This window comes from Taudactylus pleione, unplaced genomic scaffold (assembly GCF_031769625.1).
Source record: "Taudactylus pleione unplaced genomic scaffold, aTauple2 ptg000018l, whole genome shotgun sequence".
Lineage (NCBI taxonomy): Eukaryota > Metazoa > Chordata > Amphibia > Anura > Myobatrachidae > Taudactylus > Taudactylus pleione.
The window spans coordinates 9,156,777-9,228,865 of NW_028284420.1; the positions used below are offsets into that span (position 1 = coordinate 9,156,777).

Consider the following 72,089-nt stretch of genomic DNA (forward strand, 5'->3'; position numbering starts at 1 on the left):
TAAGCAAGGAGTGGGGGATGGACAAGAACATTCCCTACATTTGTAGAAGGTGGGTGCCCTTAAGACTCATCCACAAAGGGTTTTCCTTGAGCTACAATTCAAACAGAACGCAACAGCATGGAATCCATTGATATCTATGCCAAGCAACCTGTGCTGTTAATATAGCCTTTAAATGTTTCAGGTGGGTTCAAACTAAAAGATCCCAGATGGGTGGATCCTAGGAATGATACTTAAACAAACAAATTGAATATAAAAGTGTAAATGTATTATAATACTTAGCTACAATCATTGATTAATTCAGTAGATACAGCAATCACATCAGCAAATCCAGAAGCCCTTCTCTCAGCATCTAGAGACTTCATGTTCAAACTAGGGGTGTGCATCTGCTACTTTTCGTGTTTTGATTTTGGATCTGGATCTTTCTTTGTGTTTTGGATCTGGATTGGTTTTGCCAAAACCACCCTTCCATGTTTTGGGTTCTGGGTTTTCTGTTTTGGATCTGTATTTTTTTGGAAAAAAAGCATAAAAACAGCTAAAATCACAGAATTGGGTTTTTTTTTGCTCCTACACTATTATTAACCTCAATAACATTAATTTCCACTCATTTCCAGTCTATTCTGAACACTTTACACTTCACAATATTGTTTTTAGGCCAAACGGTTGCACGAGGTAGCTGGATGACTATGCTAAGCGACACAAGTGGGCGGCACAAACACGTGGCCCATCTAGGAGTGGCACTGCAGTGGCAGACAGGATGGCAGTTTGAAAACCTTGGCCCCAAAGAGTATATACTGCAATAGAAAAAAAAGAGATGCAAGATGGAATTGTCCTTGGCCCCCCCACCCACCCTTATGTTGAATAAACAGGGCATGCACACTTTAACAAACCAATTATTTCAGCGCCAGGGTCTGAAATGATTGGTTCGTTTGGGCCCACACAAAACAAGCTGGCAATTAATCTGTCCCTGCACAAATAGGCTCTACGGAGGCAAGATGTCATCCTCATCCTCCTCATTCACCGATTCCTCACCCTCTTCAGTGTTGTCCTCATCCTCACAGAGTATTAGTTCATCCCAGCTGGAATCCACCACCACAGGCCCCTCTGTACTTTCTGAAGGCTGGTCTTCCTGGAAGAATTGATAATTCATTTTTATGAACATCATCTCCACATTTTGTGGAAGCAACCTCCTACGCCTTTCACTGACAAGGTTCCCGGCTGCACTAAGAACTCTTTCGGAGTACACACTGGAGGGGCGCAACTCAGGTAAAATAGAGCCAGTTTGTACAGGGGCCTCCAAATTTCCTCTTTTTGCTGCCAGTACAGGTATGGACTGTCTGAGATGCCTACTTGGATGCTGTCACCGATGTAATCCTCCACCATTCTGTCAATGGTGACAGTATCATATGCAGTGACAGTAGACATGTCAGAAATTGTTGGCAGGTCCTTCAGTCCGGACCTGATGTCCAAACCGGCCCTTGACTTATGACGCAGGCGCACGCTTGGCGCTGCTACTTGTGTAGCTAAGGCGCACACAAGTCACAAACACAGAAAAATAACTTGTTTTTCTTTTTTTGTGCACTTTGGGGGTTACACTACCCTTCAACAGATCAGCCGGCCCTTGACTTATGACACAGGTGCACGCTTGGCGCTGCTACTTTGTTGATGCACGTGCGGCTAAGGCGCACACAAACAGAAAAATATATATTTTTTATTTTTTTGTATACTTTGGGGGTTACACCACCCTTCAACAGACCAGCCGGCCCTTGACTTATGACACAGGCACACGCTTGGCGCTGCTACTTTGTTGATGCACGCGTAGCTAAGGCACACATAAGTCACAAACACAGAAAAAAATAAATTGTATTTTTTATTCAGGTACTTTGGGGGTTACGCCACCCTTCCACAGACGAGCCAGCCGGCCCTTTACTTATGACACAGTCGCACGCTTGGCACTGCTACTTTGTTGATGCACGTACGACTACTGCGCACAAAGGCCCTCATTCAGAGCCACTCGCTATTTGCGGTCGTTCGTTCTAAAACAAGGGGTGGCTATTCAAATGAACCGTTCGCTGTTTGCGGTCTGTTCACGCCGCCATGTCTGAACGAGCGAACAAAACTTGCGTTCGTTTTTTGAAAAAATACGCCCCCTGGCCGCTCGCATCCTACGTCATGTCCGCTATTTATTAGATTAATCGAGTACATCGACCAGGGTATGAACTGCTCGCTATTCTTGGGGCTGGTGTTTGCTACCACAATTTTGCGAGCAGTTCTGCCTATAAAATAACCCAGTGACGTGGTCAATGACGCTGCTGTTTTAAATATGCACACCCATAAAACGCCCGTTTTGACCTTTAAGCACGACTGCGTTCTGATTTCCACTCCCCGATTTCAAGCACCTTCCCCTGTTACCACCCACATACGCCTCTTTCTGTCAATCAAATTAGCAGGCATTCGCTATTTTGCGAGCACATGAATTTCGGCCGCACTGACTGGTTAGCGCATGCGTATAATGATCCGTACGCATGCGCAGTTGGGCAAACATCGCTCGGAACGAACGAGCGGCCGCTTACGAGCGGCTCTGAATCAGGCCCAAAATTCACAAACTTCACAAACACAGAAAAAAAAATAATATTTTTTTGGAGTGCACTTTGGGGGTTACACCACCCTTTAACAACGAACCAGCCGGCCCTTTACTTATAACACAGGTGCACGCTTGGCGCTACTTTGTTGATGCACGTGCGGCTACAGCGCACACAATTCACAAACACAGTAAATATTATTTTTTTATTTTTTTTGCAGTGCACTTTGGGGGTTATATCGATACTGGATTTAAACCTCTACATGTTCCTGCCTATACCTTCTAAAATTGCCGCTATTTATGTACAGTCATACAGTAAATAAATGCCTTCAGACTTTGAGAAATGTGTTTCCAACGCACAAAGGTTATTATTCAAGAAAAGTACAGATAGTTACACGCTGTGATCTAAAGACAATTTAGCGTAAAGAAATTATACAGACCCAAGGTACAGTTATACATATGCACGCGCACTGGAACCAGTTACCGGCATCAACAAGAGACCTCCGTCAACAGCATCAGCAAGAAGACTCCAGATTGGAGTCGGTAGGCACATTTATACCCTTACAGGGATAAGCAACACATTAGAAAAGTTTGGCATGGTTCCATTGGTTCCCAGTACGCGTGCATCTGTTACAGGACATTTAACAGGTTGATTCAAATGGACACAGATCAGCCTCCGACAGCCTTTTGTCTCCTTTTTCCCGCCGCATGCAAATCTAAGCTGCTAATATTACAAAGTACATTTTAGTGTTTTAACTCTCTACAGTCCATAAGTTGAGAACGCATGTTGCGATCTTCTCACCGATGATACCGGAAAGCTGTTGAGACAGAGTAGATCAGTACAACACTAAGCACGGTTTACTTATCATGTATCAAACCTTAGATTTCAAATAATCTTTATTTCACAACATTAGTAATAAATGAATAACCCTTGAATATTACACTTTGGAGCTATGGAACCTTTTATGTGAGTGTGCAGTGTGTAAGTATGAGGGGTTTGGGAAAAGACACTAGTTAGTTAGGGAAGATGCGTACGCATGAAGCTAATAAACAGCGTTCAACTGCAGGATTTTGTGCATTCGCTAATGTGCGTCATGTTAACATCGCAACTGTGTGTATTTAATGTGTGTATGGGGTATGGTGAAATATGCGATCGCATGATGCTAATAATAGCATCGCCGTATGTACTTAAGTGTGAGTTTCTCTAAAATGCCGCTGGGCAGCCATTGGCAAAATGGCGTTGTGCAGATCTCATTTTCTAAGATGGTGTCTTGTGGCTATTCACAATATGGCGTCGTTCCAATCTAATTTTAAACTGATTCTGTCTCAGCCAATTATCCAGCTTCGACAGTCCACCCTTTGATAGCAACCAACATGCTATCATACACTGGTCTTACATTTAATTTAGGCTTACATTAGGACATATAATTTTAATTTTATAGTATGGGATGGTACACGGTGGTTCTTAATCCATCAATAATGTGTCTCTAGGAGGGGACATAAAATTACCATTATACACACACTGCGGATCTTGGAAGATCATGGGAAAGGTGTGGGGATGCATCTATCCTATAAAGAAGTCTTGAGGGGGATTAGGGACTTACATTATTTGAGGTGTTTCAAAATAACATGATAATAATACATTTTGTGCATGTCTAAATATGATACATTATATGATGGTATTTCCTAGTTCAGGGTTGTAATGCAGTTCAACATTTACCTCAGTATTCATATTGTCATTGCTAACCACCATCATAATTTCATTCTTCTGGTTTACCTTATCTTTACATTTTCCACACTTCAAAACAGTGGGAACACACCTGACACATATGCCAATTACTATGATGACAACCAGTATGAGGATCAGGAGTTTACCTATGCTTGCGATCATTTCCTGGACCCACTCTCCTAGACCTGAGAACCATTTTGCTGGGTTCAACCATGAAACCCATTCCTCTACCTTCTCCTCTACTTCAGCTACTGAAGCATTATGGTTCTTTCAAAATTCCCATTTTAGCTGCAGACTTTCGTCCATCTTTCAGTCTATCACCTCCTTGGGATCGCTGGTATCATTCGTGACATAAGTGCAACACTTCACTCCAAATTGGGTGGCCAAAGTTACGCAATACCCTCCAGTGACAGCTGTTAAATAATTTAACACTCGTCTGTGTTGCACCAGCTCTTTCTTGTACGCTTGCAATTCCCTACCTGTATACCTGATGGTGTCATCATACATCTCGGTGATATTATCTATCAATTTAGCAAGATCTTGTATATATCTAAATTTTAGTGTACCCCTAGCGATCCTGGTAGGATCCAATGCTACTAAAACTTGAAAGCCAGTTGTCTCACTAATTAACTGAATGGCTTTATGTACATCACCAGGTATCATATTTCTTTTGCCTCTGTGTTCATACTGCGTGTGAAGATATGGTGATGGTGTGTTTTTATGAATACTAAGCATTTCAACATGTGTGAGGGTCATAACTTCTGGGACTACTCTTCCCAGGTAACACAAACCTTCAGAACTCTGGGAGAGCCACTTATACGCTTTCCTTCCACATATAAAATATACATCATCGGGGAGAACATAAGGAATTGTATGCATCATTATCATTAAACACATTTTCCTTGCAAATAATCCTATCTCAGGTTCTTCAATCTGGTACATGCAAGTTTCTGGTTGAATTATCTTAGCACAATATCCATCTCGTACCTTACCAATCATTTCTTTGGTGGAACTAAGTGTATACTGATACCTAAAATGTCTCCCATTAGATCTAATTGAGCATAAAAGATCATGATTCATAGGCTCATTATCAGCTCTCAGTGAGAAGGTCATCATCTGATTATTCCCCATCACTTCACAACTCCCTGGTTTATTGGGGTTGGTTATGTTTAAACACAAAAGTGATCTATCTACTTGGAATTGATGGAGTTTGAAATGAGGTGGTTTGGATGAGAGGAATTTTCCATCCAACGTTTTCCCTTTTTGCAATTCTAAAATTTCCATAATATTCAGCGGAAATGGTACCAACCCTACATTATGCTGTCCCTGTGGCACATGTGAGCACACCCAACAATCAGTCTGATTTAAAACTTTGCCTACCATGCTATGATAATCCTCTAAAGGATACCCACCCCAGTATGGGTTATATTTAGGCTGGCACTGTTGGATACATTTTTCATCAACTAGGGACCCACAAAGTTCACAAACACAGGAATCTTCAGATGATAAACCTCCACACCGTCCCCGAGTATCCGGAATAGCAGATCTCTTAACAATTACAGTACTAAGATTGGTCAGACACTCCCCTGATTGGCATAGCACTCCTCCTCTTGACTCCACTCCATCAGCACTGCCATCAGCTCCCATCTCCTCTATCGGTCTCCCGTCACAGAAACCAGATATCCCTGAACAAACCAGGATGATGGAAACTCTGGAAGAGAATATGAAAATGAACACAGCAGACCAGTCCATTACCGCAGCAAGGACCTGCAAATTTCTTTAGCACAGGTATCTCACTACAACCTTTTAGTCCTCCTAATACAAGCTCACGATTGACAGGTCCACGTTATCAGCCTTGTCCCCACCTTGTTTCTCCACTGGTTGGTTGACCTTTTTGCAGTGAGTGGAATGGTATCTCTCTCAGCCACCTTGAAAGATGTGGTACTCATCAGTAACACCTGATATGGACCCTCCCAACGATCAGTCAAACAACCTGAACATAAGAAATTTTAGATCATAACATATTCTCTAGGCTCAACATCATGACAGTTAGTTTCAGGCATATCATGTGACAACAATTTCAATTTCTGCTGTTGCTATTTTAACTGTTTACTCATTGATATAAGATACCTTACAGTTACCTCGTTGTTACCCTTCAAGTCTTCCTGTGGACTCATAATAAAATGAGGTTGTCTACCAAACAGTGTTTCAAAAGGGGACAGATTCAGAGGGGGTCTGGGAGTGGTCCTTATGCTATATAGGACCAACGGTAATGCTTCTGGCCATCCTAGTCCAGTCTCTACCATGATTTTGCTTTGTTTATTCTTAATAGTCTCGTTCATCCTCTCTACCTTGGCACTGGCTTGTGGTCAGTAGGGGGTGTGAAGTCGACTATTAATACCCATCAGTTTACACATATTTTGAAAAACATCGTGAAATGAGTACCCCTGTCACTCTTGATAATTTTAGGGATACCGTATCTGCATACAAACTCCTGTACAATTTTCTTGGCAGTAAACGCAGCAGTATTAGTGGCCGCTGGGTATGCCTCAACCCAGTTGGAAAACACGTTAGTGCACACTAATACATACTTAAGATTCCTGCAGGGTGGTAATTGGTAAGTCAATTTGTATTACCTGGAAAGGCCCATCAGCCGGTGGAATGTGGGATGGTTTGGTAGGGATCGTTTTCCCAATGTTTTTCCTCAAGCAGGTCAGACAGGACATTGCTCTCTTTTCCACTTGAGAAGAAAACCCCGGTGCACACCAGTACACTGTCACCAATTTGCCCATACCTTGCTTTTCCAAATGAGTCAGACCATGCGCTGCCTCAGCCAGGCTGGGGTAATATGCCTTGGGAGCTACTGGCTTACCTTGTCCGTCCCTCCAAAGTCCAGAGGACTCTTGCCCACATCCATTAGACTTCCAGACTGATTTTTCCTGGATAGAACACAAATTTTGCATCTCAATCAATTTCAGCATATCAATTGTTTGAAAAGACATAATTTGTTCCGTTGGTAAAAACATTTTTAACCCTGCTGCCCATTTTGCAACTTCATCTGCTCTGTTGTTGCCCAGTGACACCGGATCATCTTCACATGTATGGGATTTACACTTAAATACTGCCACCGTTTTGGGCAGTTGAATTGCTTTCAGTAATTGTTTTATATGTCTGTAATGTGCAACTGGTGAGCCTGCTGCTGTCATAAAATTTCTCAGACGCCATAGAGCTCCGAAATAATGTACCACTCTGAACACATCCCTAGTGTCAGTGTAAATGTTAGCAGATTTACCTGCTGCCAATTCGCACGCTCTTTTTAGTGCTACTAACTCCGCCACCTGGTCTGAGTGAGGAGGACCAAGGGGTTCAGGTTCTATGATGTCTGTGTCATTTACAACAGCATAACCTGTACATAATTCACCTGTGTCTGTTTGTCTATGACAACTCCCATCCGTATAAAATGTCACATCCACATTCTCTAAAGGTGTGTCACTTATGTCAGGTCTTGCAGTAAAGGTCTGGTTCAGATATTCCATACAATCATGTGCATCACTATGTCCATTGAACTCACTTCCCGCCAGCAACTCGTCTCCTTCCACCCTTTGTACATCATGTTGTACATATGGTAAATACGTTGCTGGGTTCGGCGTATTGCATCGTTTAACAGTGATGCTTGCAGGTGCTATTAGAGCTAGTTCCCATTTGGTAAACCTAGCCGAAGAGATGTGTCTGGTTTGGGCAGAGTTCGCAGAGCAGATACAGCATGGGGAGTATAGACAATCATATCATGGCCCAATACTACGTCCTCACTTTTACTGACCAATAGAGCCGTTGCTGCTACACTTCTTAAACACGTTGGGAGTGATCTTGCCACAGTGTCCAATTTGGCACTGTAGTATGCTACGGGCCTACTGGCATCACCATGTTTTTGTGTGAGGACACCTGCAGCACAACCATCAGCTTCCGTACAATACAAATCAAAAGGTTTTTCATAATCAGGTATTCCCAATGCAGGTGCTTTTGTCAGACTATCCTTAAGATTAAGGAAAGCTTGCTCTGATTCCTCTGTGTGTATGACACGGTTGGGCTTTGAGGAAGAGACTAAGTCCTGTAATGGCAATGCCAAAATAGAAAAACCTGGGATCCACATTCTACAGTATCCACATATTCCTAAGAAGGTACGAATTTGCTGTTGGTTCAGCGGCAGTGTCATGTTCTGTATGGCCTGGATTCGATCAGTAGTTAGATGTCGTAAACCCTGGGTTAGGTAAAGTCCCAAGTATTTTACTCTGGATTGGCACATCTGTAGTTTGTCCTTAGCAACCTTGTGTCCTGTTTGCGAGAGATGAAGCAACAAAAGTTTAGTATAATTTAAACATGACATAAATGAAACAGAACATAGCAATAAATCGTCTACATATTGTATTAGAACAGACCCATTGGCAGGTTGAAAAGATTGTAAACAGTTGTGCAAGACCTGGGAAAAGATACTGGGGCTGTCTATGAAACCTTGGGGCAATCGTGTCCATGTGTATTGTACACCCCTGTATGTGAATGCGAATAGGTACTGACAGTCAGGATGGAGAGGCACAGAGAAGAAAGCAGAACAGAGGTCAATATATACCCCTAATTCTACCTCCTGTTTTAATGGGTATTGGGGAATTTTTGGAGCTTGCCTACCACCTTTTAAATTTACCATTACGGGGCTTACGTTTACCATTAATCCAGTGTCCTGTCCATCCTTGGTCCAAAGTGAATCTGGAATTTGGGATAACATTTGATCTATCTGAGATGGATTTCCACTTAAACTGGTAGAGTGATACATTTTCCTTTGGGGAGTGTCCAACATATCCCTCACCTCGTGCGCAACTCTCTCTGGGATATCTAAAATACACCATCAGGGGTACAATATATGACACATCCTATCTTACATAACAAATCCCTTCCCACTAGGTTAGTAGGAGCTGCTGCTGCCAGGAGGAAAGAATGCCTGGTATGCAATGGCCCAATAGTAACCTCTCCAGATTTGGTTAAAGGATAATGTTGCACTTTAACCGTTACGCCCATTGCTGGTACTGACTCATTGGTTACCTGTAAATTAACGGGAGATTTTATCACCGACCTGGTCGCCCCTGTGTCTACAAGAAAAGGATATTTAGTACCAGTTACATCAACCATGATTACCAGTTCTTCCCTAGTGCTTCCCGTTAACCTGACTATCTGTAGACTACAGGTATGAAATGACCCCTAGCATTGGCTCCCACTCTCCAATAAAGCATTAACGGCCAAAATTGGAGCTGGTGCCTGTTGGACATTTGCTGGTCTCTGTGTATATCCTTTATGAGGATATCTAGGTACTCCCTGGTTAGGGGGCCCTACCCTTTTTACCGTACAGTTCTTACTTAGATGTCCTGGCTGGTCGCAATTAAAACACTTTCGTGGGTTGGATGAATGAAAGGATTGTTGTGTGGGTTGAGCAGGAGAGAAAGGTGGTGGGTATGGGTAAGGATATTGAGGGAGAGGGTATTGTGGGAGATATGGGGTTTGTGAATAGTATGGGAATTGTGGTTGTGTGTGATAAGTGGGGTAGGGATGCGTTTGCGGTGGTGTGGGATTAGTGAGGATGTGTAACTGTTCAGGTGCGGGTGCAGGTGTGTCTGCTGGCTGTGATGTTACCATCATTCCTTCTAGTGCTTGAATACTGACAGCCATTAGTTTCTCGCTCTGGGTCTCTCTCTTTTTAGAGATGTTCTTGTCATGTTCAATTGCGGATTCTATGAGGGTGTCTATTGTGAGTCCCCTCCAGCCAGGCTGTGAGGTCTGAACTCGGGTCTTTAGGTTCTCTTTGAGACCATCCATGAGTACAGTGACGATCATTCCCCTGTGGTGAGTGCTATCTTTAATATCTTCTAACCCAGTGTACTGGGTGATAGCCTGCAGAGCCCGGTCACAATAATCTTCTGCAGTTTCACTCTCTTTTTGTTTTATAGTGAAAATTTTGTTCCAGTTAACTACTACTGGAAAATATACACCCAATTGAGTTATAATACAGGAAATGTTACCTTGGTTCTCTTCATCTGTTAAGGGAACGTCACCATCTAATACAATTCCGTGATAAATTTATACCCAATTGAGTTACAATGCGGGAAATGTTACCTTGATTAATTCGTCTGTTAAAGGAACATCCCCATCCAATACACAATCCATGATAAATTTTGTCATGTCGATATTGCGTGGTAGACAGGCCCTTAACACCACTCACCAATCTTTGTTGGTTGGCTCATGAGAACTACTCAAATTTCTCAAAAATCGTTGACATTTGGCTAATTCCTTTGTGGGATCGGGGAAATCATTCATTATGGAATTTAGCTCTGCTCTTGTCCAAGGACAATGCATTACTACTTCCCTTGTGGGCACTACTCCGTTTGCATCCGCATTCCCATTCGGACCAGTTATTGCCCGGATGGGTTGCAGACCGGCCGCACTGCTACTTTTGACCTTATTACCTGGCTGGGGGTTTAGTCTGTTACTGCAACGTATAGTATTAACAACTTCCTCTACGGGTGCAGTGAATGTTAACACTTCCTGTACTATCACTGATGGAGATGGCTGCACCGCTTGTGATTGTCATGGTGGAGCATCTAACGTGTACAGCATGGGAAATGGCAGACATAACAATAGGCTCATCATCCACATCATAAACATTTTCGTTATGGTTACTTTAGAGAGGGTACAAATTACTTGTCAAATTTTTATGGGTTTTTTCAATAACTGTACCTGCACCACCATCAACATAGGGCGGCAGTGGTGCGCGTGAACCACTAGCAATATCTTCCACAATGCTACCTTGCTGCATGTGCGCAGCATTTCGCGGGTCGCACACATCGCAGTTTAGCGCTGCGGGTGTACTTTCTGATAATGCGTTCGCAACACTATTTGGCGTCGCTTGCACACTTTTAAACCACGCATCCCCTTCATGCTGCCACAAGTTTAAACATTCGTTATATTTTACCTTTTTCACTCGAGAGCGCACCATGCTGATGTGATCTCGGACATTGTTCAAAACATCCTTATCAAAACTACCAATTCTGGGAAACAGCCTAACACTCTTCATCGTCATCTAAAACCATATATCACAGTGCCTAATTGCATACGCACCATACTTAGTATGCATAATACGACGGGCCGATCCAAGCGATGCTTCCATTAGCAGTACATCATTGTCTAACATCTCTACTGTTTGCGTGTCTCCCATCCTGGGACAAATCCTACGTTTTTCAATAAAGATTTAAACTGGTGAAAGGCAGTCGATACTTTCACTTACCTGCGGACACCTTGGAAAAAGGGTGTATCCACGAACCCTATGGAAGACCTCTAGACGCCTCCACTCACTTATGGAAGAAAAGCTGCTCCCACGAGGAAATCCCTTTTTGACTACGTTTCAACTGCTAGGGGGCAATAAATACCTTTTGTTTTCTAGTTGATTTCGTCCACCCTCTCACCAGTTCACAATCACAGTTTAGCCCAAAACTATGCGGTTTTATTATAGTGCTCAAATAAGCCTAACCGATAATCACACTGCGAGCCGATCCCTAACAAAAATAACAACCCATACATCTGCCTTGTGTAAAGTAAACGGTAAGCTGCTACCAAGTCACTAGGCCGCTCCTTACGCCTAGCACTTAAGGGTCCTACGATACCCTTAACATTTAGGTCCCGTGTTACACTCTAAACAAATACTCACACTTACACACTTTTTTCCTGCGCAGAAAAATACCCATTAACCCAGTTATTGGCAACAATTGATAATGTAATCTCAACGGCTTTGTTTAAAACACGTGGCAGCAAGACCGGAAATACGTATACGTTATTGTGCGACTAGTCGCATACACAAAAATGCGACTACAACACAACCGGATTATGACTTAAGTTATATTACAACTTAGCTGGGTACGCAAAAATGCGACTTCGCTGCATATGTAATAATACAACTCAGCTGCATAAGCAAGAATGCGACTTCCCCCTTTTTAACACACAACGTAAAACAAACAACCTATCGATGAAGGAAAACAAACTTTTTCCTGCCCTGTCCCTGGATTCTTAATCAGCGCTCCTAAAGTCACAGTAACCGGTAGCGCACTCTCAGCAATGGGTGGTAACAGATTCCAAATGCACAATGCGTTCTCCTGTCAGGCGCGCCTCCACCCGTTTGCTGGGAGTTCGATACCGAGTGTTACGGACCGGTGTTGTGATTACACTGCAAGCCCCCAACTATCGATACTGGATTTAAACTAGGGGTGAGCGGGTTCGGATTTCTGAAATCCGAACCCCCCCGAGCCCCCCCGATCCGAGTCCGATCCGAGTCAGACTCGACTTTTCCCGCCAGACTCGGATCTGAAATCGAGGCAAAACGTCATCATCCTGCCTTCCGAGTCTCGCGGGTTTTGGATCCTATATAAGGTACCCGCGTCGGCGCCATTTTCTCACTCGGCTGTGGACAGTGAAGAGGGAGGGTGGGAGTTAGGGCTGGCTGGGCTGTGTAGTGTAGTGTAGTGTAGTGCTGCTGTTGTCCACTACTTCAAAGTCCATAGGGGCTGGCTGTGTTGTGCTGTGCTGCTGTTGTTAATAGGGGCTGTGTCCACTACTTCAAAGTCCATAGGGGCTGGCTGGACTGTGTTGTGCAGTCAGTTCTCCATAGGGGCTGTGTCCACTCCAAAGTCCTGTGCACTGTCCCAGTCCTAAAGGGGTGCTGTAGTGTTGTCCAGGGGGTGCTCTGTCCATCAGGGGTGCACCCCCCAAGTGCTAAAAAAATAATATATTTTCTGTGTTTGTGAATTGTGTGCGCAGTAGCCGCACGTGCATCAACAAAGTAGTTTTAGCGTGCGCCTGTGTCATAAGTAAAGGGCCGGCTGGCTTGACCGTTAAAGGGTGCTGTAACCCCCAAAGTACACTCCAGTCCAAACCAAAAAAATAATTATTTTCTGTGTTTGTGAATTGTGTGCGCAGTAGCCGCACGTGCATCAACAAAGTAGTGCCAAGCATGCGCCTGTGTCATAAGTAAAGGGCCGGCTGGCTTGACCATTAAAGGGTGCTGTAACCCCCAAAGTACACTCCAGTCCAAACCAAAAAAAAAATTATTTTCTGTGTTTGTGAATTGTGTGCGCAGTAGCCGCACGTGCATCAACAAAGTAGTGCCAAGCGTGCGCCTGTGTCATAAGTAAAGGGCCGGCTGGCTTGACCGTTAAGGGTGCTGTAACCCCCGAAAGTACACTCCAGTCCAAACCAAAAAAAAAATTATTTTCTGTGTTTGTGAATTGTGTGCGCAGTAGCCGCACGTGCATCAACAAAGTAGTGCCAAGCGTGCGCCTGTGTCATAAGTAAAGGGCCAGCTGGCTTGACCGTTAAAGGGTGCTGTAACCCCCAAAGTACACTCCAGTCCAAACCAAAAAAAAAATTATTTTCTGTGTTTGTGAATTGTGTGCGCAGTAGCCGCACGTGCATCAACAAAGTAGTGCCAAGCGTGCGCCTGTGTCATAAGTAAAGGGCCGGCTGGCTTGACCGTTAAGGGTGCTGTAACCCCCGAAAGTACACTCCAGTCCAAACCAAAAAAAAAATTATTTTCTGTGTTTGTGAATTGTGTGCGCAGTAGCCGCACGTGCATCAACAAAGTAGTGCCAAGCGTGCGCCTGTGTCATAAGTAAAGGGCCAGCTGGCTTGACCGTTAAAGGGTGCTGTAACCCCCAAAGTACACTCCAGTCCAAACCAAAAAAAAAATTATTTTCTGTGTTTGTGAATTGTGTGCGCAGTAGCCGCACGTGCATCAACAAAGTAGTGCCAAGCGTGCGCCTGTGTCATAAGTAAAGGGCCGGCTGGCTTGACCGTTAAAGGGTGCTGTAACCCCCGAAAGTACACTCCAGTCCAAACCAAAAAAAAAATAATTTTCTGTGTTTGTGAATTGTGTGCGCAGTAGCCGCACGTGCATCAACAAAGTAGTGCCAAGCGTGCGCCTGTGTCATAAGTAAAGGGCCGGCTGGCTTGACCGTTAAGGGTGCTGTAACCCCCGAAAGTACACTCCAGTCCAAACCAAAAAAAAAATTATTTTCTGTGTTTGTGAATTGTGTGCGCAGTAGCCGCACGTGCATCAACAAAGTAGTGCCAAGCGTGCGTCTGTGTCATAAGTAAAGGGCCGGCTGGCTTGACCGTTAAAGGGTGCTGTAACCCCCAAAGTACACTCCAGTCCAAACCAAAAAAAAAATTATTTTCTGTGTTTGTGAATTGTGTGCGCAGTAGCCGCACGTGCATCAACAAAGTAGTGCCAAGCGTGCGCCTGTGTCATAAGTAAAGGGCCGGCTGGCTTGACCGTTAAAGGGTGCTGTAACCCCCAAAGTACACTCCAGTCCAAACCAAAAAAAAAATTATTTTCTGTGTTTGTGAATTGTGTGCGCAGTAGCCGCACGTGCATCAACAAAGGATCAGCGCCAAGCGTGCGCCTGTGTCCCATAAGTAAAGAGCCGGCTGGCTCATTTCTTAAAGGCTGGTGTAACCCACAAAGTGCACTTCTCTCCAGCAAAAATAAAAAAATATTTTCTGGGTTTAGCCGCACGTATATATCAAATCGATATAACATAAATGGAGGACCAAACTTTCTCCGATAAAAATAAAATAGAGAAAGATCAAGAACCACTTCCTCCTAGTGCTGAAGCTGCTGCCACTAGTCATGACATAGACGATAACATGCCATCAACGTCGTCTGCCAAGGCCGATGCCCAATGTCATAATAGAGGGCACATACAATCCCAAATGACAAAGTTCAGGAAAATGACCTTGAAAAAAACATTTAAATCAGCTGAAGAGAAACGTAAACTTGCCAATATGCCATTTACGACACGGAGTGGCAAGGAACGGCTAAGGTCGATCCCTAGTATGTTCATGACTAGTGGTTCAGCTTCACATGACGATGGAAGCCCTCCTCCCACTAAAAAAATCAAAAGAGTTAAGCTGGTAAAAGCACAGCAAAGAACTGTGCGTTCTAAGAAGATATCACAAATCCCCAAGGAGAGTCCAAGTGTGGTGGTGGTTGCGATGCCTGACCTTCCCAGCACTGGACGGGAAGAGGTGGCTCTTTCCACCATTTGCACGCCCCCTGCAAGTGCTGAAAGGAGCACCCACAGTCCACTTGCTGATATGCAAATTGAAGATGTCACTGTTGAAGTACAACAGGATGAGGATACTGGTGTAGCTGGCGCTGAGGAGGAAGTTGGCGAGGAGGATTCTGATGGTGATGTGGTTTGTTTAAATCAGGCTCCGGGGGAGACAGTTGTTGTCCGTGGGATCAAAAAGCCCATCACGGTCATGCCTGGGCAGAAGACCAAACATTCCACCTCTTTGGTCTGGCAATATTTCTATCCAAATCCGGACAACAACTGTCTTGCCATATGTACCATATGTAAAGGTGAAATAAGTAGGGGTAGGAACATCAACCACCTAGGAACATCTTCCCTTATACGGCACCTGCAGCGCATTCATAAAAAGTTACTGTCAAGTTCAGAAACTTTGGCTAAGACCGTAAGCAGTCCAGGGACACCTAAATCCCGTTGTCCTGTTGTATCCAAGCGCCTGCAAACCACACCGTCAACTCCCTCCTCGTCAATTTCCTCCTTAGTCAGGATCGGAAGTAGTCCTGCAGGCCATGTCACTGGCATGACTGACTCTCCTATCCAGGAATCCTCCGGAGGATCCTGCATTGCTACGCCTACTGCTGCCGCTGCTGCTGTTGCTGCTGCTGGGAGTCGTTCATCATCCCAGAGAGGAAGTAGGAACACCACTACTTTTACTAAACAATTGACCCTCCAACAGCCCTTAGCGAGGAGGATGAAGTACGACAGCAGTCATCCTGAAGCAAAACGTATAACTGAGGCCTTGACTGCTATGTTGGTGTTAGATGTGCATCCGGTATCCGCCATTAGTGCAATGGGATTTAGACAATTGATGGAGGTAGTGTGTCCCCGGTTCCAAATCCCGTCTAGATTCCACTTCACTATTCAAGCGATAACGAGACTGTACAGAAACGTCAGAAAAAGTGTCCTCAGTGTCCTGAAAAAGTCTTTGTACACAATGTCTACTTATCCACGGACATGTGGACAAGTGGAACAGGGCAGACTAAGGACTATATGACTGTGACAGCCCACTGGGTAGATGTATCACCTTACGCAGCAACAGCAGCAGCGTCACCAGTAGCAGCATCTCAGAAACGCCAGCTCGTTCCAAGGCAGGCTACGCTGTGTATCACCGGTTTCAGTAAGAGGCACACCGCCGACAACCTCTTAGAGAAACTGAGGGAAATCATCGCTCAGTGGCTTACCCCACTTAGACTCTCCTGGGGATTTGTGATATCTGACAACGCCACCAATATTGTGCGGGCATTACATCTGGGCAAATTCCAGCACGTCCCATGTTTTGCTCACACAATAAACTTGGTGGTGCAGAATTTTCTGAAAAGCGACAGGGGCGTGCAGGAGACGCTTTGGGTGGCCCGAAAATTTTTTGCCCACTTTCGCCATTCAGCGACTGCGTGCCGAAGACTGGAGCGCCAGCAAACACTCTTGAACCTGCCCCGCCATCACCTGAAGCAAGAGGTTGTGACGCGGTGGAACTCAACCCTCTATGTGCTTCAGAGGATGGAGGAGCAGCAAAAGGCCATACAAGCCTATACATCCACCCATGACATAGGCAAAGGAGGGGGTATGCACCTGACTCAAGCGCAGTGGAGAATGATTTCCGTGTTGTGCAAGGTTCTCCAGCCCTTCGAACTTGCCACACGTGAAGTCAGTTCAGACACAGCCAGCTTGAGTCAGGTCATTCCCCTCATCAGGCTTTTGCAGAAGCAGCTGGAGAAAGTGAAGGAGGAGCTAAGATGGAGCGATTCCGCTCGGCATGTGGGACTTGTGGATGAAGCCCTTCATTCGCTTTGCCAGGATTCCAGGGTGGTCAATCTGTTGAAATCAGACCACTACATTTTGGCCACCGTGCTCGATCCTAGGTTTAAAGTCTATGTGGTGTCTCTCTTTCCGGCCGACACAAGCCTGCAGAGGTGCAAAGACCTGCTGGTGAACACACTGTCAGCTGAAGCGGAACGTGACACGTCAACAGCTCCTTCTTCATTTTCTCCCGCAACTGGGGCTGCCAGGAAAAAACTTAGGTATCCTAAGCAACCCGCTGGCGGTGATGCAGGGCAGGCAGGACCAAGTTTGGACATCTGGTCCGGACTGAAGGACCTGGCAACAATTTCTGACATGTCTACTGTCACTGTATATGATACTGTCACCATTGACAGAATGGTGGAGGATTACATCGGTGACAGCATCCAAGTAGGCATGTCAGACAGTCCATACCTGTACTGGCAGGAAAAAGAGGCAATTTGGAGGCCCCTGTACAAACTGGCTCTATTTTACCTGAGTTGCCCCCCCTCCAGTGTGTACTCCGAAAGAGTGTTTAGTCAGCCGGGAACCTTGTCAGCGAAAGGCGTAGAAGGTTGCTTCCACAGAATGTGGAGAAGATGATGTTCATCAAAATGAATTATCAGCTCTTCCAGGGAGACCAGCCTCCAGAACGTACAGAGGGACCTGTGGTGGTGGATTCAAGTGGGGACGAGTTAATACTTTGTGAGGATGAGGATGTACACACTGAAGAGGGTGAGGAATCGGTGGATGAGGAGGATGAGGATGACATCTTGCCTCCGTAGAGCCAGTTTGTGCAGGGACAGATTAATTGCCAGCTTGTTTTGTGGGGGCCCAAACGAACCAATCATTTCAGCCACAGTTGTGTGGCAGACCCTGGCGCTGAAATGATTGGTTTGTTAAAGTGTGCATGTCCTGTTTATACAACATAAGGGTGGGTGGGAGGGCCCAAGTACAATTCCATCTTGCACCTCTTTTTTTTCTTTGCATTATGTACAGTTTGGGGCCTAGTTTTTCAAACTGCCATCCTGTCTGCCACTGCAGTATCACGCCTAGATGGGTCACGTGTTTGTGCCGCCCACTCGTGTCGCTTAGCATAGTCATCCAGCTACCTCGGTGCAACCTTTTGGACATAAAAACACTATTGTGAGGTGTGAGGTGTTCAGAATAGACTGGAAATGAGTGGAAATTAAGGTTATTGAGGTTAATAGCATAGGAGCAGAAAAACCTACAAATTCTGTGATTTTAGCTGTTTTTATGCTTTTTTTCAAAAAAATACAGATCCAAAACACAAAACCCAGAACCCAAAACACGGAAGGGTGGTTTTGGCAAAACCAATCCAGATCCAAAACACGAAGAAAGATCCAGATCCAAAACCAAAACACAAAACACGAAAAGTGGCCGGTGCACACCCCTAATAAATATTAATAGACAGTAGGGGGCACTGTTGCCTCAATGATGAATATTGGAAATCATCTCAATAACAACATTTATGGTATTTATTTTGTATTAGTTGAAGGTTACACAAATGTTTACTCAGGCTTAAGTATGTCTGGCCACATAACTAAGCATTTGCAATAGCTAGCTAGTTAGCATTCTAAAACATATTGACATATACTGGACTTTGTCACAATCTGTATATGATACTGACTGAGAGCACTGAACAGCAAAAATGGCTTGAAAACTCCATTTTGGTCACTCCTGATGCACTCCACCCTTGCACTCAGGTGATATTGCACCATATACCTTCCAAGTTTCTCCTGTATCAGTTATCATCTTAACAGGAAATTATTTAACATTTTCTATACTATACCAAAATGTACCTAATAACCATATACCACATTTAATCACCAAATATATTGCTAAAAACATTATCAAAACATATCCTATTAAATGTAAGAATCCCATGAACCACCCTTTTATTCCAGAGATCCAATTAGCTGGATCTAGTCAGAATAGCCCTCCTGTACCATCTAGATCATGCAGTGAGTCATTATGAGCTTGATCCAGGTGTCCACGTTTTTATGCATAATGTAGCTGAACCAACTGATTGTTCCAGTCATCAGTCATTCCATGTAGACCCCTTGTTATTTTCTTTGTTCCAGTAGTTGTATAATTTTCATGTTGATATAGGTCAGTCTCCTGTACAGTCATCCACACTGTAAGAATCACTTCCACCATCACTGCAGTAGATACCAATATATATCCACACAGGCCTCAATCAGATGGGTGGAAATCAGTGGTGCGGATGGGGGGAAGACAGCAGCGCAGATGGGGGATACAGAATCACATGGTTTGGGGGGAATGAGCCACATGTATGGAGTGGTACAGAGTGGTATGGATCCTGGAAGACAGAGCAGCGCAGATGGGTAAAGACAGATTGGTGCAGATGACAGAATACAGACTAGTACAAATGGGAGCACACACAACAGTAGGGATTGGGGAAAACAAATTGGTGCGGATTGGGAGGAAGACAGAGTGGTGCAGGTGGGGGGGAAAGGCAGAGTGGGGACAGAGTGGTGCAGATTGATGAAGAAAGAGTGGCAAAGATGAGGGGAAGACAGAGCAGTATGGCTAGGGGGAAGGCAGTGGTGCACATGTAAGGAAACAGATTGTCACGTATGCAGGAAGACAGGGCGGCGCGGATGGGGAAAGACAGATTGGTGCGGATGAGGGAATACAGACTAGCTCAGTTGGAAGACCACACAGCAGTAGGGATTGAGGAAGAGATAGCAGCATGGAGGCATATAGGGGAAGAAAGTGTACAAACAGAGACAGAGTATAATAGTTTTAGCAATTAGGGAGCTGAATGTGTATTGTAAATTAAATAGATGTATGGAGTGAGAAGGATGGTGCAACCGAGCAGGGGCGCCAAGAGGGGGGGAGCGGGTACAGATTACCCTGGCCCGGGCTTCATGAGGGGCCTGGCGGGGGCCCAGGTATGGTGCTGCCCCCCCCCCACAGTAGCCCAGCAAGCTGCATCCGCAGCAGTCTCCTATGCCTGTGGGGGGTAGCGATAAGACTGATCATGCTCCCCTGGCTTTGAGCAGGGTTGAGGGGGCTCAGAGCGATCACCCTCCCCAGTGTGCTTTTTATTTCATTGTCGGGAAGGGGGCGTGGCCACTCCTCTCGCAATTGGGCCACACCCCCTGTTACCCGGGCCTGCCGCGGCTCTTGGCGGGCCTGCAACCGAGTGGTATTGTTGTGGTGACCGAATGGGAAGATTGTGGGCACTGAGGGCTCGGTTCAGACCCGCTCGCTAGAAGTTCACATGCAGCGAAAGTGTGCAAATCCACGATCGCACGGCAAGTCAAATGCACGCCCACTATGTCTTAGCACTCTGTATATGCAGACGCCCACCAGCCTATCTTAAGACACCCATTTTACCATGTCATGTCCAGGAAGTGTATGCAACCATCGGTAACAACGAGTACCATCGGAAGCGATCACAGCACTTGTGGCTGACAATACCCTACCATAAGCACTGCGAGTGATTCAGTGTGATTTTCAACCATGTGACGTGTACTATGATGCTGCTTCTTAATTATGCACACCTCTGAAATGGCAATGAGATGCTCAGGCATGCCTGCATTCGCACCACTACTCCCCCGTTTTCATGGACCATCGCCTGTCACCACCCAAAAATGGCTTGTCCTGTCACTCTAGCTAGCGAGCTGTCTATGTGCAGTGAGCAAACGCTTCCCATTCTTCGCATTGAAAGTTTGCGCACGTGCACTGCGATGCATACGTATGCGCAGATTGCAAAAATCATCTGGCTGCGTGCGAATGCAGCCTAGCGAGCAGGTCTGAATCGGGCCCTGAGTGGGATGTGTGTGTCACATAATGGCTCAGACCTCAGTTGCATAGACTGCATGTGTGTATTCCAATGTGCAAACCATTCTGTGAATTAACAGCTCCACCATTTTGTGAGTGACAACAATCTCAGTCTGTGAGAGTTCTGAATCTGTAGTTAACCACAGGGTGTGATGGCATACCATATCTGTATTGCGCAAGGAAAACTTTTTTAAGTTTGAGTGGCAGAAATTCAGTAGATTTTGTGAAAATTCAGATCATGTCTAAGAAGCCTTAATGGGACATGTAAAACCGTAAGGTTTTTTGTCTATGGAATTCCATTGCTTTTTTTTACTTTTACTGTCAGGGTTTGGAGGAGCAAACTGGGCCACCTGCAGGACAATAGGGCAACAAAATGGTACACTAGTGCAGGTGGAGGAGAGGCCAGCACACAAGAGGTGGTTTGGAGGTGCAGAGTGAGAGACGGGTGTGGGGGCAGGTTGCAAGCATGCGGGGCAGCGGCAGCAGCGGGGCAGTGCACAGAGGCATCAGCAGGTGACAGAGGGCTCACTGGTGCAGGGCATGCATCTGAGAAAATAAAATCAATAAGACACAGATGCATGGACGTACCAGTGAGATCCATTTATGCATCTATGTTAAAAATTGAATATGTGTATAATAAAAAAAGGACATGCCCCCCCCTCACCCACCCAAAGCACAACCAGCCCCGAGCTTTTCAGAGCCAGTCCTGGTTGTCAAAATACAGGGGACAAAAGATGTAGGGATCCCCTGTATGTAGCACAACCAGCACTGGGCTAAGCCAAGCCGGTCCTGGTTTTGGAAATATAGGGGACAATAAGCATAGGGGCCCCTGTATTTTCCATAACCAGCACCATGCTCTTTCTAGTGGGGGGATAATGCCACTGCCAGGAGAACCCTTTCACCAGGTCCCCCAGCCAAATTATTAACCCTGACCACTAGGGGATCCCTGGGGAGCTGGGGGTCCCTCAATAAAGGAGTCCCCCTTTCCAGGGCACCCGAGGCCTGTGCTGGCTTTCCTCGGCACCTCTGGAGCTGTGGGTGCTGGGTTGACTGTGTGAAGTGACCCCACCCTCCCCGTAAAGCACAACCAACCACAGGTTTTTCACTGCCGGTCCTGGATGTTAAAATATTGGGGACAAAAAGTGTAGGGGTCCCCCGTATTTAACACAACCAGCACCGGGCTTTTTAGAGCCAGTCCTGGTTGTCAAAATACAGTGGACAAAAGACATATGGTCCTGGTTTTGGAAATACAGGGGGAAAAAATGAGGGTTCCTCAGCATTTACCAAAACCAGTACCGGTCCCTTTTTAGCGGGGGGGGTAATGTCACAGGGCTTCAGCATCTTTGCCTGTCAGGGATTCCCATCGGACTGCCATGCTGCCTGTTCATGCTGGCTTATATAAGCCAGCCAAGGGGGCGGGGTGATGACATTGCGAGCCATGATTGGCTCACTGTGGCCATCTTTGTAATGGGTTCCACTGCCGAACACTACAGCTGGGTCCCACTATAGCCCGCACCACCACTGACGCCCACACCACCACCGCCACTGATGGCCGCACCGTCGCTGCCAGGTCCCCGTCTGGCTAACTCCCACACTGTCGCCGGGTCCTGTTGCCGCTAACGCCCACAAAGGACAGCCATCTTGGTGCACCCAAGTTGAAGCTCCCTATCTATATATACTGTGAGGTAATAGTTTAAAAATTTTAACTTTCTCAATAACTGAGCCCCAAAAGCACCTACCCTGGAACAAGAGCTACCTAATAAAGCAAGCCCCAAGTCTAAATTCTCCCTGTAGCCTGACTTATGCTTTCCCAAAAATCCCCCAAAGAGAACAGCAGAAAAGTGGTCCCAATTGAGAGTGTCAGAAAAAACAGACAGATGGAACTTTAGATTACCCCCAAATCCAAATTTGGCATGCAGCACCGAGCGATGGTTCTACCCACCCATGCCAAATTTCAGCTCGGTATCTCCAATACCTTTTGAGGTGTAGTCCCCAAAACACCATGCCAACCCCCCCCCCTGGAATTATCTATGGGAGAATTCCTTTTTCTTCAATTCAGCCTTAATATAAGGGCACTATTATAATACATAGATTTATATACATATACAGGTCGGATCTCTCATATCCGAAATTCTGCTATCCGAAATATTCCAAAAAACTGAATATTTAGGATCTTCCTTAATGTTATGACGTGATCTGATGTCATTGAGTCACTGTCCAATGACTGCCGGCGTGGGAGTGGCTTTGTAGCCATTCTCTCACAGGCTACATCTCCTCCACAGTGCCAGAGCCCCATGCAGATGCCACCAGACCTCCTCACACCTTGCGGCAGATGCCGCTGCACCACCGCAACCCCGCCATGGACACCGCCAGACCCCTATGACGCAAACCAGACCCCATGCAAAAACGCCGGATCCCCATACACTGCCGGACCCCCAGGTATTTTAAATACCTAAAAAATTCACATATCAGAAATGCTCCTGGTCCCGAGCACTTCGGATATGGGAGACTCAACCTATACATTATACACATAACTTAATTTATGGACATCTATGCTTTGATTTATTTGCATGTGTGGCTTGCATGGGTTGTTGCAGACATTTGGTGAAAATTTCATTACAATAGCCCCATTACAAATATGTTTACTGAGAAAAATGTTGATGTGTTCTATACTTATTTTACCTGCTGTACATATATATATATATATATATATATATATATATATATATATATATATATATGGAATTGATATGACATACCGCCGGACTTAAGACTGGTGCATGTAATACCGACGCCGGAAGGCAGAAAGCTGAAAATCCCGACTAAGGTGAGTTCTAACCCTAACCCTCTCCTCTACCCCCCTAACCCTAACCCTCCCTTAGGGGTGCCTAACCATAACCTCCCCCTTAGTGCCAAACCCTAACTTTCCCACCAGGGGTGCCTAAACCATACCCCCCCTCCCCACACCCTAAACCTAACCCTCCCGGGGAGGTGCCTGATCCTAACCTCCCCCCAGGGGTGCCTAACCCACTCTTCCCATAGCCTAGTCCTAACCCTCCCAGGGGGTGCCTAACCCTTAGTCCCCTCGGGAGTCCCTAAACCTAACCCCCCTCCCGCAGCTAAGAGGTCCCGATGCCCGGCATCTGGACAATGATGGGCATTGGTATTGCAATGCCTGTCATTGGTCCCATGCCAGGATTTCACAGTCGGGAAGCCGACGGTCGGCATTTCGACCCCTGGCTTCCTGACTACATACCATATATATGATATGTGTGTGGAAGCAGGGGCCGGGGACAGTGCACAGGGTAGCTGTGCTGGAGGAGGGAGTGGGTGTGCCACTGGCTGTGGAGGCTGGGGACAGAGCTTCTATAGTTGTCACAGGTAGCTGAGCAGCGGGAGAAGGGGCTGGAGGTGCCGCTGGCTGCCCAAGCGATCAAGCTGATCGCGCCCCCACTGGTTATTTGCCGGGCTGAGGGGGCTTACAGCGCCTCCCTCGCCAGCATGCGGCGCTGCAAAACTTTTCTTTTTTTTACCTAAGAGGGTGTGACCACGCCTCCCGCGATTAGGCCATGCCCCCTTTTTACCCGGGCCCGGCACGGCTCTTGGCGGCCCAGCCGATCACTGCTGGCCAAAGTGATTGGGACACAGCAGCAGCCGCGGCTACAAGAGCCACAGCTACTGCTTCTGTTAAAGACATGGCTATCTGTAGCCACGTAAGGAGGGGGTCCCGCTGGGTGCCCGTTGACTGTGGCCAGCAGTGATTGGGACACACTGGAGGGGAAGCTGAGGGTGCAGAGAGACCAGCAGGTCCCTCTGATATAGGCGGCTGCTGTAAGATTAGCTTGTGGTGCCGCCTAGTGGGCATTTCTGACTGGTCACATCATATGCGAACATGTCAGGGAAAGCCCAGTCTAGTGTGGTTGCATCTGATGCGACCACGCCAGGCAAGTGGTTAAAGGGTCTAGAAAGCAAAAGAAAAAAAGTTATACACTAATTCTGAATATTTAAATTAAATCAAAAATGGAACCATAACTGTCAGCAATGTTTGATCTGCGACTCTGTATGAACAAAATTGGGACTCAGATACATGCACAGTAGAAAAAACATTGGTATAGCTTGCAACTCTGACTCAGGCTCTCAATGCGTTGATTGCGCTTTTTGAACTTAACTCACCATGCTTCATTTAAAAAGAAAAAAAAATTGGGTGCATTTAACAATACAGATGGAGAGTGACATATGGTGCAACCGGATGAGTTTTTGTGATCACCTGCCTACTACGTAATTATCTAAAAATTAAAAAAATTTGAAGGATAATTTTACCTTTAGAACAGCAAATGTGTAAAAGTAATACCCAAACTCTTCGTTCCCTCTTTCCCTTTTCCTACATTTATAATCAAGTTAATGTGGTCTGCTAACATTCAGACTCCCAGTGGGAATCATTATTGCTTAGGGACCGGGATGCCAGCGTTTGGGATCCCAGCAGTCAGAATCCTGATACCGGCATCTCGACTAGTTTAACATCCCGGCGGCTCAAGGTAAGTATAACTAACCTAACCCTACCCTAACCCTCCCTCGACGGTGCCTAAACCTTACTTCCCCCTAGTGTCTAAACCTAACCCTCCATCCCCGTGCCTACACCTAACCCTCCGCCTAGTGCCTAACCCTCCTTCCAACCCCGCTACTTACCTTTAGGATTCCGGCAGTCAGGATGCTGGCACCAATAATCCGATAAGTGACAGGATTCTGGCGTCGGCATTGTCACTGCCGGAAACCCCACTGTCGGGACATTAAACGTATCCTGGGACTGTTACATTAGCAAAAGTACTGCATTATGACTGGGGCATAGGACAACCAAGTGATTTATTACTCTAAAATAATACATTGAATCTAATCAGCAAGCTTATTTGTCGACTTTTTTACATGTATATATGTAGCAAAATTGACATACTTCATTTGGAAACTTGCGCTTTTATTGTGAAATCAAATCCATATTTTAGACATGTATGGTCTGATAGAGTTTTGGGGGGTCCTGCGCTCTGGATTTGAACCAGGTTCAACAGGTTACCTGGATATGGTGGGTAAGCCCATAACCTTGGCCATGATTATGCTAAAAACCTCTATTGATTGCAAAATTTTATTGCATTTATATATTATTAATAATTTGGAGTTGTGCACCTGAGATTTGTCTGTTTCTGTGCCTGCAATTAGTGTCATCAGGTAGCACCTCCCATTATATATATAATCAGGTTGTGCAGTCCAGGAATCTTTCCCATATACTTCATTTAATGTGCTTTATTGCACTTTTGAGGGAAAGGAGACGCCCCAAGTCTGGATTAGCACCCTTCCTTATTGGTTTAAAAGCATGGAGTCTGGCAATGTATATGCACACTGGTATTAGGCACAATTCTATGTAAGTCATACAAGTTATATACTGTAGTGCAGCTTTGGTTCTTTTTTGGGGCATGTTTCCCCCTGGATTGCATTGGTTGATCTGTTTCAGGGCAACGCATTGTTACACATTTTCTTTTATAACACTTTTTAACCCTTCACTGTGTGTTTAATATATATGTACTTCACTTTTTTATTTTCATTCTTTATATGCAGCTTAGCTGCTCTTAACTATCTCTTTACACTGCACTTTTCTTACTATGGTGGTGCCCTGGAGCAGCTTGGCTGGGCCAGTTTTGGGGGGTCCTGCGCTCTGGATTTGAACCCTAGTATGTTAGGGACCTACCCTAAAGAGGTTACCTGGATATGGTGGGTAGGCATAAAACCTTGGCCATGATTATGCTAAAAACCTCTATTGATTGCAAAATTTTACTGCATTTATATATTATTAATAATTTGGAGTTGTGCACCTGAGATTTGTCTGTTTCTGTGCCCAGAGTTAGAAAAACTCCAGCTACTGGGTGTAAAATCAGCATTTGGATACACCATTTAGAGCTCTATTTATTAACATTATTTTTACTAAAATAAAGTGAAAAAGGGTGTTTTCACACCCTTTTCACATTATTTTAGTTTCACCTGTAGTTATTGCAGGGCAATTGGAGTAGAATTGGTAAAATTCTACTCCAACCCCTAGTATCACTTATTTTTAGTAAAGCAGATCGCATTTCCCATAATTGTAATGGGAAATGTGATCCGACCACAGTTACTAAAAATAAATTGTAAAAAAATACCGGGGGAAGCCCTGTGATAATAACGCCACCTGGAGGTGGCGTTATCCAGGGTCTCCCCCGGTTACCGGGCTCCCACTCTGCTCTAACGGGGAGAGCAGAGGCGGGAGCCGGTACCAGTAATCAGCTATGTGGTCTAAACAGACCGCAAGCTGATTGCTTCAAAAAAAAGAAAAAAAAAATTTTAAATTTTTTTTTTACTTACCTGAATCCAGGGACCGGTGATCGGGCCTCCGGTGATGGCTCCTCTCCGGTCAGCTGGTCTCCCATAGTGCCCTGCGGCCCGGTCATCAGGTGATCAGGCCCCAGTGCAGTATGGGAGATCACCTGATCGGGAAGCCCGGAGAAGATCACCAGAGGCCAGGAGGATGCAGGTAAGTGTAATGAAGGGAGGGTGGTCGCGGAGGGGAGGGGGGTCGCGGGGTTCCGCGATCGCGGGGGACGGGGCTTAGCATCGGTGGGGGGTAGCAACGATGGTGGGTCGGCGCATGCGCGGGCTCTTAGTCGCGGTATTTTTTCCGAAAATACCGCGACTAGAGTGCGGATGGGATCCGCAGGGACAGAGCTTTATCACAAGCTCTGTCCCTGCAAGGGATTTGTAATAAATCCCTGTGATATTGCCTGAATTCGCAATGCGAATTCACTCGGTAATATCACACTACAATCCGCATTCAATATGCGGATTGTAGTAAATAGAGCCCTTAGTGCTGCAGGGAGGAACATGTCAAATGCACAACAAGATTTAAGGGTAAATTTATCAAAGCTCGATTTGCAGGTCATTTTGAAGAGTGATCTAGCGCTTCTCAAACCGACTCAAATCGAATGTTGCAAAACCAGTGATTTTGCCAGATTTACTATTATTCGATTTGTTTTGCGATTTGCAAAACAAATTAGATTTGAGTCGGTTTTGAGCAGTGATTTGCTGTTCGATTTGGCATGTTCATGTACAAATCGAATGGCAAATCACACTTCAAAACGAACTGCAAATCCCCGACAGCATAGAACTTTCAGCATGAGCAGTTCGTTCTCACACAGATACATGCAGACATCAGTGAGATGCCCGCATGTATAAAGTAAATAAAGAGTTAACACGTAAAAAAATTAAGTGAGTTCCCCCCCCAAAACACAACCAGCCCCGGACTGTTCAAACCCAGGTCTGGTGTATAGCCCGGGGCTATCCCTGCCACCCCTGGGTGGTGAGTGGCGGGTTGTTTGTGTTAGTGTAGTGTAAAAATAGAAGAATATAAACATTGTCTTTACAGTAGAACTGCAGGTCCCAGCAAGCCTCCCCCACGTGCTTGTATTTGGAGAACCACAAGTACCAACATGTGGGGCATTAAAGGCCCACTGGAACCTGTAGTTCATCTGTAAAGAAATGTTGAAAGAAACACACACCTTACACAGTATAAGTTTAATATATACATACATACACACTCAGGGTAACTAAAGTTTATCTTGCGGTTCCCACCATTGAGTTCAACGGAGGGAGAGGGAGAGGCGGCGCCTGACCTCTCTCAGCCAATGAACGCCCAGACCCGGAGCTTCAAAGGAGGAAGCCGCGTCTGTGCGCTTCATCCGGGAAGGAATATTCATCCTGGTTAGGATGAATATTGCTTAGTGCAATGGTCGGGTTTAAAGTTTTGTTATTTTAAAAAGACCCATGGATGCCTACTGGACAAGGGGACCACTCGAGGTAATATAGGTGAGTATGTGTGAGTGTGTATGTATGTATGTATTAAACTTATACTGTGTAAGGTGTGTGTTTCTTTCAACATTTCTTTACAGGTGAACTGTTCTCCAAGGATCAGCATGCGGGGGAGGCTTGCTGGGACCTGCAGTTCTACTGTAAAGACAATGTCTATATTCTTCTATATTTGCACTACACTAACACAATCAACCCGCCACCCACCGCCCAGGGGTGGCAGGGATAGCCCCGGGCTATCAGCCTAGGCTAGGGGTGCCCTGGAGAGGGAGACCCCTTTATTGGAGGGGTCTCCAACTCCCCAGGGATCCTGGCCTGGGCTGACTAGTGGTCAGGACTGATGCTGCGGCTGGGGGCCCGGTGATAGTGCTCCCCTGGCTGTGGCATCAGTCCCCCGTTAGAAAGGGTCCAGGGCTGGTTCTGTGAATTACAGGGAGACCCTATGCAAATTTTTCTCTTTAATTCCGGAACCAGCCCTGGTTCCCATAGCCCACTGCTGGTTGTACTGAGTACAGGGAGACACTACGTCATTTTTTCCCTGTACTTAGTCAACCAGACCTGGGTTTGAACAGTCCGGGACTGGTTGTGTTTTTGGAGGGGACCTCACGTAATTTTTTTTAAGTTTTAACTATTTACTTTTTACAGTCAGATACATGCAGGCATCTCACTGATGTCTGCATGTATCTGTGTCAATCCAACCTGCTCATGCTCAAATCGAAAGCATGAAGCAGGTCTATTCATTTGGTGATTTGAAGTTCGATTTGAAGTCCGATTTTGAGGTCGATTTCAAATCGAATGATAGTAAATAAGGGTTTTGTGTGTTGGGCTATGGTAAAAGTACTACTGTTTTTCCGATGGCTGATTTGAGGCCAATTTGACTAAAAATTCGATTTGAAATTCGATTTTACATTCGATTTGGCCTTTAGTAAATACCCAAAAGCAAAATCGAATACAAATGGAATGAAAATCGCACGTAAAAATAACTCAAAATGCAAAATCGACCTTTGATAAATTTACCCCTTAGAGTTGAGAGGTGTATTGTGGAATAGCCCAAATCAAAATGCAGTGTAAAAACAGAGTTGGCCGGTATGTGTGTACAGCATGCAGTACTGGCCCTACTGTACATCATACTTGCCAACTTTTGAAAAAGCGTTTCAGGGAGATTGTGAAAACACGAACTATGAGCAAGCGTTAAAGTGTACTGCTACATGTGAGAGGCATGTCATAAAATTTACTTAAATCCAAATGTAAATGTCGCCCAGGGCAGTTAGTAAGATCTATTTGTTAATGAAAACACACTGATACCTTTCAGAAAATGTATGTAGCCATAGGGATCATTGTGTCATGTTACCAATGCAGGGAAATTATACTAATGATCCCATTTGAACGTATATATATCTGTTTTTTTTTTTATATATATATATATATATATAATATATATATATATATATATATATATATATATCAGTTTCATAATGGGTTAAGGTGAAATTAGGGAGATTGCTGGACCTCTTCAGGGAGTCAAGGAGATTACTACTATTTCAGGGAGTCTCCCTGACAATGAGGGAGAGTTGGCAAGTATGCCCTACATGGAAAAACATTTTGCATTTGCACCCCTTGCAATGGTTTGCTCAGTTACAATCTCTGACTGCACCCAGGCAAAATTTGCACCTAACAGAAAGTCAGCCCGGCAGAGTTGCAGTCTATTCTATTGTCTCTAACATAGTTAATGGCAAGAACTAGAGATTGACATAAGACATCAATAATGAGACCCTAGAGACCTGTTGAGGATGAGTGAATGGCCATTATGCTTGTTTTGTAATATGCTGAATTGTTGGTTTTCCTGCATTCCTCTCGCTTTCTCTGATGGATAACATGTATTTAGGGTTGTAATGTCTAGGGACCCACTAAAAGGTCTGTAAATGAGCATTAAATATTAGTGATGTTGAGGTACTGTGGGTGGAGTGTTTCCCAGAGGCCGCTTATTGACATCTACTGATTGTTAGTACTGCAGTCAGGGGAGCAGCTGGGGTCTTTACATAGAAGTGCTTTTAAAGTAGCTGTCACAAATCTACATTTCAGTACATTTATTCTTTATCTGCAGGTACCTAAGACTCTCTCAGTGTTTTATATTTATTTTACTGTGTATATATATATATATATATATATATATATATATATATGTATGAAGCTAATAGGTAAAATTTTAAGACTGGATTGTGTAGTTTTTCTCCAATGAGCCATAAAGAATGATTGGTACTGGGAAAATATAGAAAATATATTAGGAATATGCTAAATAGCCCTCTGATATTACAAAACTATTATAAGGTATGTAGTCAGGAAGCAGTGGTGGAAATACCAACCGCCAGCTTCTCGACTGTGAAATCCTGGCATGGGACTAATGATAGGCGTCTGAATACTGACACTTATCATCAGCCCCACGCCGAAATCCCGACGCCCGGCATACCGAACGTAGGTAAGTCGGGCGTCGGGACCTGTTAGCCGTGGGGGGGGGGTTAGATTTAGGGACTACCGGGGGGACTTAAGGTCCGGCCCCCCCCCCCTGGGAGGGTTAGAATTAGGGTGCGGAGAGGAGCGGTTAGGTTGAGGCACCCCTGGGGGAAGGTTAGGGTTAGGCACTAGGAGAGAGGTTAGGGTTAGGCACCCCTACGGGAGGGTTAGGGTTAGGGGGGGAGAGGGGATGGTTAGGATACTGACCAGGCGCCGTCGGGATCTTAATGTGCCGGACTTCCAGCGTCGGTATTTCATCAGCCAGGCTTAGGTCCGGCGGTATGTCATACCAATTCCCTATTATAGTATGTAACGGTTGCTCACACTGCTAGGTAGTTGATCTATATCAGACGGTGATTCCATCCAAGTTTTGTTTTATTTAAAATAACATTTAAAGAACTTGGGACACCCTTAACCATACCTTGTCTTTATATAAATATAATATGAGTCATATAATTGTAACCTTTAAAAGTAGTCATAAACATTTATTATTCAGGAGCTCCTTGTGTCCTTATCAGATGCACAAGTAATGTATTTATGCATTAAATTTTCATCACAGAGTCACAGTTCGTTGCACTTTAAATGCTTATCACATAACGTTAGTTTAAATGATCAAATACATAGGAATATCTTATAGACTGTAAGAGCAATAGTCTCATTAAAAGCTTAATATAAAGTTAAATACTTCCCATACTCCCTATTGGGATGCAGTTATGAAGCCGACGGTCGAAATGTCAAGCTCCGGCTTCCCGACTGTCTAATCCCGGCAGGAGTCTAATGATAGGCGTCGAAATCCCGACACCTATCATTATCCCTATGCCGGGAACCCAACACCCGGCATTCCGAATGAAGGTTCAATACAGGGACGTTTCAAGAGAGGAGGGGGCCCGTGTGCAGCCTCCGTTCGGGCCCCCTCTCTCTCGGCGACTCAGCGCGGCACTGAGCGCTGTAGATTCTGGCTTCATGCCAGAATCTACAGCGCATGCGCGGGTCTCCGGGAAAATGGCACCCGTGCCTACTTTCCTGGGGGACATCTTTTCTGCGCATGTGCAGATCACTGGGAAAGTGTTTGCTGCTCTGCAGCGCCCTTCCACCGCTGCAGAGAAGCACTTCGGGAATCAGCGGAGAGGTAAGTATTATTACCTATGGGTGCAGGGTGTGCAGTGTGGGACCCCTGGACCCAGGGGCCCGTGTGCCCCGCACACCTTGCACCCATTATAAAGACGCCTATGGTTCAATAGAAGGCTTCAATAGAAGCAGTAGCTGCTGCTCCTGTAGCCGTGACTGCTGCTGTGTCCCTATCACTGTGGCCAGCAGTGATCAGGCAGCCCGTGTAATCCCCCCGGCATGGCTGCACTGCTGCATGTGCCTCCAGCATGGACAGCCGGCAGTACCCCACCCCCTTCTCCCCCGTCTCGGCTGTGACTCCTATAGTAGCAGTAGCCGTGGGTCCTGGTAGCCCCAGCTGCTGCTCTATCCCTGGCCCGGGCAGCCAGCGGCACCCCCAGCCCCTTCTCCCACTGCTGGGCTGCCTGTGACAACTATAGAAGCTCTGTCTCCAGCCCCCACAGCCGGCGGCACACCCACCCCCTCCTCCGGTGCAGCTGCCCTGTGCTCTGTCCCCGGCCCCTGCTTCCACACACGTATCATATATATGGTATGTAGTCAGGAAGCCGGCGGTCGAAATACAGACCGCCGGCTTCTCTGTGAAATCCCAGCATGGGACTAATCAGCGTCGTAGCTAGACGGCAGTGCGCCCTGTGCAGCACTGCCGCCCCTCTCACTCCCTCTCCGCCCCCTCAGCTCCTACCCTAACTTCCGACGGGAGGAGGGAGGGCGGGATCTTCCGTCGATTTTTCAGTGGCGCGCACCACTGCCGGAGGTCTCTATCTGCAGACCTCCGGCACAGAGAAGTCTGTGGCCGGTGCCGCTGGAGGATGGTGCCCGGTGCACATGACCCCTCAGCCCCCCCCCTAGTTGCGGCCCTGGACTAATGATAGGTGTCGAAATACCAACGCCTATCATTATCCAGATGCCGTAATCCTGACACCCGGCATACCAAACAAAGGTAAACCAGGCGTCGGGACTTCTTAGTCGCAGGGGGGGAGGGTTGGGTTAAGGGCTCTGGGGGGATGACGGGGTTAGGGTTAGGCTAGGGGAAGGGGGGGTTTGGATTAGGCATCCTCAGGGGGAGGTAAGGGTTAGGCACCCCCCGGGAGATTTAGGCTGTGGGGATGGGGGGATTAGGTTTAGGCACTTAGGGGGGGTTAGGGTTAGGCACTTAGGGGGGGTTAGGGTTAGGCACTTAGGGGGGGTTAGGTTTAGGCAATTAGGTGGGGTTAGGGTTAGGGTTAGGCACTTAGGGGGGATTAGGTTTAGGCACTTAGGGGGGGTTAGGGTTAGGCAAAAAGTGGTTTTGGATCTGGATCTTTCTTCGTGTTTTGCATCTGGATTGGTTTTGCCAAAACCACCCTTCCGTGTTTTGGGTTCTGGGTTTTGTGTTTTGGATCTGTATTTTTTTGAAAAAAAGCATAAAAACAGCTTAAATCACAGAATTTGTGGGTTTTTCTGCTCCTGTGCAATTATTAACCTCAATAACCTTAATTTCCACTCATTTCCAGTCTATTCTGAACACCTCACACCTCACAATAGTGTTTTTATGTCCAAAAGGTTGCACCGAGGTAGCTGGATGACTATGCTAAGCGACACGAGTGGGCGGCACAAACACGTGACCCATCTAGGAGTGACACTGCAGTGGCAGACAGGATGGCAGTTTGAAAAACTAGGCCCCAAACAGTACATACTGCAAAGAAAAAAAAGAGGTGCAAGATGGAATTGTCCTTGGGCCCTCCCACCCACCCTTATGTTGTATAAATAGGACATGCACACTTTAACAAACCAATCATTTCAGCGCCAGGGTCTGCCACATGACTGTGGCTGAAATGATTGGTTCGTTTGGGCCCCCACAAAACAAGCTGGCAATTAATGTGTCCCTGCACAAACTGGCTCTACGGAGGCAAGATGTCGTCCTCATCCTCCTCATCCACCGATTCCTTGGATAAAACAGGAGAAAGGGATTTAGGTGTCCCTGGACTACTTACGGTCTTAGCCAAAGTTTCTGAACTTGACAGTAACTTTTTATGAACGCGATGCAGGTGCCGTATAAGGGAAGATGTTCCTAGGTGGTTAACGTCCCTACCCCTACTTATTTCACCTTTATATATGGTACATATGGCAAGACAGTTGTTGTCCGGATTTGGATAGAAATATTGCCAGACCAAAGAGGTGGAATGTTTGGTCTTCTGCCCAGGCATGACCGTGATGGGCTTTTTCATCCCACGGACAACAACTGTCTCCCCCGGAGCCTGATTTAAACAAACCACATCACCATCAGAATCCTCCTCGCCAACTTCCTCCTCAGCGCCAGCTGCACCAGTATCCTCATCCTGTTGTACTTCAACAGTGACATCTTCAATTTGCATATCAGCAAGTGGACTGTGGGTGCTCCTTTCAGCACTTGCAGGGGGCGTGCAAATGGTGGAAAGAGCCACCTCTTCCCGTCCAGTGCTGGGAAGGTCAGGCATCGCAAACGCCACCACACTTGGACTCTCCTTGGGGATTTGTGATATCTTCTTAGAACGCACAGTTCTTTGCTGTGCTTTTGCCAGCTTAACTCGTTTGATTTTTTTAGCGGGAGGAGGGCTTCCATCGTCATGTGAAGCTGAACTACTAGTCATGAACATACTAGTCATACTAGTATGACACACACTAGTCATAGGGAAAGACCTTAGCCGTTCCTTGCCGCTCTGTGTCATAAATGGCATATTGGCAAGTTTACGTTTCTCTTCAGATGATTTAAATGTTTTTTTTAAGGTCATTTTCCTGAGCTTTGTCATTTGGGATTGTATGTGGCCTCTACTATGACATTGGGCATCGGCCTTGGCAGACGACGTTGATGGCATGTTATCGTCTGTGTCATGACTAGTGGCAGCAGCTTCAGCACTAGGAGGAAGTGGTTCTTGATCTTTCTCTATTTTATTTTTATCTGAGAAAGTTTGGTCCTCCATTTATGTTATATCGATTTGATATATACGTGTGGCTAAGGCGCACACAAACACAGAAAATATTTTTTTATTTTTGCTGGAGAGTAGTGCACTTTGTGGGTTACACCACCCTTTAAGAAATGAGCCAGCCTGCTCTTTACTTATGGGACACAGGCGCACGCTTGGCGCTGCTCCTTTGTTGATGCACGTGCGGCTACTGCGCACACAATTCACAAACACAGAAAATATTTTTTTATTTGGTTTGGAGTGTACTTTGGGGGTTACAGCACCCTTTAATGGTCAAGCCAGCCGGCCCATTACTTATGACACAGGCGCACGCTTGGCGCTGCTCCTTTGTTGATGCACGTGTGGCTACTGCGCACACAATTCACAAACACAAAAAAATATATTTTTTTATTTTGTTTGGAGTGCCCTTTGGGGGTTACAGCACCCTTTAACGGACAAGCCAGCCGGCCTTTTACTTATGGGACACAGGCGCACGCTTGGCGCTGCTCCATCGTTGATGCACGTGCAGCCACAGTGCACACAATTCACAAACACAGAAAAAAAATATTTTTTTTTAGCACTTGGGGGAGCACCCCTGACGGACAGAGCACCCCCTGGACAACACTACAGCACCCCTTTAGGACTGGGACACTGCACAGGACTTTGGAGTGGACACAGCCTTTATGGACAACTGACTGCACAACACAGTCCAGCCAGCCCCTATGGACTTTGAAGTAGTGGACACAGCCCCTATGGACAACAGCAGCACAGCACAACACAGCCAGCCCCTATGGACTTTGAAGTAGTGGACACAGCCCCTATGGACAACAGCAGCACAGCGCAGCACAGCACAGCACAACACTACTCTGCACTACACTACACTACACAGCCCAGCCAGCCCTAACTCCCACCCTCCCTCTTCACTGTCCACAGCCGAGTGAGAAAATGGCGCCGGCGCGGGTACCTTATATAGGATCCAAAACCCGCGAGACCCGGAAGGCGGGATGATGACGTTTTGCCTCGATTTCAGATCCGAGTCAGGCGGGAAAAGTCGAGCCTGACTCGGATCGGCCTCGGATCGGGGGGCTCGGGGGGGTTCGGATTTCAGAAATCCGAACCCGCTCACCCCTAATATATATATATACACAAAGTAACAGCGGCACTCTCAGGACTTGAAAAAATAAGACTCACGACTCCACAAGGTCTGCGTTCAACGTTTCAGTCGATTGGACTTTTATCAAGTGCCGGCGTTATCTCTCTATATATATATACAATATATATATATATCTATATATTTATATATACAATAAAATACCTATATTTTGCGAGTTATTAACAACATCTAACCCACAATGGCCACAATATTTTGTGTGATGTAAGATTTTTATTCATTTTAAATATATTTGTTTTAAATAAAACCAAATATTAACGAAGCCGGCAGAGACTGATTGATTGTAATTGGGTGTACCCTGGTTGAGGGTCTCATTGTAGAAACTGAAAGTGGATCCCTTCTTCATCTTCATCCCTTTAAAACAGGCAATCTAAGGGAAAGTTTGAACCTGCATAATTGGAGTTTGGTGCTCCCTAAGATCACTATGTCATATATATATGCGGAAAAGTATCGCGCTCATCCCTGCTTATCCCCGTATTCAATTCCAAATCAGCGAAAATGGAACCCGGCGAATTCGAAACCAGCGAAAAGTGCTGTCAGTTTTGAAGAAATCAGCCTGACACCCCCTAAAAGATGCACTACCATTGGGGATCACTATAGATACCCCGGAATAGGCCTGCTGAAGGTATTTGGGGTACTTAGGACCTCATTCAGAGTCGGTCGAAGCGGCCGCACGATCGTACGCCACCGATGTTCGCTATACTGCGCATGCGTAAAGTTCGCAATGTGCGTGCGCAAACTAGCCGCTACGATCAGAAATTTCTCTCTCCTTGAACACAGCCAGGTCGGTAGTTTGAGTGACAGATGGAGGCGTTTGTGGGTGGTAACAGGGGAAGGTGCTTGAAAACGGGGGAGTGGAGATCCGAACGCAGGCGTGCCTCATTATGCGAACGGCGTTTTATGGGAGTGCATACGGATTATGGGAGTGCATAATTAACAAGGTAGCGTCATGGCACATGTGACATGGAAGGTTTTTACACTGACATGATCGTTGAGCTTAAGAGAGTGTATGGTCAACCTTAAGCTCTACGACCAGTTCCGATGGTTCCCGATGGTCTTGATTAATCCTTATATGCCCAGAGATGACGTGTAATGCGTACGAGAAGGGGGCGTATTTTTTTGTCTTCCGACCGCTTCCTCCCCTTGGTTGGTCAGCTACCGATCCGAACTTAGGGACGCAACTTGCGAGGGAATCATTTGCATATCCGGACCCTTTTCCCATACGACCGTGCGGCCGCTTCGACCGACTCTGAATGAGATCCTCAACGCTCTCAATAGCTGCTATTTAGCGTCTATGCAGAAGTGGTAAAGAATAGCATTTAGCATGTTTTTTTGCTGAAAAAAAGTAGTCCCAGCTAATTTGGGGTGCATGAAAATGGGGGCTAGCATATTTTAAAGTTGCTAAAGTGAAGTTTTAAAAAACATTAAAAATCCACCTGCTGCAAACACCTGCAAACTTAAAAATACCTGGGGCATACTTGGGGACTCCCCTGGAGTCTATTTCGCTAGTTTTTTTAGTTTGTCACCCAACTTTGATTTTTTTTTGCCCCGCCCCAAAATGAAAGTACTTTTTTGGGGTGTTGTAAGTTTTATTTAAACTTTTTTTTACACAGTTTACCTTTGGGGGGCTGTCCCAAGGGTGCATGGTGGTTTCCACAAGTTTGCACCCCAAAACCCCAATTATGCACTTTTTTCCGTCTTGTTTCATACGTGAATCTTTTTCGCCTATTCCAATGCATTGACTTTCCGCATCGACGAAAAGTCTTTGGAATTGAATACACCTAGTGAAATTACGTCACCGGCGAAACTTTTCCACAGAAACTGACTTTTTGCACCTAATTGAATATCCCCCATAGTCCTCCTTTAGTGTTAAATCAGATTGTCCAATAGAAGTTGTATTTGCACTTGCCACAACTGAGGTTGTGTTATCAAGAGCTTCCCTGATACGACTTGAGAAATTATAAAAACTTATGTTCAGATTGGATTTGAATTGTTTGGAACCTTTCAACAAATTGTGATATACCCCTGAGGAAGTCCTTATAAGGGTGAAATGCGTCAGTTCACATAGTTGATTGAATTGTCCATAAATTTTGTTGGTGAGCATTCACCAATAGATGAAAAAGGAGATTATCAGATGTAAGCTGACTACCTCTGTTTTTAAATATTTATATGGAAAAATAAATATTTTATTCTACTAATGTTGGCCTCTGGGCCCCTTTTTTTTCTGTTTGTTTTTGGTGTGAGGGTGTTTTGTAGTACAATCAAAAGGAAGGATTGGTCCCCTGGAGAACTGTCCTATAGGCATCTTTCTTTCTAGTGGATTTTACGGAAAAACACCCTTAAAGAAAGAAATACAACTTCTATCGGACAATCATCTGAATCTGATTTATCACTAAAGGTGGACTATATCTGACTCTGAAAGATCTAGTGGGGCCCATTTGGGTATATGTGGTATCGTCCACTCTTCTCAAAAATAACATTTTGGAGCGCCATCTTTATCTTTGTGTCTATAAATATATATTTATATATTTATACAGTGTATATATATATATATATATATATACAGTGGCATAACTAGGGCAGGGCGAGCAGGGTGCGTGCCCTGGGCGCTGTGGTACCGGCGGCGCGAGGGGGCGCCGCCGGCCACGGTACGGCCCGCCCTAGTTAACCACCAGTGTAACGCCAACCGCAGTGAGTGCGGTCAGCGCCGCCGCCCACGGTCCGGCCCGCCCTAGCTAACCACCAGTGTAGCACCGGTCCTGTGCTGCACACATGAGCCCGTTCCCTCCCCCTGAGCGCTTGCCCAATAGCGTCAGGAGGCGGGCTCAGGCTGTGCATAACACATGCATCGCCGCCAGCGCTGGCGGTGATGCGTGTGTTAAATAGCAGCCAATGAGAGTCAGATAGACTCTCATTGACTGCTACAGCACCCACTGCAAGAGCCGGACTTTCGTCCGGCTCCTGCAGTGGGTAATGGGACAGACGTCATGACATCATGACGTCTCTCCCATTATGATGAGCGCGCCAGCCCCGGAGGACTGGCGGGCGGCGGCGGGAGAGGTGTCGCGGTCCGGATCAGCAGCGTGGATTCAGGTAAGTATGTTTTTATATATTTTTTTAAAAAAACCTGTCAGCACTACTGGGGGCACAACAAGGAGGGGGTGGCTACTACTGGGGGGACCTCTACTGGGGTGGGGGCACAACGGAGCGGGTGGCTACTACTGGGTGCACCATTATTGGGAGGACCTCTACTGGGGGGGCTATTACTGGGGGCACCATTATTGGGAGGACCTCTACTGGGGGGGGCTATTACAGGGGGCACTTAATCGGGAGGGGGAACCTCAACTGGGGACCACTACTTGGGGGCATTATAAAAGCGGCCTACTACTAGGGGCACTGCACTGGGGGGACCACAACTGGGGGCAATAACAGTAAGGACCACTACAGGGACCACTGGATAGGGGGGGTCACTACTGGGGGCCTGCATCAGGGGGACCACTACTGGGGGCACGGCATGGGAGGGGGGGACTACTGCTGGGGGCACTATATAAGAGGCTTACTGCTAGGGGCACTGCGGGGACCACTACAGGGGGCACTAGATAGGGGGGAATCACTACTGGGTGCCTGCATAAGGGGGACCACTACTGGGAAAACTGCATGGGGGGTGACTACTGCTGGGGGCACTATATAAAGGGCACTGCATAGGGGGGGACTACTACTGCGGGCACTATATAAAGAGCACTGCATAAGGGGATACCACTACTGGGTGCACTGCATTGTGGGGACTGCTACTGGGGGTACTGCATAAGGGGGAACACTACATAGGGCACTGCATTTGGGGGGACCACTACTGGGGGCACTGAGTAAGGGGAACTAATTGGGGGCTGTATAAGGGGGACCACTACTAGGGATACTGTATAAGGGGCACTACTATGGGCCTGCATAAGAGGGACCACAACTGCATACTGGGGTACTGTATAAGGGGTACTACTGGGGTTAAGGTGCATATGGATAGGAATGTTCAGCGTGAAAATAAAGGGGTGTGTCATGTTGACACACCCCATTTTTAAGTGACCACGCCCATTTTTTCCGGGCGCGCCTTCGGCTCCAAATACCCTAGTTACGCCACTGTATATATATATATATATATATATTATAGTATATATATATATATAATATAGTATATATATATATATATATATATATATATATATACACGAGGGCAGATTGAAAAGTAATGAGACTGCCTCTGTTTTACATAAAACTGTTAGGGTTATTATACTTTAAAAATTACAAAAAGGGACACACTGGAGGCGTGGCTAAATCAGGATGACATGGCCATGTCCCTTCCACAAAAACTTAAAAAATACAAGCTCAGCACAGGAGCGGCTCTAGGGCCCCTATGTAAGCCCTCAGAGCAATAGCACAGTAGTAGTGGCCTTTATATCCAGCAGGGGCATTTTAAGAAAGGAGCGGGCCCATGTGCAGCCTCCGTTTGGGCTCCCTCCTCTCTGTCAGCGCAGTAGATTCTGGCTTAATGCCAGAATCTACTGCGCATGCGAGTGTCTTTGAGAAAATGGCGCCGGTGCTTTTTTCCTGGGGACATATTTTCTGCACATGCGCAAGTCAACGGGAAAATGGCCACCGTTATTATCCCTGTGATTTTTTGCTGCTCTGCAGTGCCGGTCTGACACTGCAGAGCAGCACATCAGAGTTTTCAGAAAGGTAAGTATAACTAATATGGGTGCAGGGTGTGCAGTGTGGGCACACCCTGCACCCATTATAAATACACTCCTGATATCCAGTATGCTACACAGTAGTAGTGCCCTTTATACCCAGTATGCCACACAGTAGTAGTGCCCTTACATACATTTTGCCACACAGTATAGCTCCTTATTCACATTAAAGTGCAGGTAAGTAAGGGGGGCCCTATTGTGTGGCATAATATGATTAAGGAGCTTTATGCCACACACAGTAGAGACTCCTACCCTTACCTATCTGCCACTAAAGAGCGGACTGGGCCTAATGCCCAGCCACTCACCAGGGGATTAGACTATTGCCTGCCTTACCGTAGGACACGGACCATCTGCCTGCCTAACATTACCCACAGGCCTGAGGCCTGACTGCACCCACAGGCTTAATATCTGACACCTGGTGGTCTAGGTAGGGGTTTTTGCTTCCCACCACCTGCAGCACTCTCCGGTCCTCATCTTTCTTCTGAGCTGGGCCAATGCCGCCAAACTTCCACCTTCATCTACTGTATTCTTTGCTTGACCACCGCAGAACTGAAGGCTCCGCTCGGTGGCGTCTGATGTTAGATGCCAAGAGCGGACAAAGCTATGAGCTATGATGCAGTGAGCCGTAATTGGCTCGTCACATCTGCTTCTCCTTGGCTGTTGGCTCGCGACCAGTGCCAAGTTTTAAAATCAAAATCCTGACACCTGTAATTTTACCTACGCCGGGAGCCCGACGCCCAGCATCCCGATCGAAGGTAAGTCGGGCGCCGGGCGAGGACAGCCACGGGGGGAGGTTAGGGATAGGCACCTCCCCCGGAAGACTTAGGTTTAGGCAGTGGGGAAGGAGGGGTTAGGTTTAGGCTCTTGGAGGGGGGATTAGGGTTAGGCAGTGGGGGTGGGAGGTTAGGGTTAGGCACCCATAAGGGAGAGTTGGGGGGGGGAGGGAGATTAGGCTTACTAACCTTTAGCAGCAGTGCCGGGCATGCGCTGTCGGGATTTGAATGGCCGGCGGTAATACATACCGATCCCCTCTGAATCAGGCCCTGAGATCACAGCTAAGAATGTAGTCCGTTAAGCTGTCAACTGATTCAAATACTATTCTGTAATATTGCTGGGCTTCAGTTTTCACCCAAGGCCAAGCAGTAACAGAGCCTAAACCCAGAGAAAATAAAAACACTAGGAATATTCTAGAACTCATATTTTGATTGTGCTGCTACTACATATTTTCAGCAATATTGGGCCTCACACCGCACACCCTGCATCCAAAGTATACTTGCCTCGCTCCGGCAAGTGGGTTCCTCCTCCTCCGCTGCACAATCTTCCCAATTACAACTTCGGGAATATGGAGCTGCACAGTGACGTGCGCCATCTTACTGAATATCACTGTGAAGGGACCCGCTTGCCGGAACGAGGTAAGATTCTTGGCTGGGGGTGTGCTGATCAGATGAAGGGTCCGCTGCAAACATGCCCCCTCAGGCGTTAATAAGCCCCTTACTATTATATCCCTGTTTTCCCCAATTTCTGGTTACATAATCTGAGCTGAATTATATATTTTTCTTTAATATCCAATGCATGCAGATGGAGGTGATTTTGGGTTAGCTCTGTGCCCTACCTCCCACAAAATCTTCTCACAAATATAAAAGTAGTGTTTGTTCTAGCACCCTGCACCTGTTAAAATCTGTGCAGTTCCTCTTTCCTGTCTGGGGTGTCACTTTCTGCTCTGTTGCTTCTAGCACACAAACTGCTGAATCTCAGTAATTTGTTGCATCAGCTGAGTGTGCAAGAAGCACCAGAGCAGAGAGCGACACCCCAGGCAGGAGAGAGGAACTGCATGGGTTGTGACAGGTACAGGGTGCTAGAATGAAGACTATAAAAGTTACATATTTGTGTAGGCAATGGGAAACTACAGTAGTACCAGGGGGTATTAACACACCAAAGCTTGTTGTGAAGATCTACTTGAATAGACAGTTTAGCTGCTGGACCAAGTTATGCAGGCCATAAACCTACTGGACGATTCCCCTACCAATCCAATCAAGAACACACATAGGCGGACAACGATGATTAGTGGTCAGTCAATGAATCTGGGATATTCAACATGTTAAATCCCAGACTCGCCAATTCCGTCCATTTTCAGGAGGGGGTGAACAAGATTGTCTAACTTGTTGGATCTCTCCGATCCCCCAACCCTGGTGTTGGCCGAACAGGGAATTGCCCCGACACAATCCATTAGTTTAACTGCAATTACTATCTGTTTTTATTTGGTGATCTCCATGGCCTTCGTGGACTGTCACAGCATCTGCAAACATGGGGCACTAGTGTCCATGTTAGTAATGTATCTTGCATTCCTTTATGCAGCAATTACCTTTGCATTTGGTTTTGTACTCTAGGGGGTAAATTTACTAAGATTCGAGATTGGTCAAGTTTGGGGTTTTTTTATCTCAATTTGCATCGCCGAATCTCGGGTGATTTTCCAGTTTTTCATCTCTCAAATTTACTAAGAAGTGAGTTTAGCTGAAAGTGATTTTTCCGATGGTGATGCAGATTGAGATATCTCCCCCTAGTTGCAAGTGAAGATGAGATTACTCACCCGAGATTGCAGTGTTTTCTCTCTGCAAATCTCACCCGAGCTAGCAGCCTGCATATATCAGTGAGATATGTGAAGGCTGCTTGTGTGTAAACTTGTAAAACAAGGGTTAAATGTTTAAAAAAAATTACGTAGGGTCCCCCCCCACAGACACATACTTACCTGTACCAGCCGGTCTGTCCACTTGTCCAATGTAGAAATCCGTGTAGATGGACCTGCAAAAAAGATCCTAAACTCACCTCCATTCTAGCGCTGCTCTCCGTAGCATCCAGGCTCTTGGCAAAACAACAAACCGACTTACGCGAACCATCGCCGAACATGTGTAAGTGTATACTGTTACATATACTTACACCTCGCAAAATGACAGATGACCAAAATCATCTGTAATTTCTCACGGGCCGCTAGCCAATCAGCGGCCACTTTACATGTAGAGGCCACTCATTGGCTGGGACCCACGTAGAATCAGCCAATGAGCGGCCGCTAAATGTAAAGCGGCCACCGATTGGCTGGCGGCCCATGAGAAATTACAGATGATTATGCTCATCTGTCATTTCACGAAGTGTAAGTAGATGTAACAGCATATATTTACACCTGTTCGGCATTGTTCACGTAAGTCGGTTTGTTGTTTTGCTAAGACCCTGGATGCTACGGAGAGCAGTGCCAGGATGTAGGTGAGTATACGATCTTTTTTGCAGGTCCACATGGATTTCTACATTGGACAAGTGGACAGACCGGCTGGTACAGGTAAGTATGTGTGATTGAGGTATGTGTGTAATAAACTTATACTATCTACGGTGTGTGTTGTGTCTTTATATAACTATTTATTTTACAGTGGAGGTACGTGTGCCGGTCGCCTGCTGGCACTTGTAGTTCCACAAGTGCCAAAGGGCAGGCATGATTGCACCTGTTGTTCCACTGTAAAATACAATAGTTTACTTCTATTTTACACTTTATTACCCCTGTACCCACAGCCCAGGGGTGCGGGGATGAGCCCGGGCTTCAGACTAAGCCTGCGGTTTGGGGAGAGGGGGGACTCCTTTTTTGGGGGGTCCCCACCTCCCCTGAGATCCCCGGCGTCACCTGACTGGCTTGGGGTGAGAATGCTTTGGCCCTGGAGACCCAGTAATAGGGTCTCCTGGCTGTGGCATTACACCCCGGTTGGTTTGGTTCCGGTGCTGGTTTTAAATATAGGGGGAACCCTACGCATTTTTTTCCCACTATATTTAAAACCAGCACTGGCCCTGCAGCCTGGTGCTGGTTCCTAAATTACGATGGAACCCTACTCGTTTTGTTCCCTGTAATTTTAGGAACCAGGACTGGCTGACAAGTCCGGAGCTGGTTATGCTTTTGGGGGGGGGCTTGCAGCTTAGGAGGTTGAGAGTATGAAAAGTGAGTTTGGCAGAGAGTTTGCTCCAATCTCACCCGAGCTTGTCATTCCAATTCTTGGTAAATTTGAGAGATGTATATTTTAGGTGAAAAGTGCTCCCAAGTTGGCCTGATGGTGAGTTGATGAGTTGATTCGAGTTTGCGATCTCACCCGAGTTTTACGAGTGAGAAGAGAGAAGTCTCTCTCTAACTCACCCGAGTTTGCCTTTAGTAAGTTTGCGAACTGTAAATCATGCTTAAACTCATCCGAGATTGTCATCTCGACTTATCTCGATTCTTAGTAACTTTACCCCTCAAAATCTGTATAATCTGTTTAAACCTTAATCTCACTACCAGATCATTATGCTCAGCCTTTGTGGACAGATGTTATATTTTCAGGAATAGGTTATATTCTTTGTACATTGTACTTTATTCTTGTTTGTTTTTTTAGCATATTTTCAGCAAGTAGCTGTTTATTATTTGCTCTTGTTATTAGTTTACACACCTTCTTATATTATGTTTTGATTTGTACCAACCTAGGGGGCATCCCAAATTTAGGGCCAGCGGTAGAATTGTTTTCCTTTTAGCTGGCTCGGGTGCTGATTGCTATCTCAGCGATCTGAGCCAGCCAGGAGGAGAGATCAGGAGGCTGCAGCAGCTGAACACAGAGCCGAAGCTCAGTCTCAGACAGGCAGGAAGTGTGTTTACTTTCACTTTCTCTTTCAACCACTAGGGGACACTGGAGATGCTTACGCTGGGGTATAGAGGCGTGGATAGCTGGAGCTGGCACTTCAATAATTTAAAAGTGTGAAGCTCCTCCCCCTCTATGCCCCACCAGCCCTCAGTTTTAGAAAATGTGCCTACGGAGCTGGTCACAACCTGCTGTGCTCCAGCAGGACACTTATTTTATTTCTTTTATTTAACATTTATTCTTTTAATTTTATTTTTATTATTTTAAACATCTTTTAAATTTTTTTTATTGAGGTACCCTTCGCCACCTCTCTAAAGGTGGGGTCCGGGCACCTGGCGCCCTGTTACACCTCCAGGGGTTAACAGGAAGGAGTGTGCAGTGCTTACAAGGAAAAGCATCTGACAGCTCCTTAACGCCACTCACATACACAGCACTTCAACTGCTCAGAGACACGAAGACAAGTGCTGTTGAAACCGGCCAGGGAGCGCAGTGAGTATATCACCTGCCCATCCCCAGTCTCCTACCCCGCTGTCAGCGCTGTATACAGTGAGCGCTATGGAGCATGAGTCATCTGCTCTCCCTCTCCCCGCTGCTGAGCGCGGCTATGCGGCTCCTACTCAGCGGGGCTGGCAACAGCTGCTAGCGCTGCTCCTGTATTACAGCTCCCCTCTCCCCGCTGCTGAGCGCGGCTAAGTGGCTCCTACTCAGCGGGGCTGGTAAAAGCTGATAGCGATGCCTCTTGATTAGCAGCTCCCCTCTCCACACGGCTGAGCGCGGCTGGCGGCTCCTACAACGGGGCTTGCAGGGGGAGGTGATTACTGCAGGCAGCCATACTAGAAACCCTGTAGGCTTGAGGAAGGGGGGCGGAGCTTAACTGCACGGGCTCCCTGTCTGTTTTACGCGGGAGCGGCTGTGAGAACAGTGTGGCTGTTGTTTGTTAACCTGTTGTTTGCCTGCATCTCTCCATTATAGGTAGTGTGCAGGCACATGCAGAAGGCTGATTCTCCTGACTACATCCCTGGCAAGAGGCTGTGAGTAATCACTGGGGTGTAAGTGTAGGGAATCTAATCTGTGGGAGGGGGTACCTCTTCCTCTGTGTCCCAACCAGCCTTCTGTTTTATTTCTAATTCACTTTTGTTTCTACTGTGTCCCTCTGGTGACTGTGTGTATCCATGTCAAACAGAACAAAGCGGCTCAAAAGATGTTTGTCTGTTCTAAATGTAACAACAAACTTACTAAGCTGCATGCCACTGGGTCTTCGTTATGTGATGCTTGTACTACTGACTCAGCTGCTCCTCCATGGGCCGCTGACATGGTAGGAGTTATATCAGACTTAGCTTCAGAGTTAGAGTGAGGCACGTAGGTCTCAACCTACCTGGGTGGCGGGGCTAACCAAGTCTCTAGACTCCCTGGTACAGGTTATGGGTACAGTGGCATCTGCACCCTCCACTACCTACCAAAGACCAACACAGAAGCGTACTCTGACGACTGTTCTCCAGTCAGAGGAGTCGGACGAAGAATTTCTCGCTACGGAGGTTACCGAAGAAGGGGAATTGGATGAAGCTTTACAGGACAATACCCCTCAAGAGTTAGAGTCCACCTCTCCCAGAGTGGAATCTCTAATTTTGGTGGTCAGAAAGACCCTGAATTTACCTGAAGATATAACTCCTCCATCACAAGAGTTTGAATTATTTCACGAACAACCTAAGAGCTCTGCGGTTTTTTCGTTCTCACAGCAACTTCAGCAACAGCTCTCTGTGGCCTGGAAACAGCCTGATAAGCGGGTCCAAATTCCGCGCCGGTTTTCATCTAGCTACCCGTTTCCATCATCCATGATGGAGAAGAGGGAAACACCTCCTCCAGTAGATGCGTCTGTTTCCCGTCTCTCAAAGAAAACAGCACTCCCAGTACCGGGAGCTACACTACTAAAAGATCCGTCGGATCGTAAGTTGGAGACAATGCTAAGATCTATTTATACTGCAGCGGGTGCTCAACTTAGGCCCACACTTGTTACCGCTTGGGTTTACAAGGCTGTGGTTTGCTGGGCCGACCAATTGATTACAGGTTTGGACTCAGGTACTTCCAGAGAAGAGTTACGTCTACTAGCAGAACACATCCATGAATCTGCAGTTTACATGGGAGAAGCTTCAAAAGATATCAGTCATATTAGTGTTCGCATATCTGCTTCGGCAATTTCGGGCCACAGAGCCCTCTGGCTGCGCGCTTGGCAAGCTGACGCAGAATCCAAGCGTGCGGTGGAAGGTCTACCATTCACTGGCAACATGCTGTTCGGACCGGAATTAGACAAATGGATATCCCAGGCCACAGGGGGTAAGTCTTCCTTTCTCCCGTCAACTGCACCAGCTCCCATAAGATCATACACTGGACCTTCGTTTAATTCCTTTTGTGCACCATGTTCCTTTCGTGGTAGGGCCAGAGGTGTGCCCACACAACCAAGAGGTGGTAGAGGTCGCCCACACACGGTTGCTCATAGACAGGAGCCTAAACCAGCTGAGAAACAGGTGGCATGACGGTCTTCCTTCCCACCTAGGACCATCTGCAGTGGGAGTCCGCCTGCAAGGATTTCAGCAAATTTGGAACCAGACTTCTACAGAACCATGGATCTGCAGACTAATTTCCTTGGGGTACCGAATAGACTTCGAAGCACCCCCTCCACCTCAGTTCTTCACTACAAGTCTGCCAATACAGGCATCGGTTCTTCACTACAAGTCTGCCAATACAGGCAGACAAAGCCAGGGTTCTACAGGAGGCTATCCAGTCTCTAGTAGTATCATCTGTGCTAGTTCCGGTTCCGGAACTTCAACAAGGTATGGGGTTTTACTCAAACCTGTTTGTAGTACCCAAGCCGGATGGCTCGGTAAGGCCCATCTTAAACCTAAAGTCTTTGAACCTGTATCTGAGAATGTATCATTTCAAGATGGAGTCTCTGCAGTCAGTCATAGCGAGCTTGGAACCAGGGGAGTTCCTGATATCCCTGGATATCAGGGACTCCTATCTCCATGTTCCCATTTGGGAACCACACCAGGCCTTTCTTCATTTCGCCATTTTTAAAGATCATAACCAGTTTCAGGCATTACCATTCGCGTTATCCTCAGCTCCCCGCATCTTCACCAAACTCATGTCAGTCATGATCGCTCTCCTTCGGTCATCAGGAGTGAACATGGGGCCTGATTCAGAGCCAGACGCTATTTGCGGTCGTTTGTTCAGAAAAAAGGGGTGGCTATTCAAATGAACCGTTCGCTCTTTGCGGTCTGTTCGCGCCTCTATGTCTGAACGAGCGAACAAAACTTGCGGTCATTTTTTGGATAACTGCGCCCCCTGGCCGCTCGCATCCTACGTCATGTCCGCTATTTATTAGATTAATCGAGTACATCGACCAGCGTATGAACTGCTCGCTATTCTTGTGGTTGCTTTTTCCTACCGCAATCTTGCGAGCAGTTCTGGCTATAAAATAACCCAGTGACGTGGTCAATGATTCTGCTGTATTAATTATGCACACCCATAAAATGCCCGTTTTGACCTTTAAGCACGCCTGCGTTCGGATCTCCACTCCCCGTTTTCAAGCACCTTCCCCTGTTACCACCCACATACGCCTCCTCCTGTCACTCAAAATAGCAGGCATTCGCTATTTAGCGAACAAACGATTTTCAGCTGCACTGACTGGTTCGCGCATGCGTATTACGATCCGTATGCATGCGCAGTTGGGCAAACATCGCTCGGAACGAGCGGCCGCTTACAAGCGGCTCTGAATCAGGCCCATAATACCTTATTTGGATGACCTGTTAATCAAGGCTCCATCGGTGTCTCTTCTATCAGATCATGCCTTACTGACATATCACACTCTAATCCAACACGGTTGGATAATCAACTTCAAGTCGAATCTCAATCCGTCCCAGAAACTTCTGTTTTTGAACATGATATTGGATACGGAATCACAGAGGATTTTTCTTCCAACAGACAAGGCCAGGGATATCCGGTTGTTAGTTCAGCTGGTCCTCAGAACAAAGAAGGTGTCCATGCTTCTTTGTCTGTGTCTCTAGGGGAAAATGGTAGCTACTTTCGAGGCACTACAGTTCGGCCGGTTCCACTCCAGGGTGTTTCAGCTGGACATGTTAGCACAGGGGTCAGGGTCTCATCTGCTTCTACATCGACAGATCCGTCTGAACCCGCTTACCAGAGTAGCTCTTCTTTGGTGGACACAATCCAGAAATCTGTTAGCGGGCAGAAGATTTGGAGTGTGGGACTGGATCATCGTAACAACGGATGCCAGTCTGCGAGGATGGGCAGCAGTAGTCCTCGATTATCACTTTCAGGGTCGATGGTCCCCTCTGGAACAGAAGTGGCCAATAAATGTGTTGGAACTCAGAGCGATTTACAATGCTCTGATAGAGGCAACAGAGTTTCTAAAGGCTCGTCCGGTAAGAGTTCAGTCCGACAACGCGACGGCCGTCGCTTACATCAACCGTCAAGGAGGGACTCGGAGTCGCATGGCTATACGAGAAGTAACTCAGATCCTCTGGTAGGCCGAGAATCAGTCAGTAATACTGTCGGTGGTATTCATCCTGGGTGTGGACAACTGGGAAGCAATTTACCTAAGTCGACAGGATATCCATCCCAGGGAATGGAAGCTTCATCCAGACATATTCAACGCGCTGATACGTCGTTGGGGATGTCCTCAGGTGGACCTCATGGCGTCACGATTGAATCGTCAGCTTCCAGTATATGTGTCAAGAACTCAAGATCCGCAGGTGGAAGCAATAGACGCTCTGAGAAGTCTGGATTTACGACTTTGTTTACCTTTTTCCTCCGATTCCACTTCTTCCTCGTCTTCTAAAAAGGATAAAACAGGAGACAGCTTCTGTAATTCTCATGGCCTCGAACTGGCCTCGGAGAAGTTGGTTCTCGGACCTTCGGTCCCTATTGTCAGACGATCCGTGGCCCCTTCCTCTGTGCCCGGATCTTCTACAGCAGGGCCCTTTCATACACCCCAACTTAGCACAGCTGCGTTTAACGGGGTGTCTCTTGAAACCGATATCCTAAGACGTAGAGGCATCCCAGACGCGGTTATTCCCACCATGCTACGTGCCAGGAAACCAGCTTCTGCTGCGCATTATCATTGCATCTGGCGTGCTTATATATCATGGTGTTTCAGTCGGGGTCTTCCGTCTAGGACCTTTCGTTTGTCCCGGTTTCTGCTTTTCCTTCAGACAGGTCTGGATTCTGGCCTTCGTCTGGGAACCTTAAAGGTGCATTTTTCTGCCCTTTCTATGTTCTTTCAAAGGAAATTGGCCCTCATTCCTGAGGTGCAGACGTTTCTTCAAGGGGTGTTGCGCATGCAACTTCCTTTTGTACATCCAATAGATCCCTGGGACCTAAACTTAGTGCTTCTGTTTCTTCAGTCGCCCATGTTTGAACCTTTGGAGGAGGTTGATCTTAAGTACCTGTCTTGGAAGACGGTCCTCCTCCTTGCTCTCACTTCGGCTCGTAGGGTTTCGGAGTTGGGGGCTCTATCCTATAAGCCACCTTACCTTGTGTTTCATGTGGATAGGGTGGAACTCCGGACGGTAGCCACCTTTCTTCCTAAGGTTGTGTCATCGTTCCATATCAATCAGCCTATTGTGGTACCGTCGTTGGTGGAGGACTCTAGTTCTTCTACCTTGGATGTGGTTAGGGCTCTCCGAATCTATGTTGCCAGGACAGGGTCCCTCCGTAAGTCTGAGTCGCTTTTTGTCCTCCATGACGCAGTTTGGAGGGGTTGGCCAGCGTCTAAACAGACTCTGGCACATTGGATCCGGCTGACTATTCATCAGGCTTATGTGAGTGCCGACTGTCGGCCTCCTCCGTCCATTTCTACTCATTCCACACGTTCTGTGGGTGCATCATGGGTGGTCGGTAGAGGAGCCTCCACGTCACAATTGTGCCTTGCGGCCACTTAGTCTTCAGTTCACACGTTTGTCAAGTTTTACAAATTTGATATGTTTGCTTCTTTGGCATCCCGTTTTGGCCGCCTTGTTCTGCAGGCGCCACAGAGCACTCCCGCCTGTGGGGATAACTTTGGGATGTCCCAAGCGTAAGCATCTCCAGTGTCCCCTAGTGGATGAAAGAGAAAATAGGATTTTGGTACCTACCGGTAAATCCTTTTCTCTGATTCCACAGGGGACACTGGATGCCCACCTCTGCGCTCTTTGCCTGCCTGTTCGTTTTGTTCCGTATGTTGTATGATTCAGTTATTGTGTGTTCTTCTCTCTTTTTTACTCCATTTGTTCTCCATCTCCTCTCGGTCTTCATTTTCTAAACTGAGGGCTGGTGGGGCATAGAAGAAGTGCCAGCTCCAGCTATCCATGCCTCTATACCCCAGCGTAAGCATCTCCAGTGTCCCCTGTGGAATCAGAGAAAAGGATTTACCGGTAGGTACCAAAATCCCATTTTCTGCCTGAGTAGAGGCTGAGCACTGAGCAGCTGCAGAGGAAGCCATACAACACGCGCGGAGCTGCAGGACCCTGCCCCAGAATAAAGGTAAGATCTGGATGAGGGGAGGCAGATACATATGGGGAGTGGGGGCTGATGACACCTCTGTGGGAGGTGGAGAATACATATGGGGAGTGGAGGCTAAGGGAGCTAATGATACTGCTATGGGGGATGCAGATATACAGTCAGGTGCATAAATATTGGGACATTGACAGAATTTTCATATTTTGGCCTCTATTCACCACCACAATGGCTTTGAAATGAAGCAAACAAGATGTGCTTTAACTGCAGACTTTCAGATTTAAATTGATGGTAATTACATCCAAATCAGGTGAACGGTGTAGGAATTACAACGGTTTCTATATGTGCCTCCCACTTTTTAAAGGGCCAAAAGTAATGGGACTATCAACTCAAAAGCTATTTCATGGACAGGTGTGGGCTATTCCCTCCTTATTTCATTATCAATTAAGCAGGTAAAAGGTCTGGAGTTGATTCTAGGTGTGACATTTGCATTTGGAATCAGTTGCTGTCGACTCTCAATATGAGATCCAAAGAGCTGTCACTATCAGTGAAGCAAGCCATCATTAGGCTGAAAAATCAAAACAAATCAGAGAGATAGCAGAAACATTAGGTGTGGCCAAATCAACTGTTTGGAACATTCTTAAAAAGAAAAAATGCACCGGCGAGCTCAGCAACACCAAAAGACCCGGAAGACCACGGAAAATAACTGTGGTGGATGACAGAAGAATTATTTCCCTGGTGAAGAAAAACCCCTTCACAACAGTTGGCCAAATCAAGAACACTCTCTAGGAGGTAGGTGTATAAGTGTCAAAGTCAACAATCAAGAGAAGACTTCACAAGAGTGAATATAGAGGGTTCACCACAAGATGTAAACCATGGGTGAGCCTCAAAAACAGGAAGACCAGATTACAGTTTGCCAAACAACATCTAAAAAAGCCATTACAGTTCTGCAATAACATCCTATGGATAGAGTGATGGGAAGAGAAGAGTATGGAGAAGGAAAGGAACTGCTCATGATCCAAAACATACCACCTCATCAGTGAAGCATGGTTGTGGTAGTGTCTTGGCGTGGGCATGTATGGCTGCCAATGGAACTGGTTCCCTTGTATTTATTGATGATGTGACTGCTGACAAAAGCAGCAGAATGAATTCTGAAGTGTTTCAGGCAATATTATATGCTCATATTCAGTCAAATGCTTCAGAACTCATTGGACAGCGCTTCACAGTGCAGATGGACAATGACCCGAAGCGTAATGCAAAAGCAACCAAAGAGTTTTTTAAGGCTAAGAAGTGGAATGTTATGCAATGGCCAAGTCAATCCCCTGACCCGATTCCGATTGAGTATGCATTTCACTTGATGAAGACAAAACTGAAGGGAAAATGCTCCAAGAATAAGCAGGAACTGAAGACATTTGCAGTAGAGGCCTGGCAGAGCATCACCAGGGATGAAACCCAGCGTCTGGTGATGTCTATGCATTCCAGACTTCAGACTGTAATTGCCTGCAAAGGATTTGCAACAAAGTATTAAAAAGTGAAAGTTTCATTTAGGATTGTTTAGTTTGTCCCATTACTTTTGGCCCCTTAAAAAGTGGGAGGCACATATAGAAACCGTTCACCTGATTTGGATGTAATTACCCTCAAATTAAATCTGAAAGTCTGCAGTTAAAGCACATCTTGTTTGTTTCATTTCAAAGCAATTGTGGTGGTGAATAGAGGCCAAAATATGAAAATTCTGTCAATGTCCCAATATTTATGCACCTGACTGTATATGGGGAGTGGGGGCTCATGGAACTGATAACACTTATGGGGGGGAGGGGAGGCAGAGACAAGGGGGTGTGGGAGCTCAGGGCTGATGACACTGCCATTGGGGGAGGGTAGGAGGCAGATACATATAGCGAGTGAGGGCTCAGTGTTTATGACACTGCTATGGGGGGGACATATGGGGAGTGGGCAAGGGGCATGGGTGGACTCTCATAATCCACATTGCTAAGAAGGAACCCAATGTGTGGACTAGTGATGATAATGGCCACCAAGATAGAAGGTGGTAGGGGGTAACAACAAGCTGCAATGATCTGTTACCATTCTACTGATGTGCTTCAACAGCCTACATGGGTGCCCTGCAAAATTATATGCAGTGGGTGTAGTGTGGGGAGTCAGCCTGTACTGTGTAAGGGGTGCTGTGCTGGCTGAGGGGTGATGGGTGCCATGCTGTAATCTGTGCTGTGAGGGGTGCTGTGATGGCTGAGGGGTGATGGGTGCTGTGCTGTTAGGGGTACTGTGCTGGGTGAGGGAGTGGTGCTGTGCTGGGAGAGAGGTGCTGTGCTGTAATCTGTACTGTGAGGGGTACTGTGATGGGTGCTGTTGGGGGGTACTGTGCTGGGTGACGGATGCTGTAATCTATACTTTGAGGGGTACTTTGCTGGATGATGGGTGCTGTGCTACAATCTGAACTGTGAGGGGTACTGTGCTGGGTGAGGGGTGCTCTGCTGTAATCTGCTGGAGGAGGTACTGTGTTGGGTGATGGGTTCTGTGCAGTGAGGGAAGAGGAGTACTATGAGGGGAGAATATGCCCTATAGAATGCCTTCTGAGATGGTGGTATAAGGACATTTCCCCTAACACCTGTCCATTTTTTCTTTAGTTATAGCAGTGTGCTGTGACGGGAGAAGGGTGCTAAGAGAGCCTGGTATTATCTGCTGGGGGCACCAGCCAAAATCTTGCCAAGGGCACCTATTTGGTTAGGGCCGGCTCTGGAACCGGTAGCGGGACAGTAATGCTAGTTGCCAATGGGTGGTTTAATCTTGATGGTAATACAAATACTTTTGCCTTACGGTAGTCACATACACAATCCTCACAAGCAGCTACAATTGAATGTATTAATTGTACCCCCACCACTGATGTTGTAATCTTATTGGGACGGGGCCATCTTTGCTTTCTTTTTAATGTCATTGTATGTTATTATTTGTATCATAATCCCCTCAATGTACAGTGCTATATAGTAAGTTGGGTCTTTTATAAATAGTGAGCAATAATACTATAAACTCTCTATTATCTTATGGTATTGTATTTGAAAACAAGTGAGTGCAGATCCAGATTTGTGCCAGACCGCTCTCCAGTCTGTCGTTCCAGGCACCCACAATCCAAATACAGGGGCCAGCAGGGTAGCAATGATCAGGGCCGTAGAGAGCCCAGGTAAATGAGGGGGCGTAGCCTAATCTCGGGAGGTGTGGCTACGCCCCCTTGACAAAAAAATTAAAAATAAATCACTTTTGCAGTGTGATCGCTCCCCCGAAAAAGCCATAGGAGACTGCTCCGACTGCAGTCTTGCACTGCAGCCCAACACAAGCTGTGTGCTGAGCTGCTGTGAGGGAGGGGGAGGGGGGCGATGCCCGACCCGGGCCCTGCTGGGCCCCTCTAGCAAGTCCAGGCCTGGGTAAACTGTACCCGCTCCCCTCCCTCTTGGCGCGCATGGCAATGATGCTCCTCTTTTAACCTTGCACCTTGGGTGACGGCACTGCTTGTACACCTTTAGTTTTGGACTTTGCACTGAAAGTAATTTATGTGACATCATGTGACAAGGTCACAGGTCATGTTCCTCTAACCTATAATCTTGTTTCAGTCAGTGCATAGACACATTACTTACTTATAATGTGTGAACAAGATGTAAAGGGCGCAATAAATTATCGAAGTGTCAAATCGGTGAAATATATTCAAAAGAGTATGGGCGGGATGTACTAAAGGGGGAAATCTGGTGAAACCCCCGAAAATATAGTTTGTAGCAATATCTACACGAAGAGAGGCGGGATGTACTACATTAGCGAAGCGATGCTTAGTACATCCCGTCCTAAATGTATATGTATGAACAAAGTAAACTTAAAAATATGCAAAAAAAAATGTAATTTGTGAACACACCACCTCTTATTATAAGCTGACTGCTGCATTATTCAATTTGTGATAATGCTAAAAAATGCTAAAAAATCATCCAAAACAATAGTGAAAGGGGTGAGAAGAAATTAGCGTCTTCAATGTGAATTACTTTAATATCAATTGTGTTCAAGTCACTGTACGCGATTCTGTATTTTCCAATGGATGTCCTTGTTTATCTTCAACCACTAATGTTAGGACATTAGACATTTTTACTTGAATCATTGAAAAATAAAAATAAATTTTGTGTAATACTGATACACTAATGAATTGTGTCCTCTCATGCAAAATGCAAGTGGTGAATAAAACATTATATAGTAGTGCAGGTTTTAGAAACACCAATAGGCAAAAAGGCACGCCACTCGTGCTCATAGAAAGGAATACCCAAAGATCTCCCAAAATTATGTATGGACCGTACCAAAGGGTGGGGTATGGCATGCCGATGGATCAACTCCCGGCGGACCAAATACCGTTAAAGACAGAAGAGTTAAAATGCTGAACGGGGCTCGTAAGTACCCTAACCCTCTCCTCTCCCCATCCTAACCCTAACCCTCCCTTAGTGGTGCCTAACCCTAAGACCCCGGGGGTCAGGGGCGGAACTAACGATGGTGCAGCCGGTGCCTTGCACCGGGGCCCGCTGTGGTGCAGGGGCCCATGGCCGCCTGCATCCGACAGCACCGCTGCCTGCTGGCCTTGTCCTCATTAAGTAAATGGTTGGAGCCGGAGCCAGCCCTCTTCGGCTGCTCTGGCTCCAACATGACAGACACCCGCCACGGCCCAGCCTCTTGTTATGACACGGTGCGTGTGATGTCATGATGTCATGTGCGCCGTGTCATAACAAGGGACCGGGCTGCTGGAGTAAGAGGATCGAGAGGAGCAGAAGAGGACGAAGGAAATAAGGTAAGTTAGTTGACGGTGGTATGGGGGATGTGAGAAAAGGCTGAGACACATGCTGGGCCTGGGGGGAAAGAGGCTGACGCACACACTGGGGGGGAAAAAGGCTGACACACATGCTGGAGGGGAAAGAGGTTGACTCACACACTGGGTCTGGGGGGGGAATAGGTTGATACACACGCTGGGGGGAAAGAGGCTGAGACACACGCTGGGGCTGGGGGGAAAGAGGCTGACACACATGCCGGGGATGTGGGAGAAGAGGCTGACACACATGCTGGGGCAAGGGGGAAAGAGGCTGAGACACACGCTGCGGCAGGGGAGGGAAGAGGCTGACACACGCTGGGGCTGGGGTGAAAGAGGCTGAGACACATGCTGGGGCTGTGGGGAAAGAGGTTGACACACACGCTGGGGTGAAAGGCTGAGACACATGCTGGGGGGGGGGAGAGGCTGACACACATGCTAGGGCTGGGGGGGAAAGAGGCGGAGACATATGCTGGGGCTGGGGGAAAAGAGGCTGAGACACACGCTGGGGCTGGGGGGGAGAGGCTGACACACATGCTAGGGCTGGGGGGGAAAGAGGCTGAGACACACGCTGGGGCTGGGGGAAAAGAGGCTGAGACACATGCTGGGGCAGGGGGGGAAGAGGCTGAGACACCCGCTGGGGCTGGGGGGAAGAGGCTGACACACACGCTGGGGGGGAAAGAGGCTGAGACACGGGCTGGGGGGGGAAGAGGCTGACACACACGCTAGGGCTGGGGGGGAAAGAAGCTGAGACACATGCTGGGGCTGGGGAAAAGAGGTTGAGACACATGCTGGGGCTGGGGGGAAGAGGCTGCACACACGCTGGGGGGGGGAGAGGCTGACACACACGCTAGGGCTGGGGGGGAAAGAGGCTGAGACACATGCTGGATCAGGGGGGAAAAGAGGTTGAGACACGCTGGGGCTGGGGGAAAAGAGGCTGAGACACTCGTGGGGGCTGGGAGGGAAGAGGCTGACACACACGCTGGGGGGGAAAGAGGCTGATACACATGCCGGGGATGTTTGGGAAAGAGGCTGAGACACATGCTGGGGCTGGGGGGGATGAGGCTGAAACACACACTGGGACTGGGGGGGAAGAGGCTGACACACACGGGCTGGGAGGGAAAGAGGCTGAGACACATGCTGGGGGGAAAGAGGCTGACACACATGCCGGGGATGTGGGGGAAAGAGGCTGACACACACTGGGGCTGGGGGCGAAGATGCTGACACGCACGCTGGGGCTGGGGGGGAAAGAGGCTGACACACGCTGGGGCTGGGGGGAAAGAGGCTGAAACACACGCTAGGGCTGGGGGGGAAGAGGCTGACACACACTGGGGCTGGGGGGAAAGAGGCTGACACACGCTGGGGCTGGGGGGAAAAGAGGCTGACACACACGCTGGGGGGGAAGAGGCTGAGACACACGCTGGGGCTGGGGGGAAGAGGCTGAGACACATGCTGGGGTGGAAGAGGCTCACACACGCTGGGGGGAAAGAGACTGACACACACACTGGGGCTGGGGGGAAGAGGCTGACACACATGCTGGGGCTGGGGGGAAAGAGGCTGACACACACGCTGGGGGTGAAGAGGCTGAGACACACGCTGGGGCTGGGGGGAATGAGGCTAAGACATGGGCTGGGGGAAAGAGGCTGACACACACGCTGGGGGGGAAGAGGCTGAGACACATGCTGGGGGGGAAGAGGCTGACACACACGCTGGGGGGAAAGAGGCTGACACACACTGGGGCTGGGGGGGAAGAGGCTGAAACACACACTGGGGCTGGGGGTGAAAGAGGCTGACACACACGCTGGGGCTGGGGGGGAAGAGGCTGACACACACGCTGGGGGGGAAGAGGCTGACACACGCTGGGGCTGGGGGGGAAGAGGCTGACATGCTGGGGCTGGGGGGGAAGAGGCTGACACACACACTGGGGCTGGGGAGGAAGAGGCTGACACACGCTGGGGGGAAAGAGGCTGACACACATGCCGGGGATGTGGGGGAAAGAGGCTGACACACATGCTGGGGCTGGGGGAAAGAGGCTGACACATGCTGGGGCTCAGGGGGAAGAGGCTGACACACACGCTGGGGGGGAAAAAGGCTGACACACATGCCGGGGATGTGGGAGAAGAGGCTGACACACATGCTGGGGCAAGGGGGAAAGAGGCTGAGACACACGCTGCGGCAGGGGAGGGAAGAGGCTGACACACACGCTGGGGCTGGGGTGAAAGAGGCTGAGACACATGCTGGGGCTGTGGGGAAAGAGGTTGACACACGCTGGGGCTGGGGTGAAAGAGGCTGAGACACATGCTGGGGGGGGAGAGGCTGACACATGCTAAGGCTGGGGGGGAAAGAGGCGGAGACATATGCTGGGGCTGGGGGAAAAGAGGCTGAGACACACGCTGGGGCTGGGGGGGAGAGGCTGACACACATGCTGGGGCTGGGGGGGGAAGAGGCTGACACATGCTAGGGCTGGGGGGGAAAGAGGCTGAGACACACGCTGGGGCAAAAGAGGCTGAGACATGCTGGGGCAGGGGGGGAAGAGGCTGAGACACCCGCTGGGGCTGGGGGGAAGAGGCTGACACACACGCTGGGGGGGAAAGAGGCTGAGACACATGCTGGGGGGGAAGAGGCTGACACACGCTAGGGCTGGGGGGAAAGAAGCTGAGACACATGCTGGGGCTTGGGAAAAGAGGCTGAGACACACGCTGGGGCTGGGGGGAAGAGGCTGACACACAAGCTGGGGGGGGAGAGGCTGACACACATGCTGGATCAGGGGGGAAAAGAGGTTGAGACACGCTGGGGCTGGGGGAAAAGAGGCTGAGACACTCGTGGGGGCTGGGAGGGAAGAGGCTGACACACACGCTGGGGGGGAAAGAGGCTGATACACATGCCGGGGATGTTTGGGAAAGAGGCTGAGACACATGCTGGGGCTGGGGGGGATGAGGCTGAAACACACACTGGGACTGGGGGAGAAGAGGCTGACACACACTGGGGCTGGGAGGGAAAGAGGCTGAGACACATGCTGGGGGGAAAGAGGCTGACACACATGCCGGGGATGTGGGGGAAAGAGGCTGACACACACGGGCTGGGGGCGAAGATGCTGACACACACGCTGGGGCTTTGGGGGAAAGAGGCTGACACACACGCTGGGGCTGGGGGGAAAGAGGCTGAAACACACGCTAGGGCTGGGGGGGAAGAGGCTGAGACAAATGCTGGGGCTGGGGGGAAGAGGCTCACACACGCTGTGGGGAAAGAGGCTGACACACACACTGGGGTGGGGGGGAAGAGGCTGACACACACGCTGGGGCTGGGGGGGAAGAGGCTGACACACACGCTGGGGCTGGGGGGAAAGAGGCTGACACACACACTGGGGCTGGGGGGAAAAGAGGCTGACACACACGCTGGGGCTGGGGGGGAAGAGGCTGAGACACACGCTGGGGCTGGGGGGAAGAGGCTGAGACACATGCTGGGGGGGAAGAGGCTCACACACGCTGGGGGGAAAGAGACTGACACACACACACTGGGGCTGGGGGGAAGAGGCTGACACATGCTGGGGCTGGGGGGAAAGAGGCTGACACACACGCTGGGGCTGGTGGTGAAGAGGCTGAGACACACGCTGGGGCTGGGGGGAATGAGGCTAAGACATGGGCTGGGGGGGAAAGAGGCTGACACACACGCTGGGGGGGAAGAGGCTGAGACACATGCTGGGGGGGAAGAGGCTGACACACACGCTGGGGGGAAAGAGGCTGACACACACTGGGGCTGGGGGGGAAGAGGCTGAAACACATACTGGGGCTGGGGGTGAAAGAGGCTGACACACACGCTGGGGCTGGGGGGGAAGAGGCTGACACACACGCTGGTGGGAAAGAGGCTGAGACACACGCTGGGGCTGGGGGGGAAGAGGCTGACACACACGCTGGGGGGGAAAAGGCTGACACACACGCTGGGGCTGGGGGGGAAGAGGCTGACACGCTGGGGGGGAAGAGGCTGACACACACTGGGGCTGGGGAGGAAGAGGCTGACACGCTGGGGGGAAAGAGGCTGACACACATGCCGGGGATGTGGGGGAAAGAGGCTGAAACACATGCTGGGGCTCAGGGGGAAGAGGCTGCCACACGCTGGGGGGGAAAAAGGCTGACACACATGCCGGGGATGTAGGGGAAAGAGGCTGAGACACATGCTGGGGCTGGGGGGGGATGAGGCTGAAACACACACTGGGACAGGGGTGCAGAGGCTGACACACATGCTGGGGCTGGGGGGAAAGAGGCTGAGACACATGCTGGGGGGAAAGAGGCTGATACACACACTGGGGCTGGGGGGGAAGAGGCTGACACACGCTGGGGGGAAAGAGGCTGACACACACGCTGGGGCTGGGGGGAAAGAGGCTGACACCCACTGGGGCTGGGGGGGAAGAGGCTGACAGACACGCTGGGGCTGGGGGGGAAGAGGCTGACACACACACTGGGGCTGGGGCGGAAGAGGCTGACACATACGCTGGGGCTGGGGGGAAAGAGGCTGATGCACACACTGGGGCTGGGGGGAAGAGGCTGACACACACTGGGGCTGGGGGGAAGAGGCTGAGACACATGCGGGGGGGGGAAGAGGCTCACACACTGGGGCTGGGGGGAAAGAGGCTGACACACACACTGGGGCTGGGGGGAAGAGGCTGACACACACGCTGGGGCTTGGGGGGAAAGAGACTGACACACACGCTGGGGCTGGGGGGAATGAGGCTGAGACATGGGTTCTGGGGCAAAGAGGCTGACACACACGCTGGGGCTGGGGGGGAAGAGGCTGACACACACTGGGGCTGGGGGGGAAGAGGCTGACACATACGCTGGGGCTGGGGGGGAAAGTGGCTGATGCACACACTGGGGCTGGAGGGAAGAGGCTGACACACATGCTGGGGATGGGGGGGAAGAGGCTGACACACACGCTGGGGCTGGGGGGAAGAGGCTGACACATGCTGGGGGGGACGAGGCTCACACACTGGGGCTGGGGGGAAAGAGGCTGACACACACACTGGGGCTGGCGGGAAGAGGCTGACACACACGCTGGGGCTTGGGGGGAAAGAGGCTGACACACACGCTGGGGCTGGGGGGAATGAGGCTGAGACATGGGCTCTGGGGGAAAGAGGCTGACACACACTGGGGCTGGGGGGAAGAGGCTGACACACATGCTGGGGCTTGGGGGGAAAGAGGCTGACACAGACGCTGGGGCTGGGGGGAATGAGGCTGAGACATGGGCTCTGGGGGAAAGAGGCTGACACACACGCTGGGGCTGAGGGGGAAGAGGCTGAGACACATGCTGGGGGGGAAGAGGCTGACACACATGCTGGGCGGAAAGAGGCTGACACACAATGGGGCTGGGGGGAAGAGGCTGACACACACGCTGGGGGTGAAAGAGGCTGACTCACACGCTGGGGCTGGGGGGGAAGTGGCTGACACACACGCTGGGGCTGTAGGGAAGAGGCTGACACACACGCTGGGGCTGGGGGGGAAGAGGCTGACACATGCTGGGGCTGGGGGGAAGAGGCTGACACACACACTGGGGCTGGGGGGAAGAGGCTGACACACACGCTGGGGCTTGGGGGGAAAGAGACTGACACACACGCTGGGGCTGGGGGGAATGAGGCTGAGACATGGGTTCTGGGGCAAAGAGGCTGACACACACGCTGGGGCTGGGGGGGAAGAGGCTGACACACACTGGGGCTGGGGGGGAAGAGGCTGACACATACGCTGGGGCTGGGGGGGAAAGTGGCTGATGCACACACTGGGGCTGGGGGGAAGAGGCTGACACACATGCTGGGGATGGGGGGAAGAGGCTGACACACACGCTGGGGGGAAAGAGGCTGACACACACACTGGGGCTGGCGGGAAGAGGCTGACACACACGCTGGGGCTTGGGGGGAAAGAGGCTGACACACACGCTGGGGCTGGGGGGAATGAGGCTGAGACATGGGCTCTGGGGGAAAGAGGCTGACACACACTGGGGCTGGGGGGAAGAGGCTGACACACACGCTGGGGCTTGGGGGGAAAGAGGCTGACACAGACGCTGGGGCTGGGGGGAATGAGGCTGAGACATGGGCTCTGGGGGAAAGAGGCTGACACACATGCTGGGGCTGAGGGGGAAGAGGCTGAGACACATGCTGGGGGGGAAGAGGCTGACACACATGCTGGGGGGAAAGAGGCTGACACACAATGGGGCTGGGGGGAAGAGGCTGACACACACGCTGGGGCTGGGGGTGAAAGAGGCTGACTCACACGCTGGGGCTGGGGGGGAAGTGGCTGACACACACGCTGGGGCTGTAGGGAAGAGGCTGACACACACGCTGGGGCTGGGGGGGAAGAGGCTGACACATGCTGGGGCTGGGGAGGAAGAGGCTGACAAACATGCTGGGGGGAAAGAGGCTGACACACATGCCGGGGATGTGGGGGAAAGAGGCTGACACACACGCTGGGGCTGGGGGGAAAGAGGCTGACACATGCTGGGGCTGGGTTGAAAGAGGCTGACACACACACTGGGGCTGGGGGGGGAAGAGGCTGACACACACGCTGGGGCTGGTGGGGGAGAGGCTTACACACACGCTGGGTCTGGGGGGGAAGAGGCTGACACACATGCTGGGGGGGAAAAAGGCTGACACACATGCGGGGGAAAGAGGCTGACACACACGCTAGGGCTGAGGGGGAAGGGGCTGACACACACGCTGGGTCTGGGGGAAGAGGCTGACACACATGCTGGGGCTGGGAGAGATGAGGCTGACACATGCTGGGGCTGGGGGGGAAGAGGCTGACACACACGCTGGGGCTGGGGGGGAAGAGGCTGACACACACGCTGGGGGGAAAGAGGCTGACACACATGCTGGGGATGTGGGGGAAAGAGGCTGACACACGCTGGGGCTGGGGGGGAAGAGGCTGACACACACGCTTGGGGGGAAAGCGGCTGACACACATGCTGGGGGGGAACGAGGCTGACACGCCTGGCGGGGATGGGGGCAAAAGAGGCTGAGACACACGCTGGGGGGGAAAGAGGCTGACACACAAGCTGGTGCTGGGGGAGAAAGAGGCTGACACACACGCTGGGGCTGGGGGGAAGAGGCTGAGACACACGCCAGGGATGGGGAGGGGAAGAGCCTGACATACACGCTTGGGCTGGGGTGAAAGAGGCTGAGACTCATGCTGGGGGGGAAGAGGCTGGCACACACACTGGGGGGAAAGAGGCTGACACACGCACTGGGGCTGGGGGGAAAGAGGCTGACACACACACTGGGGGGAAAGAGGCTGAAACGCATGCCGGGGATGGGGGCAAAAGAGGCTAACACACGCTGGTGCTGGGGGGGAAAGAGGCTGAGACACACGCTGGGGCTGGGGGAATGAGGCTGAGACACACGCTGGGGGGGAAAGAGGCTGACACATGCTGGGGCTCTGGGGCAAGAGGCTGAGACACACGCTGGGGGTAAAAGAGGCTGACACACACGCTGGGGCTGGGGGAATGAGGCTGAGACAGCTGCTGGGGGGGAAAGAGGCTGACACATGCTGGGGCTGGGGGGGAAGAGGCTGAGACACACGCTGGGGGTAAAAGAGGCTGACACACACACTGGGGCTGTGGGGGAAGTGGCTGAGACACACGCTGGGGGGGAAAGAGGCTGACACACACACTGGGGCTTGGGGGGAAAGAGGGTGACACACACACTGGGGCTTGGGGGAAAGAGGCTGACTCACGCTGGGGCTGGGGGGAGTGAGGCTGAGACACAGGCTGGGGGGAAAGAGGCTGACACGCTGCAGCTGGGGGGGAAAGAGGCTGACACACACGCTGGTGCTGGGGGGAAAGAGGTTGACACACACATTGGGGCCGGGGGGAAAGAGGCTGACACACACGCTGGGGCCGGGAGGGAACGAGGCTGACACACACGCTGGGGCCGGGGGGGAAAGCGGCTGACACACACGGTGGGGCCGGGGGGGAAACAGGCTGACATGCTGGGGCTGGGATATACGCTGGGGGAAGAACGAGGTAGAGACATGCTGGGGATGGAGGGAGAATGAGACTGACACACTGGACCTGGGGGAAGAATGAGGCAGAGATATGCTGGGGATGGAGGGAGAATGAGGCTGACACACTGGGGCTGGACAGACTGGATTTCCTGCAGTGGGGGGGCAGTGAGGGGTGGTGAAAAAACAAGGCTCGGCACAGGATAGACACTGGATTTAATTACTGGGGGGGTGAGGGGGGGTGAAAAAATATTCTTGCACATGGGCCCACCACTCTCTGGTTCCGCCACTGCCCGGGGTGGTGCCTAACCCTAAGACTCCCTTTGTGGTGCCTAACCCTAAGACCCCCTTGTGGTACTAAACCTACCCCCCCCTCCTCGGCTAAGTGCTAGCATTCCCCGCTAAACTACGATCAGGATAATGGCTAGTCGGGTTTTTGGCATCTGGATTCTGATAGGCGTTGGGCTTTAGACAGCGGCATCTAGACGTCTTTCGGTCTGTAGCCATCAGTATTATGTCTGGCGGTATATCATACGGCGGTATGGTGACTACATCCCGTGCCGAATTATTAGATCTAGAATATGTCGAACTTTTATTCAATTATCTCTAATTAACAATGTGAGTGCCCAAATGATTAGCAGATAAAGTTGTTGTAGATTTGTAAACATTGGGTAGTGCTCCCACTGTTGTTGTCAGGTCAGAGTTCGTCTGGTAGCCATAAAATAATAATTGTTGCCCTTGTAACAAAAACAGATTTTCTCAGGTTTTTTCTGGATTCCAGAATAAAAGTGATAAAACAAACTGAGATCATTTCAGACCAGAAATGTTATAATAATTGTGTTCAATCGCCCTCTAGTGGCTTTATAGTAGAAGGCATTCAATGTAAATGTATCATTGCATTAATGTTACATTAGATCTCTTTGATATTTTTTTTCATTATAAATTTGGACTAATAGTTCTTATTCAAGATAAGTTTTCATATAAGGTTCTCTATTCATTGTGCTAAGCAGTATATTCCCCGAGCTGGTATCATTCAGAGTTGTAAAATGCCTGTCAGACAGACACAGACTCGCCAACATGACTCGTTCCATTAGGTACAAAGGGCCTGATTCAGAGCCGCTCGTAAGCGGCCGCTCGTTCGATCCGAGTGATGTTCGCACATCTGCGCATGCGTATGGGTTTTAGCGAACCAGTCAGTGCGGTCGAAATTCGTGTGCTCGCCAAATAGCGAATGCCTGCTAATTTGAGTGACAGGATGAGGCGTTTGTGGGTGGTAACAGGGGAAGGTGCTTGAAAACGGGGAGTGGAGATCCGAACGCAGGCGTGCCAAAAGGTCAAAACGGCCGTTTTAAGATTGTGCATAATTAACAAAGCAGCGTCATCGACCACGTCAGTTGGGTGTCTTTTAGCCAGAACTGCTCGCATGATTGCGGTAGGAAAATGCAACCACAAGAATAGCGAGCAGTTCATTCGCCTTTCGATGTACTCGATTAATCTAATAAATAGCGGAGATGACGTATGATGCGAGCGGCCAGGGGGCGTTTTTTACAAAAAAACGTCCGCATGTTTTGTTCGCTCGTTCAGACATAGAGGTGTCAACAGACCGCAAAGAGCGAACGGTCAATTTAAATAGCCAGCCCCTTTTTCTGGACGAGCGAGCGCAAATAGCGTCCGGCTCTGAATCAGGCCCAAAATGCCCTGCTTCAGGACTTCCCTCTTAATATATAATTGCAGCCACCTGTTTTAATACTCATCAATTAGCCAGGTCAGCACAGGTGACTGCAATCATGAATTTGGTGGGAAGTCCAGGAGTAGACCATTTTGTAGCTGGTGGAAGGGGTCATGTTGGAAGGTAGGCCGACAGACATTTTATCTGACAGCCTGACACCCTGAAGATATCACGGGCATACACTGTGAGATATATCAGTGTATTGGCACTGATATCTGCCCTCCTCCCCTGGGGAGGAGACATTTCCCCATTCCTTCTATGGAGGAACAGGGGAAATGTCTGTAAGTCGACTGCAGCTGGGCACACCCTGTCCAATGCGGCCGACATTTAACTTACAAAATATTGCAGCGGATGGGCATGCTGGGCGATCCGGCATGCCCAACCAATCGATATTTTACCCACGGTCACCCGCACCCAGTACAATTATCGGGGCGATCCACTGATATCGGATGGATCGTCCTGATAATTGAATAGTGCAGGAGTGGGGAACCTTTTTTCTGCAGAGGGCCATTTTGATATATATAACATTATTCGTGGGCCTGGTGCAGACCACGCTCCCTCTCTGCATGGTGTTACAACAGCAATGCCCTGAGCATTCTGAGGGTGCTCTGGGTGACCTGTAAGGGCAGCTGTGTGACAGTCTGACGCATTCTAAGGACGCTACAGGCAGCACTGCTGCATAGATTCCGGCTTCAGTGTGCCATTCTAGGCACGCTGCTATCCAGATGAGGCTAGCAGCGAAAAGCTCTGAGGGCCAGAGCAAATTACTCCGAGGGCCTTATATGGCCCCCAGGCCTGAGGTTCCCCATCCCTGGTATAGTGTATGCCCAGCATAAGCTAAAGTAAGTAACTGTGCATCTTGGTAAAACTATGGTGCCCTGCAGATGGGGCAGATGTAAAAAATGCTTAGATATTTAGATTTGGGATGGGTTTGTCCAAATTGATATCTAAATTGCAGTGTAAATTAGGGGTGAGCGGGTTCGGATTTCTGAAATCCGAACCCCCCCGAGCCCCCCCGATCCGAGTCCGATCCGAGTCAGGCTCGACTTTTCCCGCCTGACTCGGATCTGAAATCGAGGCAAAACGTCATCATCCCGCCTTCCGAGTCTCGCGGGTTTTGGATCCTATATAAGGTACCCACGTCGGCGCCATTTTCTCACTCGGCTGTGGACAGTGAAGAGGGAGGGTGGGAGTTAGGGCTGTGAAGTGTAGTGTAGTGCTGCTGTTGTCCACTACTTCAAAGTCCATAGGGACTGGCTGTGTTGTGCTGTGCTGCTGTTGTTAATAGGGGCTGTGTCCACTACTTCAAAGTCCATAGGGGCTGGCTGGACTGTGTTGTGCAATCAGTTCTCCATAGGGGCTGTGTCCACTCCAAAGTCCTGTGCAGTGTCCCAGTCCTAAAGGGGTGCTGTAGTGTTGTCCAGGGGGTGCTCTGTCCATCAGGGGTGCTCCCCCCAAGTGCTAAAAAAATAATATATTTTCTGTGTTTGTGAATTATGTGCGCAGTAGCCGCACGTGCATCAACAAAGTAGTGCCAAGCGTGCGCCTGTGTCATAAGTAAAGGGCCGGCTGGCTTGACCGTTAAAGGGTGCTGTAACCCCCAAAGTACACTCCAGTCCAAACCAAAAAAAAAATTATTTTCTGTGTTTGTGAATTGTGTGCGCAGTAGCCGCACGTGCATCAACAAAGTAGTGCCAAGCGTGCGCCTGTGTCATAAGTAAAGGGCCGGCTGGCTTGACCGTTAAAGGGTGCTGTAACCCCCGAAAGTACACTCCAATCCAAACCAAAAAAAAATTATTTTCTGTGTTTGTGAATTGTGTGCGCAGTAGCCGCACGTGCATCAACAAAGTAGTGCCAAGCGTGCGCCTGTGTCATAAGTAAAGGGCCGGCTGGCTTGACCGTTAAGGGTGCTGTAACCCCCGAAAGTACACTCCAGTCCAAACCAAAAAAAAAATTATTTTCTGTGTTTGTGAATTGTGTGCGCAGTAGCCGCACGTGCATCAACAAAGTAGTGCCAAGCGTGCGCCTGTGTCATAAGTAAAGGGCCGGCTGGCTTGACCGTTAAAGGGTGCTGTAACCCCCAAAGTACACTCCAGTCCAAACCAAAAAAAAAATTATTTTCTGTGTTTGTGAATTGTGTGCGCAGTAGCCGCACGTGCATCAACAAAGTAGTGCCAAGCGTGCGCCTGTGTCATAAGTAAAGGGCCGGCTGGCTTGACCGTTAAAGGGTGCTGTAACCCCCGAAAGTACACTCCAGTCCAAACCAAAAAAAAAATTATTTTCTGTGTTTGTGAATTGTGTGCGCAGTAGCAGCACGTGCATCAACAAAGTAGTGCCAAGCGTGCGCCTGTGTCATAAGTAAAGGGCCGGCTGGCTTGACCGTTAAGGGTGCTGTAACCCCCGAAAGTACACTCCAGTCCAAACCAAAAAAAAAATTATTTTCTGTGTTTGTGAATTGTGTGCGCAGTAGCCGCACGTGCATCAACAAAGTAGTGCCAAGCGTGCGCCTGTGTCATAAGTAAAGGGCCAGCTGGCTTGACCGTTAAAGGGTGCTGTAACCCCCAAAGTACACTCCAGTCCAAACCAAAAAAAAAATTATTTTCTGTGTTTGTGAATTGTGTGCGCAGTAGCCGCACGTGCATCAACAAAGTAGTGCCAAGCGTGCGCCTGTGTCATAAGTAAAGGGCCGGCTGGCTTGACCGTTAAAGGGTGCTGTAACCCCCGAAAGTACACTCCAGTCCAAACCAAAAAAAAAATTATTTTCTGTGTTTGTGAATTGTGTGCGCAGTAGCCGCACGTGCATCAACAAAGTAGTGCCAAGCGTGCGCCTGTGTCATAAGTAAAGGGCCGGCTGGCTTGACCGTTAAGGGTGCTGTAACCCCCGAAAGTACACTCCAGTCCAAACCAAAAAAAAAATTATTTTCTGTGTTTGTGAATTGTGTGCGCAGTAGCCGCACGTGCATCAACAAAGTAGTGCCAAGCGTGCGTCTGTGTCATAAGTAAAGGGCCGGCTGGCTTGACCGTTAAAGGGTGCTGTAACCCCCAAAGTACACTCCAGTCCAAACCAAAAAAAAAATTATTTTCTGTGTTTGTGAATTGTGTGCGCAGTAGCCGCACGTGCATCAACAAAGTAGTGCCAAGCGTGCGCCTGTGTCATAAGTAAAGGGCCGGCTGGCTTGACCGTTAAAGGGTGCTGTAACCCCCAAAATACAATCCAGTCCAAACCAAAAAAAAAATTATTTTCTGTGTTTGTGAATTGTGTGCGCAGTAGCCGCACGTGCATCAACAAAGTAGTGCCAAGCGTGCGCCTGTGTCATAAGTAAAGGGCCGGCTGGCTTGACCGTTAAAGGGTGCTGTAACCCCCGAAAGTACACTCCAATCCAAACCAAAAAATAATTATTTTCTGTGTTTGTGAATTGTGTGCGCAGTAGCCGCACGTGCATCAACAAAGTAGTGCCAAGCGTGCGCCTGTGTCATAAGTAAAGGGCCGGCTGGCTTGACCGTTAAGGGTGCTGTAACCCCCGAAAGTACACTCCAGTCCAAACCAAAAAAAAAATTATTTTCTGTGTTTGTGAATTGTGTGCGCAGTAGCCGCACGTGCATCAACAAAGTAGTGCCAAGCGTGCGCCTGTGTCATAAGTAAAGGGCCGGCTGGCTTGACCATTAAAGGGTGCTGTAACCCCCAAAGTACACTCCAGTCCAAACCAAAAAAAAAATTATTTTCTGTGTTTAGCCGCACGTATATATCAAATCGATATAACATAAATGGAGGACCAAACTTTCTCCGATAAAAATAAAATAGAGAAAGATCAAGAACCACTTCCTCCTAGTGCTGAAGCTGCTGCCACTAGTCATGACATAGACAATAACATGCCATCAACGTCGTCTGCCAAGGCCGATGCCCAATGTCATAGTAGAGGGCACATACAATCCCAAATGGCAAAGTTCAGGAAAATGACCTTGAAAAAGACATTTAAATCAGAGAAACGTAAACTTGCCAATATGCCATTTACGACACGGAGTGGCAAGGAACGGCTAAGGTCGATCCCTAGTATGTTAATGACTAGTGGTTCAGCTTCACATGATGATGGAAGCCCTCCTCCCACTAAAAAAATCAAAAGAGTTAAGCTGGCAAAAGCACAGCGAAGAACTGTGCTTTCTAAGAAGATATCACAAATCCCCAAGGAGAGTCCAAGTGTGGTGGTGGTTGCGATGCCTGACCTTCCCAGCACTGGACGGGAAGAGGTGGCTCTTTCCACCATTTGCACGCCCCCTGCAAGTGCTGAAAGGAGCACCCACAGTCCGCTTGCTGATATGCAAATTGAAGATGTCACTGTTGAAGTACAACAGGATGAGGATACTGGTGTAGCTGGCGCTGAGGAGGAAGTTGGCGAGGAGGATTCTGATGGTGATGTGGTTTGTTTAAATCAGGCTCCGGGGGAGACAGTTGTTGTCCGTGGGATGAAAAAGCCCATCACGGTCATGCCTGGGCAGAAGACCAAACATTCCACCTCTTTGGTCTGGCAATATTTCTATCCAAATCCGGACAACAACTGTCTTGCCATATGTACCATATGTAAAGGTGAAATAAGTAGGGGTAGGGACGTCAACCACCTAGGAACATCCTCCCTTATACGGCACCTGCAGCGTGTTCATAAAAAGTTACTGTCAAGTTCAGAAACTTTGGCTAAGACCGTAAGCAGTCCAGGGACACCTAAATCCCGTTGTCCTGTTGTATCCAAGCGCCTGCAAACCACACCGTCAACTCCCTCCTCGTCAATTTCCTCCTTAGTCAGGATCGGAAGTAGTCCTGCAGGCCATGTCACTGGCATGACTGACTCTCCTATCCGGGATTCCTCCGGAGGATCCTGCATTGCTACGCCTACTGCTGCCGCTGCTGCTGTTGCTGCTGCTGGGAGTCGTTCATCATCCCAGAGAGGAAGTAGGAA

At 48.5% G+C, this 72,089-nt stretch overlaps 1 protein-coding gene across 1 annotated transcript; it reads left to right on the plus strand.

Moving 5' to 3' along the window:
* The first annotated feature begins 47,503 nt into the window (after positions 1–47,503).
* LOC148540653 (lamina-associated polypeptide 2-like) lies at positions 47,504–48,717 on the plus strand. Its single transcript, XM_088442921.1, has 2 exons — positions 47,504–48,514; positions 48,634–48,717. The coding sequence occupies exons 1-2, from the start codon at positions 47,504–47,506 to the stop codon at positions 48,715–48,717; spliced, it is 1,095 nt and encodes a 364-aa protein (XP_088299047.1).
* Positions 48,718–72,089: the final 23,372 nt, after the last annotated feature.

Excerpts from the sequence above, each read along its gene's own strand:
- LOC148540653 (XM_088442921.1), top strand. The coding sequence starts at position 47,504 with ATGGGTACAGTGGCATCTGCACCCTCCACTACCTACCAAAGACCAACA. Across the intron at positions 48,515-48,633 it reads CATGTTCCTTTCGTGGTAGG|GACCATCTGCAGTGGGAGTC; the intron begins GCCAGAGGTGTG and ends CTTCCCACCTAG.